Here is a 72,089-nt window from a genome sequence, read left to right on the forward strand (position 1 = left end):
GGATCCGGATCCTGATCCAACATGAACCCAGAATAACTTCAGAGGAAACAAAAAACCCAAACCACCTAGCTCCAAACATCGTTCATTTTCATCTAATTATTTTTCTTTAATTATTATCATTTTATTTATTTATACATTACAACAATACTTCATGCTAAAAAAAGAATCTATTGTAAGTGCCGCGCGAGTGACTGCGCGGTTTGAGGCGCCCTGTCACGGATTGCGTGGCCCCTCCCGCCGGAGGTTCTAGTCCTCCCTCGGGCATGAGTGTTTGTGTTGTTCTTAGCATAAGTTAGTTTAAGTTAAATATAAGTGTTATAAGTAAGAAATTGTCAAATAAAGTGAAAGAATAAAAGTAACCGTTTTAAGTTAAGGCCCCAATAGAGCAAACATCGACTGTGGCCTGCCCGTATTCCTCAGGCATGGGAAAAAAAGGTATTAAAAATTTTAAAAAATAAAAAACCTATTAAAGAAACACTGGATTCAGTCTCAGGGAACGCCTGACGAAGATTGCGAGTAATGTGATCGAAATATCGTGCAAGTGCGGCATGGATTGTCGGCAGAAAACCCGATTTTCAAGGATGACAGATAGCTTCTTCCTGTCAATGTGACATCTTCACGTCGACCCATCTGATTACGCTAATACCATACGAGAGACCGGCACGTATACACGTCACTTCACTGCCACGACTTACTCAGCAGTGGCGGATGACCTGTCCGCCTGGTAGCAGTTGTGCACCATCTACGTCGCTCCAGAGCGACCAGCTGGCTCTTTTAAGCTTCCCATACCGTCATACAAGAAGCAGCAGCGCAAATACTGAATGCGCTAACAGCTCGCGTGTGGCAGTGGGAATAATGGACGACGTATATAGAGGCAGCGCGGCGCCGGTAGCAGCGATCACAAGCAGACGTAACGAGGGGTTTGTGCCTGCGCCCCAGGGGGCAACGCTCCGTGACTGCCGCGGAAAGGGGTGGCTAATTTACCGCCCGCGTCCATTCTTCACTCAAATGACCTCCTGCTGGATACAAAGATCATAATCTGACACCGACGTAGAAAGTACTGCGAAGTAAGAGGGAGCGCAACAGTTTGTAACCTATATGTTCTTCGATATACACTGACCAGCCAGAACATGATCACCACGTACCTAATAACCGTTATGTCCACGTTTGGCACGGATAACAGAGGCGACACGTCGTAGCATGGAAGCAGTGAGACCTTGGTAGGTCGCTACAGGGAGTTGGTACCACATCTTTGCTCAAAAGTCACCTAACGCCAGTGAACTCCGGGGAAGGGGAGCAATGAGCTCTGACGTCATGTTCAATCACATACCAGATGTGTTCGATCAGGTTGAGATCTGGCGAGTTGAGGGCCAGCTCATCAATTGGAACTCGCCACTCTGTTCCTCCAACATCTCCAGCACACTCCTGGCCACGTGACATGGCGCATTATCTTGCTGAATAATGCCACTGTTGCCGGGAAACATGATTGTCATGAAGGAGTGTACGTAGTCTCCAATACGTTTACGATATCCCTTGGCCGCACAGTGCCCTGCACGAGCCCGCCTGGACCCAAGGATGCCTACGTGAATGTCCCCTAGACCATTATCGAGCCGCCGCCAGCTTGTGACCGTACAGGCGTCAAGGAGCTGTTCCGCCGGAAGAAGACGGTGTCGCATGATGAAGAAGGTATCTGGATTCGCCAGACCGTGCAACACTCTGCCTCTGCGCCATCGTCCAGTGCCGACAGTCACGTACTCATTTCAGTCGTAGTTGTCAATGTCACGGTGTTAACATTGACACATGCGTGGGCCGTGGGCTGCGGAGGCCCATCGTTAGGAGTGTTCGGTGCACTATGTGTTCAGACACACTTGCACTCTTCCCAGCATTAAAGTTCCGCCACATCTTCCCGCCTGTCCTGTTTTACCAGTCTGCCCAGCTTACGATGTCGGATATCTGTAATGAGGGATGGTCGCCCAATCCCACGACGCCTGCAATTGGTTTCACCTTAGTTTCGCTATTTGTTGAAGACACTCACCTAGCACTTCTCGAACACCCGGCAAGTCGTGCAGTTTCCGAATGCCCGTGCCGAGCCTCCGAGCCAACACAATCTGCCCTCGGTCAGATTCAGATAGATCGCGCGTCTTCCCCATTCTACACACGGACAGTACGATCACTGACACTACATGCACAATGCGTATGTCTGACTAGCAGTCATTCGCCTGGACTGGTTTATATTGATGGTAGGTTGGTGGTCATAATGTTCTGGCTGATGAATGTAATGCATTTATTTGTTTATAAGTGTCCAGATTTCCGAACGGTCTTAAAAAGTCAAATGCATTCATCTTATTTATGCATTCTTCTGTCGCTTCTTAATAGAAAATTTCCATATTGAGGGTTGAATAACACTTACACGGTTTTTTGTTCTACTGATTTTTATTTGTATGATCTAGTTTTCGGCTTATTAGGCCATCTTGAGATAATTACTGGCTATTGTTTACAAGGAGCTTGTGTTCGTACGAACCAAACATTCTGGACTAGGATACAACGCACTTACATACGATCTTTAGTTGTGGTATTTATTGTCTTTGGAATTGTCAAACGGGTCTTTTGACTTTTGTTCTGTAAAACTGTTCTTTAACATAATAAATTACATGTTACGGTTTGTCAGTACCATGTATGGCAACAATCAGAATTATGTAGAATACACATTATTACAAAATTACAATTTTTTGGTATTTGTTGTGAACAGCTGCACTGGACACTAATTTTTGGTTGTACAAAAGCGATGTTTTCTTTGGGGGTTACATTTTGTTATTAGAAAAATTGTGCATTAATAAATACCAAATATTACATTGTTACAGTTGAATTACAGTTAGGAATGTAAGCACATAAGGGATATTACGTTATATTGGGGTGTGAATTTGTTTACTATTGGGACACTTCGTGGTTAGTAGCAGGTTTACTGTACTGTGTTAAGTTTAAGAGTGGTGATGTGCTCAGTTGCAATTGGTCATTTAGAACCAGCTGGGGATTTACAGCTAAGTGTTTGTTAATTTCAAGTGCTTCTAGTAGGCTGAGTTTTCTGTCTTTGCTCGCTATATGTAGCATTTCTGTGAGTATTACATATTTGTGTCCTTCTTTGAGCACATGTTCAGTAGAGGTGGGGTCTGATTTATTTAATCTCCAGGTGCGTTCATGTTCAGTCAGCCTTGTTGATATGGCCCGGCCCGTTTGACCAATGTACAGTTTATTGCAGCCAGTGCAGGTTATTTTGTAGACCCCACTGTTCCTTAGTTTATTTGTTTTGTCCTTGCTGTTGAATAGGAGATTAGCTGTAGTGCCTCTTACATAAACAACAATGCAATATTTGGTATTTATTAATGCACAATTTTTCTAAGAACAAAATGTAACCCCCAAAGAAAGCATCGCTGTTGTACAACCAACAATTAGCGTCCAGTGCAACTGTTCACAACAAATATCAAAAAATTGAAATTTTGTAATAATATGCATTCTAAATAATTCTAATTGTTATCATACAAGGTACTGACAAACCATAAAATGTAATTTATTACGTTAAAGAACAGTTTTACAGAACAAAAAGTCAAAAGGCCCGTCTGACAATTCCAAAGACAATGCCACAACTAAAGAGCGTATGTAAGTGCGTTGTATCTTAGTCCAGAATGTTCGGCTCGTAAGAATACAAGCTCCTTGTAAACAATAGCCAGTTGTTATTTGAAGATGACCTAATAAACCTAAAACTAGTTCATGCAAATAAAAATCAGTAGAACAAAAAACCGCCAAAGTGTTATTTTATCCTCAACTGCATTCACTTTAGCCAGAAAAATTTATTTTCTGATACTTGTTTAAAAACTAAACTTCTTCACTAGATTTATCGGTGTTGAAATTCCTCACAGAAATACTGGTCGTCCTCATTTTTATACATTATCTCTGCCATTGTCTGGCTGATGCAACGAATTCTGAAGCTGCCGTCCGAGCCAGTCAAGACACGGAAGAATACACTGATATTTGACATGGTTAAAACTCCAAGTATAGGTAGCAAGTTGAACCAGTGATTCTCCCTTCCCGTGCTGAGGAATCCTTGCCAGCACGCTCTTATAATAACGAATCTGAAGAGATTACTTGAAAGTAGAATTGCACTCTACGAAAACTACGTTTCGATAGTTCTGGTACAGTACGTAAGTGACGTAGTAAATGGTAGGATTGCTGGTAGTACTGGTACGGAAAGAAACCTAAATGAATGTGGTAAGAGAGAACCTGAAAGCCGATGACTTCTCTGTGTGTTTTGATTGTTTTGTATACAATTAGCACCGCACGTCGTTTAGTCTTGGTCCATTGTGTATTCTAAATCCTTACTACACACAGATGGCGTTTTGTATGTAATAAAAATTATTTGCGCTTTTATGTAACCAATGCTATTACTTTTGATGCAAGTACAATTTACATGCACAGACACAATAAAATCTATATTGTTATTGTTGATTTTTGGACTTAGCAGGACGTTCTTCGTCATGATCTTATCGCTAAGTGCGAAAGTTGTTTATGAATAACAGAAGAATGTTTTGTATAAGCTCGACGAAGTATTGAAGCGATGCTTCATATGTTTTTGTTTTGCGTTGTTTAAAATTTTATTTATTTATTTATTGGGCCAATTGCATTTTCTAACACCATATGATAAATCTGTTTTTTTTTTTTTAATTTTTTTGTTTTCTGTAGGTTACGCGGCCTCTTATCAATCCCCTCTCAGTTTCTAGACGGTTCACCGCTTCCAGTTTTGGGAAATCTAGTGAGATACTGATGTCATATGCAAGCAAAGCAATGGAAATGAGGTAACGCCTGATACTATGCAGCACACCTAAAATATATGTAATACGGTTACGATCTTAATTGACCAAAGCTACTAGGAAAACTACTGTAGCCTACACTTATTACAATAATGTCACAACTATAGTTAAAGGTGTAAGAGAGGCAAATCTTCTATTTTTCATCGTTCTCATCACCGTATGGGATTAAAATTCTGAAGTTATATTCAGGGGAAGGGGCTCAAATCTCGTTCCAGACACTCAGATCTAGGTCTTCCAAGGGTTAACTAGATCCATTAACGTGAAAGCCAGGGAGATTCCTCTGAAAGACACACGTGTGCCTTCCAGGTTACTCCCACTTTGTAGCCTCAATCTATCACGTTGTCGACAGTATGTCAAGCTCTAATCCACTAAACGTTTTGTAAGCAGTTTCATGTTGAAATTTATCCATACACTAGCATCAGCAACGTTTCTGCACGTGCTGCTGATCGCCGAAAACGAATCTCCAGTGTTGCCGACTGATCAGATTTTTGGGAAAAAGTTTTTTCTATATTTCCGTGATATTTGGATTCATTGTTTTTCTTAGATACAAATTAACGTTGCAGTCAGCGCCATACCTTATGTGGACAATGTTCAATATGCGTTTCAGAACTGGCTATGTTTCAAGATGTGTCGAGTAGTAGGGAGATGGGAGTATAAGCGCAATTTTGATATCAAATTGATATGAAAATTAATTAAATTGATAAATTAATCACCTCCGACCATCCCTACCCAAGCTCACCCCTGCCCACCCCCGCCCCCGACCACGCCCACTCCCACCCACAGATGGTGTCACGTGTTTTCTCAGCTGCACGTGTGTCCCAGCTCCCTCCTCCCCCTCCCACATACCCTACCCACCTCCCCCAACTTATTCTTTTGGCAATAATTTAGAATTTTTGCGGGAATTTCTTTGTCCCAAGGCTCTGATGACAATCCACCCCACCCGGGAATTGACAGGAAATTAAAAATGGCAGTACCCTTTCTGGGACTCGACTCTGGTCCTACTGTGTGGAAAGCCCAAGTGCACCCCCCTAACGCAATAAAATCATCAGAGGTGCTTGGAATTGACGGGAAATTGAAAATGGCAGTGCCCTTTCCAGGACTAGAACACTGATTCTACTGGATGGAAAGCCCAAGTCCACTCCCAACACATGGAAACTGTCCAGATGCGGGAGAGGAAGGTTAGGTTGGTGTATTTTATTTATTTTTGTCGGGAAACTGACAAATATCGATTATAATTACATAATTAATTACAAAGATTGGTATTAATTACACAACCATATGCATAGTGCTACTCAAGGACGGCATAAAAGCGCAATACCACTCAAAGACTGACGATGCCATACTGGGAAAAAATTTCGAAATACCACTCGAAACTAGCGACAGACACACTCAAACTCTACCCTACACCTATAAGCTGGTGGAAAAAAGGCTGGGGTGCTAGGTACTATTTTGTTCTTTTTGGTGGGAAATACATTCCACTGTCTAGATGCTGGTGTTGGACAGAGGGGAGTTTAAAAAGTGCATTACCTGTAAGCATACAGTATCTACCGTTGTTTGACGTCAGAGTTAGCTACAGACGCCTGCTCCAAAACCACCTAAAGCCCAGGTAACCGATGCCAATATACGCTACCACAACTGGTCGAAAAAATGCGTCACACTTTGAAATTGTCGTGAAAAAACCAGCACACGTAATGAATGAGTCATAATGCAGCACATGTGCTGAGGAAAATCGTCGTCCTAAAAGACAGCAGAGTGCAGAGGGGGTGGTAGTTGAATGAATGTTCTTCTCGATGTAAATTACAAACTGCTGGAAACCAAGTCCTTCTCACTTCCCTTCCCCTCATGCGTCCCCTTTCCCCCCTCCCCCCCCCCGCCCCCCCCCCCCTACGATGCTCTGCTGAGCATCTCGTGCCCCCGCTTCCACTCTTTAAGGCCGCCGTCCACTCTCGGCATTCCGCCATATGGCTGCCGCCTTAAGGCGGTGCTCCTACGCCTGTGTAGCCAACTAAACAATAGGAGATAAAAGGATGACTGCTTCCAGTGCAACTTGTTCGTCTAAAACATAGGGACAGAGCCCCCACACACTGCCCCACCCCCCTGGAAAGGGAGGGGTTGTGTTGTGTCCGGCGGACAGCCACAGCAGACACGCCTCCCTGCCCCCTCGCCCACAGCAGCCCGCCATTCAGTGATGGAGAACAATTGTATTTGATTTCAACGCACATATAATCAAGCATCTAATAAAAAAATCCAAACACATTTGTGACCGCAATAAATGCCCTCTTTCCACTAAAATAGGTAAAGTCCATTTTCTTTTATATTTTAACTAAAGTTCAGTCTTGATCACATCACTTATGTCTCAATAACATAGGTGACCGGTTTCGGTTATCTTTATATAACCATCTTCAGACCCATGACTTCCTTGGAGGATGGTAAGCGGAGCTCTCCTCAGCTGCTACGAAGCTCCGCTTACCATCCTCCAAGGAAGCCATGGTATAGTTTTGGCGTTCGACTGCAGTTGCATCTCACTATTTTGTGACATCCAGCGAAGTGTAGCGCCACCGATCTTAAATCATCAGCAGAGACATGCACACCCTGTGTAAAATCAGGGGAAAAAATTGACTATTTTGATGCGAGAACCACCGATCACCACAGAATGTCCTAGTTATTTCGAAACCGTGATCGGAGTAAAGAAAAAGTGAGAATTTAAACTCCAAAGAAAAAAATCTATATTAAGCAATTTCTTCCAGCTTGTTGAACAAATTTCACGACCGGAGGGTATCTCTCGCGTTCAGTGTCTGTAAACAAACTGTCATGCACATGTGTATTACAAACATTTCAGAGAATCTTTCACGCCATTGGCACACATGTCGGAAAAAAACACATTCATTTTACGTTTGACAACAAGAAGCTGTAATTCAAGAGAACGTAGCTGTTTTGTACACTATGACAGGGTTCCTTTTACCACCGCGAAGCTATATCATACTAGCGTTTACGAAACAAATCGTGAGAGCCTTTCTCATTGTGTGTAGGTGGGGGATTAAAATTTCGTTAAAAAATATCGCCAAAACGAAAAAAAGGAACACTTTTCAAGAATCATTCCGCGGAGCCCTAGCCATCTCTTCTAGTCACCAAGTGGCACATCACTGATATCATTTTGATAGACCAATTAATTAAATTGATCCTGAGATTCACTTTGCATGACGAATAATTTTTTTTCAGCAGTCGGATTACACTCACCAGCTAGGACAACTGGGAATCCGTGGACGGAACACGGTGTTCCTTTTGAGGAACACTATTGAGAAATGACATTTGAAGGTGGCCACAGAGGGATTCTACAGCCCACAACATTTTGCATAAGAACTGTACTATTAAAACATGATCATAACGCTGTCAGACTGCATAAAAGGCGGTCTTGAGTCTACAGGCACACATGGCCGCAGATAGTGTTGCGCTTTTCGGCAGTAATGCTGTCCGAAATGCTGTACGCAATTTGGAATCAAGTCTATCCATTCAACCACATATTTGCATTGGGTCCTGTAGAGACGTCTTTTAATGATTACAGCCACTGGTCAATCATATTCATGCCCCTCTCGTATCTCGAAACGAGTCATCTTTTTTTTTCGAACCTATCTGCTAAGGATCCCATACACCAAGACCTCCAGTACTGTTTTTGGACAGTCCCTCTGCATCTTGTAACTGCTCGTAAGTCTATGCCCGGCCCTCCCTGCAGTTTAGTCCATGTGATCGTCCCATTTTAAGTCTGATCTGTACGGAAGTCGGAGAATGCTATATCTAATACCTTCTGCATCCTGTGGGGAAACAGGACAAGCTGAGCTAATGCGACTAGAGAGCGTTTTGACCACTCAGTGGGAAATGGGAACACGTTGTCATAGCTCTGGCAACTGTGTACAGTGTGTAAGGTCAGCGCCAAACGAAGCTTTGCCCTGTATCACAATGTAGTAGGAGAGATAGCAGTTATGGTTGTGTTTCTTGTTGGGAAAATTAAGAAGACTACACATCATACATGGCATGGAGGCAGGACGAAAATTTTGCAGCACATCTCCAAACTACATATAGGTAGTTTGGAGGAGATCTGAGTCTCTCAGGGTGCATTCATGTCTATCACCCAAACATATGTGGTAATCCTGTTAAATATACAGGTATTTATCCATTGGAGCAGATGGTTGATGATCAAAGTCGCTTCCACAGACCGGTGCAAAGTTTCACCACCTGTACTGTAGGATGACCATATCCAACAGACTATCAATCACATGAGAGGGTTCCTGTAATGCTCCTTCATAAGCAGTTTAATACAATGTTTTTTTTTCTATTGTAACACACCCAATCAGTGTACACCACCATACACTTTTTTTTTCTACCATGAATTAGAGACCCATGTCAGCTGCTGCTAGACCAACATTAATACGTTTCGATCCTCTGGCTCTTACAGAAAGCTGAACGTCGCATGACATAAACTATACAGCTACCACACCACAGGCTGGTAGAAATAAAACATAGACGCGATGCTTCTCGTTGACAAAAATGTGGAAGACATGGCAACATATGGAAACTGGAAGAGTTTGCGGTATTGTAGAGCGCCTCCAACAACTATTCGAAGGTGATTACCTGTATAGTTAATCTCATCTTCCCATCGAAAGGGTAGCGGATCTCTCGTTGCTCCTCTTCGAAAAGCATTGTTCCTTCATTTTGCAGTCATGCAAATGATTACTGTCGGTATTGACCATCGCCGGAATGTGCTGCTCACAACATGCATGAGGTAGCACAAATAAAAAGAGATACTGTTGAAAAGATAAAAAAAAGACATGTGTAGGGTATCACAGGGTATGGAAATAGGACGAGTCTGTAGCAGTGAGGAAAGCTTCCAACAACTGTATTAAGGTAAGGGCCTCTACATTTAATCCCATGTTCCACAGTGACAAGTAGCAGATGTCCAGTGTTCTGTCAAGGTTCCCTCTATCTCAGTGGAGTGTTGTCAGTGAATCATTATGCAGTAATCAACAGCATACCGAGTGGACGGACGGGACTGGAAAGATGTCATTGACATGGAACGATGTACTACAATACAAACCGCAGCTGATAGTGAGATCAATTTTAGCAATTTTACCCAGAAGTCAGAGAGAGCAGTATCCACCACATTCTGCAACCTGTTTAGAAACAGAGTGCTCTGGCTTAATGCTATAGGAGCGTGTTTTGACCACTTGGTGGAAGTGGGAACATGTAGCTCCGCCACCTACGTACGAAGTGTAACGTACGAATCAAATGAAGCATGCTCCTGCAACACGACGACAGTATGAACAGTTACAGTGGTGTTTCTTGCTCGGAAAATTAGGAAGACTCAACATCAAAGCAAATCAGCATCCCTCAGGATCCATTCTCGTCTATCACCCAAACATTCTGTCATCATTATTCTGTACTATCCAGCAGAGAAAAATTACGAACTATAAAAGCTCCATTAATTTCATCCGATAGAGTTTTACCACAATCTCTCTCTTCCAATATTTCAAAAACGAATACTGTCTACCTGCCGGCATCAAGCATATGTGGCGATCCTATTAAATATACAGGTATTTATCCATTGGAGCAGATGGCCAGTGATCGACATTGCATGCACAGAGCGATGTAAAGTTTCATCGCCTGTACTGTACGAGAACCTTCTCCCACAGGTTATCAGTCGCAGGAGAGTGACCCTGGTTCATTGTTTGATACACCGCTTTTTCTGCTGTAACACGCTTTGTTCACTGCCATACATTTTTTTCCACCTAGACTTCGACGTCTGTGTCAGATTCTAAACTGACATTAACACATTTGCTCCATTGACTCCCCCAGGAAGCTAGACATCGCACAGTGTAAATCACATTATGTGGTAATCAACAGTATACCTGGACAGTTGGTATGGGAAAGAGACCGTATTTGTACTGTAATAATAAGCATCATAGTTGATAGTGCGATCAATTTTAGCAATTTTACCGTAATTTTAACACCGACTAATGACGCGACAGCATACTTACCAATTTCTGTATCATCGCTAAACAGCCCCTCCACTACATTGCGAGTACCATCGCGAATGTAAGTAGATGAGTGCGCAGTATCTTCATTCATTGTTACTTCTCGAACATATACATCAAAGTATACCAGACAGCGACCTACATATTTGTAGCACTTCGATCATAGTATGTAACTTACGATCTTTCTCTATGTGGATAGGAGTCACAGGGCATTCTCGCATTCTTAGGATAAAGTTAAAGACTGAAAGATTTCCTCCCATTGTCTCTAACCAAAGCTCCATGCAGCTGACCAGAAGTAGACCGCTACATTGTACATTTCGTGTAGGAGCAGTGCGAACCGAGGATGTAACTGCTGTCCCGCACCCATCCAAGAGCACAAAATTTCTCCACATGCGCGAATGTCGAGAAAGTTAGCACCCCTTATCGTTGTACAATAGATATGAAACTGTTGTGATGATATAACAGACAGTTAAGAACAAGAACGGGTGGTTTTTATGCATGATGGAGCTCCATGCGAACGGAGTTTGTTGCGTTTTACGTAAATCAACTGCGCTATCAATTCTAAAGTATTGTTCTAGTGTCTGGGGTCATTACCAAGAAGGCATACCGACAATCCTTGTTTCCACGAAGAAAACGAGACTGGAATAGAAGGGAGAACCGATAGAGGTACTCAAGGTACCCTCCGCCACACACCGTCAGGTGGCTTGCGGAGTATGGATATAGATGTAGATGTAGATGTATTTGTAAGAGAGAACATAAACACATGCACTCCTAAGGCTACATTGTTCTGCACTTAAAACACGCTATAAGGTTAGATCGTTGCGGTTTCCGACCTATTAGTCGTATGGAATGCAACACTGTTATTATTCTAATGTAAGAAATCTATTTTCAGCACATGACGTACATTCTCCTTGAGGTCGCTACGATAAACTATTTCCTTAAAACATTGATTCCTTGCGATACACGTACAATATAGCTTTCCAGAGGTATATAGCTCCCCGCTATTCACATCCGATGATGGTTAAGAAATTATACTGTGCTCGCACCAGACCTATATGAAATTATCTTTAGTAACGGAGAATGCCTCTTACAAGGAAAGAGACAAACGCATAGCAGCTGTGTTTGACATGTAAAATTACACATCATGCCGCCACTAACTCCGTAAACAGGACACCTGTCAAGCAGATGTATACGTGGGGATTCTAGTACCTCACAAACACGTGTTGCTAACTTAGAATCACCATAGTTGTGAAACTGAAGACTCGATTTTCTGTCCAAGGTGCGGCAGGGGGATGGAGTGCTTCGCATAAATCACCGCGGATGTCTAAAGTGCGTCAGAGCCCCAGTATGGCGGAAGTTATGGTGATTCTCGTGTACGACTGTGATGTTGTTATCCTAACGCATTATGTTCCTTCACGGCAGACCGTCAATGTACAGTATTACTGTTCGTTTTTGGAGTATCACCTGCGACCAGCATTGAGAAAGAAGCGGCGACACTTTCTGCGCAACCCACCCATCATTTTGCAGGACAATGCGCGGGCGCATACAGCGCAAGCTGTGGCTGCTCTGTTTGGTCGATGGGACTGGGAAGTACTGTACCATCCACCATACTGCCCGGACTTAAGTCCTTGTAGTTTCGATTTGATTCCGAAGATGAAGGAACTACTTCGTGGCATTCGCTTCAGAACTGTTCCAGAGATTCGACAGGCAGTAGACAACTCCATTCGCACCATCGACAGAACAGGCTCTGCTAACAGTATACTACGCCTTCTACATCGCTGGCAATGGGTTCTGCCCAACGCTGGTGACTACTTTGAAGGACAATAACAGGTGCAAACATGTAACTTTTTGTATCGGTTGTGTATAAATAGTTGCCACTTTTTAAGTTCCAACCATCGTATATTTGTAACTGTGTAGCTTCTTACTATTAGAACACTGCGTTTGGTTGAAGTATGCTGTAGAAATTTTATATTGTAAGGTATGGACTTGTCTTATACTTGAAACAAGTGTCAAAGAAGGCTGTTGCACACAAGATAGTTATTAAGAAACATTTTTGCTAGCTTGTCTAGGTGTGACAACATTATGAAAAGGTGTATTGTTTTCACAGCCTAATGAAGCATGGTTATGCTTCAAGTCTTTGTTGTCATTCAACGGTTGTTAAGCTTAGTTCTCCATTTTCACTTTTACTCTCATGAATGTTTTCATGCATTGCACATCGCGAATTTTGTATCGATAAACATTTTATGAAAATTGGTAAGATACCATCTCGCATTGCACATCGCAAGTACGGCAAATGAAATTTGATTTTTGACAACAACATCATTATTCCTAATAGCAACAAGTTACAGAGCAGACGAGCGTTCCGTGCGGACAGGTGTGCCAATAACTTTAATTACCATCGAAGTTTGTGTCCACTGTAAGGCAGAGTGATTGTCAGAGCGTATTTGTGAAAATAAACACACCTACCACGTATTTCTGCAGCATCGACAGAAGGAACATCGAGCTTTTATTCTTGACTGGCATCATTTCACCATGTCTAGTCTCAAAGGTAACTAACGCTCACGAACGTTACAGCGAGTATTTTCAAAGCAAACCTGATTTTCTCTCTCATAATGGCGCTACTAGCACCACTCCTACGCAGCTGGTATAAAATTGGAATAAACATGGTCTTTCAAATGTAGAAACACGCGTACCAACTTTCGTTTACGTCGCACAATTCCTTCTTCGTGTTGCGAATTTTTCTTCCGTCTGTGTGTATAGAATTTTACTTGCCATAAAATTCTGTGTGTGAAAAGTTAACAAAATATTCCGAATAGATTTCTTTAGTATATTATACAACGTTTAAATATGTAGGAGTCTAAATATATACAAACGCTGTACGGAACACAACGTCATGTCTAACAACAACAAAAACTGTAGAAAATGGCAGAAACTGCTTATGGCGGTCCCTAGTGCGCATCCTTCATCCGATTCTGATATCAGTCATTAGTCCGAAGTACTGATCATAAAACATCATTTGTTGCTAGACACACTATCCTCTAGGTACAAAACTCTTCCCTACTCTGCGTAAAACCTAAATGAAATTTCATCTGTATCTGCCAATTTATTTGCTTTCACCTCTTTCAGCTGCTTTTCTATGTCATGAATGCTGTTTCTATATCCTCTACACAGAGTTCCAGCGAAGGCCAAATCATGTTGTATCAGTACGATCCTCCTGCGTGAATGATTTTCTAACTGCAAATTTAGAACTTCAACTTTCCGTTTGTTATCTTCTGTTGTCACACCAGATTGGTCTATGACTGATTGTATGGAAGCCATCGGCCAGCTTAACGATTTTACTTAGGGCCAAAATTTTATAGGATTTGCCTCATCATCTTTTTCCGGAAGCTGTTGTATGCTTCGCGCATCAATCTATTATAGGCGAACCAATTTTTACTAACTTTTGGCTGTCGAAGTTTCTGCGTCCTTTTTTGAACCGAGAATACAACCATCTGTATTTTCATGCCATTTTCCAGATTTTTTTATTACACCACAGTAGGTATTTTCCTTCCTTAACCCACTTACTCAGCATATATGCACTACTCGAAAGCGCGATTTATAGTCAGCTTAAACATTACCTATAAAGTCGCTACGTTGGTCGTACTGGATGTAAATTATGCCTATTCATTGTCTACCGAGTAAGATAACAACTGCTTCTCTGTCGTTTCCAGCATAGAAACTAGCAGAACCTTTTTGTAGGTTTTACTATCCTTAGGGACTATCACGGCTATGATCGCTACTCCCTGCCTGGATAGTGACGGTGTCGATAAGGTCAGACCTGTCTGTAGCTAAGAGGTCTTAAATACCTCCATTGCGGGTGGGTTATCGAACTAGTTGTGCAAGACAGTTTCCGGAGAAAGTATTCAGAAATACTTCGCAAGACTGTCTGTCCACATCACCTGTAACAAATGTACAGACGGCCCAGTGTACACACAATAGGTTAAACTCACCTCCAATTAATACTGCGTGGACGGGTTCTTCCACGCTAATGAATGTAGACATTCTTTTAATGATTCTACAAGTGTTGCAGCGAAATCATGTGGCTGGTAAAATCTTACGATGATTAACTGGAACTGACCTAGATGGGTTACCAACGTCCAGATAACTTCGCACAGGCTCAACTTCGACTTCGATAGGCGTAACATTTTTGTTAATTCCAGTGAGCACTGCGCCTCTTATGACATCTAATCAGTCTGTTGGACATACATTCTATACCTCGTTAAAGATTTCGAAGATTTCTCCTTTGGATCTCATACAGGTCTCTGTTCCGAGTATAAATTTAGCGCGACAGGGCGTTAAAGTCAGGGACTTCGTTACAAATGCTTCGGCAACTCGCACTGTTAAAATCATGACATTCGAAGTGTCTCTACTTTGTACGCAATCTGATTTCGCTCTCTGCATATTGCCTAGCGATCGTTCAACAGAGGACCTCAGACTATCGCTCAGCCAAAATAAATAAATAAATAAAAAATAAAAAGTAAACCATATGCATTCCACACACACTCCAATACCCGAAAATCTCCTTTCTCTGTATTGTACACCCCCGTCTTATCCAACAATTATCCATAACATAATACAGATCCGCAAGTTTGCAGCGAAGTGTATCGCAGAATCGACAGAGCCTCTGGTTGAGCCCTCCACTTTTGTCCACTTATGTTCATAGCCAGAGATTTATTCGTTAATTAACAACACATTACGTAGTTCAATTCCTTGCAAAACTTCAGTTTTCCATTCTAGCAGTGCTATCATTGTTTACCTCACCTCACATCTTATTTTGTTGCCTGTTATATTATCCGCGACACATCCGTTCTAAACATCTACACTCTTTCCCAGACGACAAGATCAGTCCAACGTCCTCTCCGAAATAAAATCTACACTCCCCTACCCCTACGTCAGGGCTCCCCTTCCTAACGTCTCACAGCCCTCATTCTAGGTTCTCAGTACAGCGCTATAGGGACATGCTTTTCGTACCCACAAACTCTTCACAGAACATGCTCCCTGCCACCCAACACATGTAAATGTTTTATCTATCTCCTAGTGTCTTAGTTTATATACAACCTTTGAAACAACACTAAGGAACAAGGGGGATATGGGACTATATATATATATATATATATAGCTTTGTCTTTACACTCTTGCTTTGTTAGTGGTCAGGTAAAAGCTTCAAATTCTGAAGATTTACTATCGTGATCTGTGTTTGTAGAGAATAAAGAAATGAAACATTGCAATTTAGCAACTTCGCTGCATCTCAACTGCAAGCTCCTTGTTAATAACAAATAGAATAAAGAGGTCAGCCAGTTTACTTTCCTTGATTGCACACTCTCATCTTCTGCAAAACTTGATATTGGATAGGAAACTCAAAAATTTAACACAATGTACGCTACAACAAGTAGAACGCTAAGAAATAAGACAACGAAGGAAACGTTGCTGAAGTTCCACAAGGCTATGGCCATATCAGTGGGGCTAAGGCGTGGATCCTTAACAGCAAGGACAAAAGCATAGTCCAGGCTTTCGAAATACGATTTCTTCTACCAGTTCTGTTGGTGATAATTTGAAACAGGAAAATAAGTGAATAAATACGGCAGACACTCAACTTTTACTGTTTAAATGACAAAATCGTAGTTCGAATTTGGTGATCTCATATAGAAAGGATGAGCGATGAACATTTGCCACAGTTAAACACTGTGTGACAAAAATCATTAGATACCTCCTCATATGGTGTCGGATGTCCTTTTGCCGGCGTATTGCTGCATCTCGCCGTGGCGTGGTCTCAACAAGTCGCTGGAAGTCCTCTGCAGAAATACTGAGCCATGCTGCCTCTATAGTTGTCGATAATACCTCAATTGTTGCCGGCGCGGGATTTTGTACACGAACTCACCTCTCGATTACGTCCCACAAATGTTCGATGGGATTCATGTCGGACGATCTCGATGACCAAATCATTTGCTCAAACTGTCCAGAGTGTTCTTCAAAGCAATTGCGGACAATAGTGGCCCCGTGACATAGGGCATTGTCATCCATAAAAATCGTTGTTCGGGTACATGAAGTACATGAATGGCTACAAATGGTTTCCAGGTAGCGGAAGGTAATCATTTCCAGTCAGTCATCGATTCAATTGAACCAGAGGACGCAGTCCATTCCATGTAAACACAGTCCACACCGTTATGGAGTCACCACCAGCTTGCACAGTGTCTTGTTGACAACTTGGGTCCATGGGTACGTAGGCTCCACGCCACACTCGAACCCTACCATCAGCTTTTATCAACTGAAATCGGGATTCATCTGGTCAGACCAAGGTTTTCCACTCGTCTAGGGTCCAACCAATATGGTCACGAGCCGAAGGAAGGCCTTTGCGTAGGTCGTCTGCTGCCATAGCCCACTAACGCGACATTTCACCGCATTGTCCAAACGGAAACGTTCGTCGTATGTCACACATTGATTTCTACGGTTATTTCATGCAGTGCTGCCTTTTCTGTTAGCACTAACAACTCTATGCAAACGCCGCTGCTCCCGGTCGTTAAGCGAAGGCCGGCGGCCACAGTGTTGTCTATGGTGAGAGGTAGCACTCTCGACACTATAGATTTCGGAATATTCCCTAACGATTTCCGGAATGGAATGTCCCGTGCGCCTAGACCCAATTCGTATTCCGCGTTCCGTCTGTTAACTGTCGTCATGCGGCCACAATCATGTCAGAAAGCTTTTCACGTGAATCACCTGAATACAAATGACAGCTCCGCCAGTGCTCTGCACTTTCATACCTTGTGTACACAATATTACCGCCATCTTTATGTGTGTATATCGCTATCCCACGACCTGCCATCTCAGTGTAAGCCTACAGGGTTACGCTGAGTCGGAAGATCAGAGACGGGATGGAAAGATCAAACTTGCAGCTCGCGGCACGTCGAAGAAGTAAAAGCTGCTCGACATCGTTAAGGGGAGTGAGGGTCAGTTATTTTTGCAGCAGGCCGTTACGTTCCAATACCTCTTTTGGTGCCCATCTACAACTATATCTACATCTACATGGTTACTCTGGAATTCACACTTAAGTGCCTGGCAGAGGGTTTGTAACCTACCCCACACTTATCCACCTTAATGACAGTGAAAAGTTAAACCGCGTGCATCTAATGGAAATTTGGGAGAAACAATCGTCACCGAAGTTAATTTGTCGGTAAAGACGGAGGAAAGGGTTACATCTAAATGAAAGGAAAAATGCAAATGAAATTGGTGGAAATTAATTTTGAGAAAAGGGTAAAACTAATAAAGAAAGTAAATGTGCGGTCGTTACGTTAACAATTAATTGGCGTTAATTAGATATTTGAGATTTGGGGAAAATTACGGTCGCCAGTCCTATGGACAACTACTATAACAACAGAAAATGAAAGATTAATGCACGTATAATTAGCACTAAAAGTGTGGCAACTGAAGGTTGACACGTGTTGTGTGAAAACTGAATGTTTGTCAGAAATAATAAATTTCGCTACACTCTGACTTAATTTAGCAAAAGAATTAATAAAACCGGAAAATTGAAAGTTAATTTAGTGACTGAAATTAATAGTGAGCTTTGTTTCTGAAGCACTACGAAATTCAGTAAAATAAGGTTAGTCTTGGGCTACCTCAACAATCATTTCAAAAGCTACTTGAATCTACGCAATTTAGAAATAAGAGATTTAACTTTGGACCTGAATTAAATAGTTCTGAACAATTAACAACAGTAAAATTTAGTACGTACCAAGCTGAGCTGCAATCACACGTAAGCTAAAATATAGTAACAAAACTCGCACTCTTAATTAGTGCTTGTGTAATCTAAATATTGTAGCCAGCTATGAATACTTTAACTGAACTTTGAAATTAAAGCAGTGAAATGGAATGATATTACTTTAATGCTGGCGTTTGAATTTCAACGACACTCGGGTTCATTCCAGAAAAGGAAGGGACCCTGCTTGGTAATGCAATTGGGACAATGAGCAACAAAGGTTCATGCTACGTTGCTGTAATTTTATGAGGCAAATTGAACAGTTTGAAAAGCTGAGGTCTGGCATACAGTTCTAAAACTTTACGTGCTTCCAGTCTTCCTTGTTGGTTGATTGAAGGTTTGAAGTCGTCGATCGGGGAGGTGGCGACAGTCACTCATTGTCGGCCGTCGCTGTTGCAGAGGCTGGATGTTGGCGCGCCTTCTTCTCGACGCGGTACCAGGCGAAACGGGCTCATGATATGCGCCAGCTAATGCTTCCCATCCACGACACCGTGTCAGAAACAATCATAGCAAGCCGATCGCAATTACATGCTGCCAAACCCCGAAAGCGCGCCAACTCGCGGGAGCGTCACTCAACACACCTGCTCCACCGCCCTACTCCAGCCAGCCTCCCTTTGCTCGCGCTCCACGCGGCAGAGTTAACACTATCAAAGATCCTAAACACTTTGGTTCTCCACACGGCCTATCGATGTAATTGTTCGATAGCATAGTTTTCCCTAGGCCAGACCCAGCGTAAAAATACAAATAATATTTACAAAACAAACCAATTATACATCGACATATATATATATATAAAAAATTATAGTACAATAGAAGGAAATTGGAGGATACGCATTTCCGGCGTTACAGGTTCATCGAACCATCTTTATACTACTTCTCTACCATTCCACTCTCGAATGACGCGTGGGAAAAAAAGGAACACCTAAATCTTTCCGTTCGAGCTCTGATTTATTATTATGATCATTTCTCCCTAGGTAGGTGGGTGTCGACAAAATATTTTCGCATTCGGAAGAGAAAGTTGGCGATTGAAATTTCGTAAATAGATCTCGCCGCAAAGAAGACCGCCTTTGCTTCAGTGACTGCCATCCCAACTCGCGTATCATATCAGTGACACTCTAACCCCTATCGCGCGATAACACGAAGTGAGCTGCCCTTCTTTGCACATTTTCGATGTCCTACGTCAATCCTACCTGGTTAGAATCCCACACCACGCAGCAATATTCCAGCAGAGGACGAACAAGTGTAACGTTGGCTGTCTCTTTACTGGGTTTGTCGCATCTTCTAAGTGTTCTGCCAACAAAGCGCAGTCTTTGTTTCGCCTTCCCCAGAATATTATCTATGTGGTCTTTCCAATTTCAGATGCTCGTAATTGTAATTACTAGGTACTTAGTCGAATTGACAGCCCTTAGATTTGTGCGATTTATCGTATACCCAAAATTTATCGGATTTCTTTTAGTACCCACATGGATGACCTCGCACTTTTCTTTGTTTAGTGCCAATTGCCACTTTTCGCACCATACAGAAATTCTCTTTAGATCATTTTGTAAGTGGAATTGATCGTCTGATGATTTTACTAGACGGTAAATGGCAGCGTCATCTGCAGACAATCTAAGGGGGCTGCTCAGATTATCACCTAGATCATTTATGTAAATGAGGAACAGGAGAGGGCCTATGACACTACCTTGCGGAACGCCAGGTATCACTTCTGTTTTACTCGATGATTTTCCGTCTATCACTACGAACTGTGACCTCTCTGAGAGTAAATCACGAACCCAGTCACACAACTGAGACGACACTCCATATGCAAGGACTTTGATTAATAGTCGCTTCTGAAGAACCGTATCAAAAGCCTTTTGGAAACCTAGGAATATGGAATCGATCTGAGATTCCCTGTCGACAGCACTCATTACTTCATGGAAATAAAGAGCTGGCTGTGTTGCACAAGAACGATATTCTCTGAATCCGTGTTGGTTATGTATCAATAAGTCATTTTCTTCAAGGTGATTCATAATATTCAAGTACAGTATATGCTCCAAACTCCTACTGCTAATTGAGGTCAGTGATATGGGTCTATAATTCAATGGGTTACTCCTATTTCCTTTCTTGAATATTGGTATGACCTGTGCTACTTTCCAGTCTTTAGGAACAGACCTTTCGTCAAGTGAGCGGTTGTATATGATTGCTGAGAAAGGCGCTATTGTGTCTGCATACTCTGAAAGGAACCTGATTAGTATACCATCTGGACCGGAAGACTTGCCTTTCTTAAGTGATTCGAGTTGTTTCGCAACACCTAAGATATCTACTTTTATGTCACTCATGCTAACAGCTGTTCTTGTTTCAAATTCTGGAATATTTACTTTGTCTTCTTTCGTGAAAGAATTACGGAAAACTGTATTTAGTAACTCCGCCTTAGCGGCACCATCATCGATAACATTTCCATCGCTATCGCGCACTGACGTTATTGATTGTTTTTTACTACTGGTGTAGCCGGCCGGGGTGACCGAGCGGTTCTAGGCGCTACAGTCTGGAACCGCGCAACCGTTACGGTCGCAGGTTCGATCCTGCCTCGGGCATGGGTGTGTGTGATGTCCTTAGGTTAGTTAGGTTTAAGTAGTTCTAAGTTCTAGGGGACTGATGACCTCAGAAGTTAAGTCCCATAGTGCTCAGAGCCATTTGAATTTTGAACTACTGGTGTATTTTACATACGACCATAATCTCTTTGGGTTTTCAACCATATTTTGAGACAATGTTTCACTGTGGAAACTATTAAAAGCATCTCGCATTGACGTCCGCACTAAATTTCGAGCTTCCGTGAAACTTAGCCAGTCTTGGGGATTTTGCGTTCTTCTGAATTTGGCATGCTATTTTCGTTGCTTCTGCAACCGTATTCTGACGTGTTTGGTGTACCATGGTGGATCAGTCCCGTCTATTATTAACTTCTACGCTACGAATCTATCTATTGCTGTCGATACTGTATCTTTGAATTTCAACAATATTTGGTCTAAAAATTAGACTACTGGCCATTAAAATTGCTACACCAACAAGAAATAAAGATGATAAGTGAGTATTCGTTGGTCAAATATATTATACTAGAACTGACATGTGATTACATTTTCACGCAATTTGGGTGCATAGATCCTGAGAAAGCAGTACGCAGAACAACCACCTCTGACCGTAATAACGGCGTTGATACGCCTGGGCATTGAACCAAACAGAGCTTGGATGGCGTGTACAGATACAGCTGCCCATGCAGCTTCAACACGATACCACAGTTCATCAAGAGTAGCGACTGGCGTATTGTGACGAGCCAGTTGCTCGGCCACCATTGACCAGACGTTTTCAATTGGTGAGAGATCTGGAGAATGTTCTGGCCAGGGCAGCAGTCGAACATTTTCTGTATGCAGAAAGGCCCGTTCAGGACCTGCAACATGCGGTCGTGCATTATCGTGCTGAAATGTAGGGTTTCGCAGGGGTCGAATGAAGGGTAGAGACACGGGTCGTAACACATCTGAAATGTAGCGTCCACTGTTCAAAGTACCGTCAATGCGAACAAGAGGTGACCGAGACGTGTAAGTAATGGCACCCCATACCATCACGCCGGGTGATACGCCAGTATGGCGATGACGAATACACGCTTCCAATGTGCGTTCACCGCGATGTCGCCAAACACGGATGCGACCATCATGATGCTGTAAACACAACCTGGATTCATCCGAAAAAATTACGTTTTGCCATTCGTGCACCCAGGTTCGTCGTTGAGTACACCATAGCAGGCGCTCCTGTCTGTGATGCAGCGTCAAGGATAACCGCAGCCACGGTCTCCGAGCTGATAGTCCATGCTGCTGCAAACATCGTCGAACTGTTCGTGCAGTTGGTTGTTGTCTTGCAAACGTCCCCATCTGTTGATTCAGGGATCGAGACGGGGCTACACGCTCCGTTACAGCCATGCGGGTAAGATGCCTGTCATCTCGACTGCTAGTGATACGAGGCCGTTGGGATCCAGCACGGCGTTCCGTATTACCCTCCTGAACCCACCGATTCCATATTCTGTTAACAGTCATTGGATCTCGACCAACACGAGCAGCAATGTCGCGACACGAAAAACCGCAATCGCGATAGGCTACAACCCGACCTTTGTCAAAGTCTAAAACGTGATGGCACGTATTTCTCCTCCTTACACGAGGCATCACAACATCGTTTCACCAGACAACGCCAGTCAACTGCTGTTTGTGTATGAGAAATCGGTTGGAATCTTTCCTCATGTCAGCACGTTGTAGGTGTCGCCACCGGCGCCAAACTTGCGTGAATGCTCTGAAAAGCAAATAATTTGCGTAACACAGCATCTTCTTCCTGTCGGTTAAATTTCACGTCATCTTCGTGGTGTAGCAATTTTAATGGTCAGTAGTGTAGCTTGGATGGAATGGAGACTCTCTCTTAGGAAGGCCCATCCGGAGGAAGCGGTTATGTGCCGTCACTTTCCCATCTCTTCGTTTCCATTTTGACCTCTAAGTACACACTCAGCACAGCAGACTTCATCGGTCGCGCGGAGTCAGACGTGACACAGGCTGGCTGGTGGACTAGTCCAGCTGTGGGCGCCACGCGCAGGTATACGTGAGGTGCGCGCTGGTCCCCCCTGTGTGTCGCACCTGCTTTATTAAATCCTGTCACCGCCGGGTGCGCCTGTCTCCTGAATGAAGAGCGTTCCCTAGAGTGCGGGGAGGCAGATGTAGGCCCGCTGGTGCCGCAGGGGGACTTGCTTTATCCTCCAAACTGCCGGAAACTTTCATAAAGTTGGATTACACGCAATTCCTGTCCCACTCGATACTTCACAATTAGAAGAACCACGACGTGTAAACAAACATTTACTGGGAATGTACACTGACGGAAAAAAATCGCAGCACGAGCTGTGCGACATAAAGTTGGTAGGCGTGTTTCTACATCTGAAAATGATGTCTCTACACATTTCGCACCAGTAGCGTGTCCGCCCCCGGTAGCTGAGTGGAAGCCGTCACGGTAGCTCAGCGTGTTCGTTCAGAGAGCTGGTTGCCTCTGTAATAAAAAAAAACTGAGTGGAAGGATGGAAGGATCAACAAACGAACTTGACCGGATGTCATGTGACGTCCGCAACGATCGAACACAACGATCAACAACGAACAAAATGCAAAAAAAAAGTGGTCTGCGCGACGGAATGTCAATTCTAAGCGCCCGGGCTAGGTCGGAGATTTTTTCCGCTCAGGGACTGGGTGTTGTGTTACCCTAATCATTATCATTTCATCCCCATCGACGCGCAAGTCGCCGAAGTGGCGTCAACTCGAAAGACTTGCACTAGGCGAACGGTCTACCCGACGGGAGGCCCTAGTCACACGACATTTTTTTTTTACCAGTAGCGTAAGAGTGGCGCTAGTAGCGCCACTGTCAGAATGTAGATCTGGTTTGTTTTAAATACACTCTGTAACGGTCGTGAGCGTTAGTTACCTCTGAGATCGAACGTGGTGAGTTGATGTTAATCAAGAACGCCTTTAAAGCGAAAAAGACGCCATTATCAACACCTCACTGAGTTTGAACAAGGTCGTGTAATAGGGCTACGAGATGCTGAGTGTTTCTTCTGCGATATTACAGAAAAACTTGGCAGGTTTGTAGCCACTGTACAGCGGTGGTCACGAGAGTGTACGGTCGCAAGAAGACCGAGCTCCGGACGGCTACGTCGCACTATCCAGACGGAAGACCATCGTGTTTGGCGTGTGGCTCTGGCGCATCTGCATCTGCAGCAGCAAGGTGAGCAGCAGATGGCACCACAGTGACACAACGAACTGTTACAAATCGGTTGGTTCAAGGATAGCTTCTAGCCAGCCACTTTGTAGCGTGCATCCTACTGACCCCAAACAACGGCCATGCGACTTCAGTGGCGCCAAGCGAGAGCTCACTGGAAGCAGGGTGCAGGTCTGTTGTGTTTTCTGAAGAATGCTGATTCTGCCCCGATGCCAGTGATGGCCGAATGCTGGTTACAAGGAGGCCAGCTGAGAGCCTGCAGCAAACCTGTCTGAGCGCTAGACACACTCGACCTACACCTGAAGATATCGTCTGGAATGCGATTTCGCATGACAACAGGAGTAATCTCGTGGTTATCACACGCACCCTGACTGCAGGTTTGTACATTAGTCTGGTGATTCAACCTGTTGTGTTGCCATTTATGAACAGCATTGCAGCGGCTGTTTCCCAAGATACCGCTGTTGTAACCCAACGTGCTCTATAGAGTGACCACTTGTTGCCTTGGCCTGCCCGATCACCAGTCGAGCACATGCATAACTTTATCGGACAACAACTCCAGTATCACCCACAAACAGCATTAACCGCCCCTGTGTTGACTGACAAAGTGCAACACGAACGGAAGTCCATCCCACAAGCTGACGTCCGGCACCTGTACAACACAATGAATGCGCGTTTGCATGCTTGCATTCAACGTCCTGGTGATTACACCGGTTATTAATGTACTAACGTTTCACACCTGCAATGGCTTATCTCGCGCTTACATTAACCTGTGACTTGCATTGTTAATCACTTAAATGTGTTAGCTAGATAAATGTATTCCTGGAATTTCATTACTCTACGTTTTTTAATGGATGCAAATCGGCCATTTGTAATTTCGTTCGTACTTCCATTTAGGAATTATTTGCGGTATGGGAGAAGCTATTTTTCTACTGTATCTTTCAGATTTTTTCCTCATGGGTACTTTATCAAATTTTTTTGGAAATCTGATGTACGTTCCTATGGACCAAACTGCTGAGGTCATCGGTCCCTAGGCTTACACACTACTTTATCTAACTTAAACTAACTGACGCTAAGGACAACACACACACACACACACACACACACACGTGCCCGAGGGAGGACTCGAACCGCTCGACCAGTGGCAAGGCACCTCAAAATGCTGTGTGTTTCGATCCTTTCTCAGCCCCAGATGAAATGCTGGAAGATGGAATATTATGAGTCTACGTATCACTTTTAATGTCAAACTCATATGATTTAATGACAACGTACATTATTGTACTTGTGCAATTGTTTTTCGAGGTCAAATTGGTCTCGAAATTAAAAAAAAGCACCCCGTCTTCAGGTCACGAGTAGCCTACCGGGACCATACGACCGCCGTGTCATCCTCAGAGGAGGATGCGGATAGGAGGGGCGTGGGGTCAGCACACCGCTCTCCCGGTCGTTATGATGGTATTCTTGACCGAAGCCGCTACTATCTCGAAATTAAAACCACAGTGAAAATGCGATGGAGACGAAGATGTATTGTGTAGTGTCTCTAGTATGCTCGCCGATCGCCTCGCGTCCCACTTTTCAGTTGTCAATATGCAAAGAAGCTTAGAACAATAGAGTCTCCCGCCAAATGTAAAGTGGGTGCTGTCATTCAGTTTCCTCATGCTGAGGGCGTTCTCCTGATTTCATGCACCCCACATAACGTAACTGTCATGTGTGACAGCAAAGTGCGGCATTGGTGCAGGAACTTTGAAGCAGGACATACTGACGTTGACGATACAAGCGGTCAGGGAAAGAAGCGGCAGTATCAGGCTATTCGAGAAAATCATCTAGGAAGAACAATACAGAACAAGCGAAGAAAAACGTTGTCATCAGGCATTGTCCTTCTTCATGACAATGCTAGGCCACACACTGCAGCTGCAACAAAGACGGCCCCGCGGTGTTTTCTGTGTGAAGTGCTTGATCACCTACCATACATCCATGAGTTGGCCTCCTCTGGTTTTTAAGCCTTTGATCAGATGAACCGCTGGCTATGAGGACAGCATTTTGGCACAGACAACGAGCTGCGGTCCAGCGTGGAGAATTGGTGGAAAGCACTCTGCCAACTGTGACGAGAGTATGGGCAAGATGGTACAATGCTACGACAGATGTCTATGTCGGAGAGACGACTACGTACAGAAATGGCTGGAAGGTGTAGCTAAAGTTTACGAATAAAACATTTTTCATTTTCGCTGTAGTATGCATCATTTCGCGGCCCATTGGATTTAAAGAAAAGAAAAAAGGAAAAAAGCCCTCGTACAGTACGTGGTGTGGAAGATATGGGACACAGTCTACATAGAAGAGCGCCGAGCTGAAATAACTCAGGCGCAACATAGTTAAGGCTTACTTACGTCACACAAATAGTTCTCAAGAGGACATTCATCTGCCAAACGTGAATGTAAGTAGACACGTGGCTCCACTCAGCAGTTAGTTAGACAGTACATCAAGATAGTACCTCAGGACTCAACTACAATCGCCGCCAAGAAGGGCTCAACTGGACATTATACAAGTGATGTTAGCCACCATTCAGAAGATCTTTGACTGCACCAAGTTTTAATGATAGGTCATTACAAGTGACAAGTGAAGGGTCGGAGGAAAAATCCGGTAAGTCACCTTTTCTTTAATTGAATTGCTTCTACAGCTCGAATCAGACTGATCATACGCATCTGTCGAGAGCTTAAACTGGGAAAAATACCATGCAGGCCCAGAGATATTGCCATTCAAAGGTTTTCTGTAAGGGGAAGAACCGGGTAAGTCAGGTTTTCAGCGGAAAGATGCTGGCGAGTCTGTGATGACTAGAAGGCAGAGAAAACAGGTTTTTAATGCAGTCTCTCTCCCCCCCCCCCCCCCCCCCCCACAAGTAAATGAAGTGAATTAGAGGCAAGGAAAAAATTAAAGGAAGGTGACTGTCTGCATAAACTTTACAAAAGAAGTGTTCGTGCCAAATATAGCAACCAAAATCGTTTATTTTAAGTGGTACCTTGCGATTTATACGTTCAATTTTCAAGTTTTCGCAACAGCCGAATCCTTTCTTAATGTTTACCCTGATTTCATTGAGAAAAAGGGCGAAAATGAAGTGACGTCGTAGCTTTTCCACTGCATCACTCATACCTTGGACGAAGACACTGATGACGTTTGTACAGGGTGACCAAGGATCAATGGTCAGTATTCAGGGATATGACAGGAATGATCATTCCATCGGAAAATTCTAGTAAACATGGGCACTAAACCTCATATTTTAAGACATATAAACACTTATTTCAGTAGAGGAGATGTGTTTCACAGGAGCTCATAGCTCTTAAGGTACGAACTTTAAAGACCATGTTTACCGGACATTTTTCTCTTGTTTCGGCCCACACTGTCACCTCTATAAATGTGGAAAGCAAAGCTTTCAATAGAAGATATATGTTTCACAGCGTGAAAGACGAAAGAAGTACTCATAGTTCTTAAGCTAAGCGTTTTGGAGTCCACGTTTACTAGACTATTTTGCTTCGAATGATCGTTCCTGTCACGTCCCTGAATATTGATCATTCCTCCTGGGAGATCCTATGTACAGCCTATGTACAGCCACTCTTACATAGAAGGCAATAAAAACGTTGGATTATGGAACGCAAAGGCACTGATGGAAACAACTGAAGATTTTGGGGAAATGAACGAAGCATCCAGATGCAAGCCTTCTTCTTTCACTGTGATCATTGTTAATCAAGAAATGGAAAACACTTTCGGACCCAAAATACTCTGCAGAATGCTCTTTCAGAACTCAACCTATTAAGATAAGATCATGTGAATCCAGCCACTGACGCATGCAGAAATATCAAAGAATTCTCAATGCAAACTGAAATCATAAGCACACCATGACAATGTCAACTAATCGATGGGCTTTTGAGAACTGCCCACATCGCTTACAATGGTATATTTAAACTGAGACTTCCTTACTTATCTAATGTAGCCGCTCTCAAAGTGGGAGGCACAGAGATTAATAGAGGGAGGCACAAGCACTCATTGAAATATTTGCATTTCATATTAAGTACGAAAAAACCTTCTGGTGAACAAATTTTGCTAGCGTCAGATTCTCATTTCCATGAACCAAGTTAGCAAGCTCCCCTAGTATTAATCTGCTGTCTCGTTTCGCAAGAACTCACCAGTAGATACTGTTAGCAGGAAGTTGAGAAACTGTCTCCGAGCACCCTCACGGTTAGCTACTTACCAAGCATTTAACAACCACTAATGACAATAGCCGCTTCACAATGTGGCCACCTTCCTTGCAACGCCGACTATGATAACAGATTGTAAATCACAGCGATTTTGACTGTCCACTAGAAATCACCCAGGCTTCCGAAGTCAATTCAAAGGTACTATTCTTCTGAATATCGATAAGACCACAACGTCAAAAGATTTTAGCCAACGGCAGCTTGAAGAGTATAAACCTAAAGAGACACCTGCAGACAAAACATCCAAGCCATATGAATAAACCCACAGAATTTTTTTAGCATCATGAGCAAGAACTAAAGGGAAAGTCAGATTGCTCAAAACAAGGTACCAGTTCCTAAGAAAGCTCTACGAGCAGTCAAGATGCATCCTACTTAATTGCAAATTCCATATCACCACGCACTATTGGCGAGAATTTACTTCTTCCCACAGCCGACAAATTGCATGGAGAAAGGTTTGGAGGGAGTCTGAAGTCGATACCATTCTCCGTGTGGTATCAAGGTTCGATACCACACTTGTTAGGGGTTGCAGTTATCGACCGCGGTCCGTGCTACTATAGTATCGCTGGACCCGCGAGTCGAGACTCCGAGGCTTGCAATAAGTCTCTAGTGTGCGCTCGGCCACTCTTGCTCGAGACGTCAAGTAGGCAAGTACTATAGCCTTCAACTGACAGGAAGCAACCTCTAACAAGGCACTTAGTTAAAGTTTGGTCTATGTGATGCCTCGGTAGCTCTCTGTTTGTAATTATATTCCTTCTGACTATGAAGACTCCTGTACCACCAGTTAAGTGCAATATATCATTTTTTACCAACGACTTCTAATTATTTTAGTCGTTGTAGAGCCAGACCATGCAGCCATCTCCTTATCGAGTTCACTGGCAAACCTGCTGTATATGCAAAGAAGAGATCTGTATGTTTCTATTTAGCATTAGCCACCAGTCATTCACATTGAAGACGATTCGTTCGTCGTCATCATAACACTCCGATGAAACGCAGTACTCACAATGAGGCAGTAGCCTCTGATAGTTAAGATTAATTGCAACCACATCTTCATGATAGCCCGAAATTCTCCCTGAAACTTGATGGCACTACTGATATCGAAAATCTTTCCCAGGTTCTTGTTTATATACGCTACTGTTATGAAAATGAAATGCGCGAGGACCTTCTATTTTTTAAATCTCTGCACGGGAGGACTACAGGCGATGATATTATATTTCTTGTGAAGTCTTTTTTGTTGGCAACAATTTGTCATGGACAGATTATGGTGTTGCATGTACCAATGCGGAGGCAACATTTACTGAAACTGAAAATGGGTCCAAGAGAGTGTATGCTGTTCCTTCTTCGGTAAAATTCACACATTGCACGATACACAGGGGGGCACTGGTCGAAAAGGTAATATCTTTCTAAGCGAGAAAGTGCTTGCGTTTAAAAGAAGACATGGACTTTGAAAAACACAGACGAAGATGAGTAACAGCGAGATGTGATTTTGTCTATATAATTTCGTGAAGTAAAATGAGAAGGATATAGGCAAAAAATTAATGGAACAGACGTAGTACATCTCGAAAACTTTCATCAACAATTCGAGGATAAGTTTCCAGAATCTTCATCTGATTACGACTGGATCAACAACCCGTTCGATATTATCATAATAGATCACGTATCAGACTCTTGTCAAGTAATGAAAAATTGAGAATTAATTTAAATCGAAGTTTCTTTAAAATTTATTGTTGCAAACTCGGAAAGATTATCTCAAACTAGCAATTTTAACAGCGGACGTGTCATTACCCTTCGCATTAACTTACTTGTGTCAAGACGAAATATCGGTCTCGACTGCAGATGGAAGGAGATCAGCAAGTTGCTGTTTCAGAGATACCACCAAGACTGAATGTCCTTTCTTCACAAATTCAAGCACGCACATCACACTAAACATGCAGATGTCAGAAAATTTTCGAATTTAGGACCGTGTGTATTTTTATCCTTGTTTATTTAATTTTTGAATGATCAGTATAAATGTAACAGTTTTTAATTGACTATTCTAATCATTTGTGCGTCGTGATATTTCAGATGTTAAAACACTGTAAATAAATCAGGAGCATGGAAACAGCTAACTATAACTAATTTGTGAACGAATTTGTAAAAAAAAGTCATGCAGTGAAATACACATATTTACTCAGTTCCAAAAACTGCACACACAGGCAGTTGTAACTATTAAAATTCACCGCCTTCGAATAATATAAATGCATGACAATTTTTTTTAAAAAAAAAGTTTAGCTCTGATGTGCTTTAAGAAAACTAATTATTATTGTAGTGTCCGCTTCCGTAGCGTAGCGGGTAGTGTTTCCGCCTATCACGCAGAAGCCCGGGTTTGATTCCCGGGTGTTGTGTGTCCTTCATCATTTTCATCATCATTGACGAGCAAGTCGCCGAAGTGGCGTCAACAAAAAAGGACTTGCAATACGGCGGCCTAATTCTCCCGCACGGGGCCTCCCGGTCAACAATGCCATACGCTCATTTCATTTCATTTTTCATTATTGTAGTTATAGTCTACTTGTAACTGGCAGCTGAAAAAGTTGGAGAGAAATAAACAGATGTCGTACGCCGTTTCTGTGCCAGGTATGAGAAGTACTGAGGAAGGAAAGAAAAGTACAGGGGAGGGGCAGAATAATTTATTTCATAAGGGGGAGGGGGGGGGGACGGAAAAAGTATAGCGTTTGGCCTAGCGCACAACAGCCTTGCAGTTGTCTTCTATTCGCTGTAATCTAGCTCGGGCAGTTCTGTTGTTCATTCTAGATCTCCTTCCAGCGTGCAGGCTAAAACATAAAGAACTGAAAAACCTGATTAAATTTTTCGGTCCTAGTGCTGTTAAGTTCTTCAATCAGCTGCCCTACAGCTAAATATAAGTGAAGTGACCGCTGTTGCTACATTATCACAACCAGAAATTCGTTTAGTCGTGATTGTTATTGAATTATTGTCTGGTTCAAATGGCTCTGAGCACTATGGGACTCAACTTCTGAGGTCATTAGTCCCCTAGAACTTAGAACTAGTTAAACCTAACTAACCTAAGGACATCACACACATCCATGCCGAAGCAGGATTCGAACCTGCGACCGTAGCGGTCTGGCGGTTCCAGACTGCGGCGCCTAGAACCGTACGGCCACTTCGGCCGGCAATTATTGTCTGTTTCGCCTGACCTATTTATTTCTTTACCCTTACAGAGTGACGTTTGACTACATTTTGGGAAATAACTTACACTCTGGGAACACTCCGGATGCCAATAACACTATTTCCACATTCGGTGCGCCCACGACGTTTAATTTACGAAATAAAAATTATTGTATGTTCTTATATATTGATGTAATCACAATTCAGAGATTGAAATCGATTTTTCTCGAGCTTCATAAAAACTAGCCTATTTGGTTCTTTCTCCTGACACTTCAAGAAAACAGTAATCTTATATTGCCACACGCAATCTTCATACTCCAGTTTAGAATTAAAATACTTATTACTATAAATCATTGTATACTGTTTCTAATCGGCTTTTTTTAATTACGCTGTTGTCTAACTCTGTTTAGCTCTGTGATAAAGCTGTATAGTTGCTGCATGCAAGCGAGCTGCACCATAACAGCAACTATTATCGGTGGTGGAGGGTTCTCTTCCAGCCACATTTATACGTTTGACGCCATGTGTATTAGCGAATACAATAATATACACAACGCCAGCTGTTGCGAAGTGCCTGAAAGTGGAATGCTTTCGTAATATCGCGCAGCAGAATCTCCGGAAAGAATTAAAATGGTTCCTGTATTGTGAAGGTTATATCCATTTCTACACAAAATCACCACCACCGCCAACAACAACAACAACAACAGCAATAATAATAACCATTTGACATCCACCGATGAATAAAGGCCCGTGATCCATTTATTTGTCCTCCTATTAATTGCAAACAAGATTATCTCCATTGCTCGCTGAGAAACCGCCGATTTTTAATTTATTTTCACATTCAGTCACTACCACCAGTCAAAAGTGGTAATACGAGGTGAACAAATCGTTGTACATACACATCTGAAAGTCATGTAACCTGATGTGTACCCAACGTAACGGTCTTTTTTTGTTTCCTCATACTCTTACACTCAAATTTTCGTTATATCTACTGATGCCCTCTACAAGACATTTCCAGTATTTGTTTAACACATCACATTCTGTCACGTTCTTATTGTTATTTACTAAAGCTCTTGCCTTCCTTTTAACAACTTCCGAGTTCCTAGGATTTTTGATTCGCTTACTTTCACCACGTAACGCATTGTGCTGTTTTCATAACTACCTTTGTTCAATAATTGTTTATTTTGTCAGTGTCTGTGTATTTTTTATATTCTAAGATGCTGAACTTGTCGCTTCATTTAATATGATATGCTTCACTATTCTTAAAGAAATTCTTGTAATCTGTGTTTCTGACTTCCTGCCCGGTCAGTTTGTTTCTTCCTTACGTATTTTTATCTATTCTTATTCTGACTCTTAATAGCCTGTCGTCTCTGGAAATTGTAAACTGGTTTAGGACTGCCAGATCATGTAAAATATCTTAATTTGATTCTTGCTTTCTAGATAAAGTACGTCAATTGCACTTTTAGTTGGTTCTTGACATGTCCTTTACTATTTGGATTCTTCTTGAAGAACGAATTACAGACAAACATGTTATTCTCGGCAAATCCGATTAACGTTAAGCCCTGCATCGTTCCTGCTGCCAGCCGTTGTGGCCGAGCGGTTCTATGCGTTTCGGTCCGGATCCGCGCTGCTGCTACGGTCGCACGTTCGAATTCTGCCTCGGGCATGGATGTGTGTGATGTCTTTAGGTTAGTTAGGTTTTAGTAGATCTAAGTCTAGGGGACTGATGACCTCAGATGTGAAGTCCCATAGGGCTCAGAGCCATTTGAACCATTTTTTTCGTTCCTGCTATCATACCCAAAGGTTTCCGCCAATGAATCGTTGTTTGCTTTTTTCCCAGGTTTTAATTAAAAGTTCCCCGATTATCATTTTGTTTGCCTGGTTCATACATCACTTTCTTTGCCTGGTTCATACATCATTTTCTTTGCCTGGTTCATACACCTTTATCAGTGAGTGAGCACATTGGTGAATAGATCCGAATAATCCCATTAAATATCAGTTGTTTGTTTTTAAGACTAGTGCAGCTATTCTGTTAGAGATTCCTTCAATGCTGCAACATTGTTGTTGTGAGGGTGTGGGTTTTATTTTGTCAATTTGCGCAATGGATTGATCCAACAAGTACCCTTTGGCTCCTGCAAGAAACAATTTCCACCTCACACTACTACAGAAATCAGACAGACGCTCCTAATGTACCAACAAGAACTGCTTAAAAAACATTCAGCAACAAATATCTTCTGGAGTCGTCCGCTGTAAGGAAAAGACACAAAGATATTCTATATATTCTTACATAACTAGTGGAATGCTTGGATATGGGAGTATTGCTAGTTAGTGTAAGAAAAACATTAAACGAACTAAAAATGTTATTTATTACAAAAAATTCTGAGAAATCAAGTGAAACTTTTTCTTATAAAATAATAATAAATTTCCGGGTTCTTTTCGAAACAGTAGATTGTCTCTTATGGATAGAAATGCTATTATTTTACAAAGTATGGAAAGGTTCTTTTCTCCCTTTTCTTTAAGAATGTTATTTACTCAGCAGAATGGCTGAGAGCCTCGCCTACACAACTTGAATGACTTTTCTAGGTACAGTCAAGGCTGTCGTGTGAGAAATTTAGTGGAGTGTACTGTTATGGAGGACAGATGGGGCTCGGATACACTGTAACGCACAATACCGTGAGCGGCGATGACTGCTGCCTGCGTTGCTCTCTGCTGACAAATAACACAACTATCTCTTTCTATTTGGATTGGCCTTCGCCAATCAGAATCTCCCTTTGCCTTTATGACGTCAGGACTCCTATTCGCCCCTAGTCTAACTACTGGCGTGGTATATTGGTCAGATAACCAGCCCAACATGATGCCACTCAATACTCGCTCACAGGCATTTAACTAGTACTCTGTCCGTGTTCACTCCGCACAATAAGTGTGGCGTCAACACAGTGAACAATGCTTAACCACGAGTGACTCAATATAGAGTGTCATTCCGATTTGCTAATGACAAAGGTGCTCTCCCAGTGAAGTACTGAGGAGAGACTTTGTTCTTCTCTCTTTGCGTACATGTACGAGTGCACTCGCTCTCGTTACGTGCTCCCGTTCCAAGAGCGACAACGGAATGGCCCCTTTTTCTGGAAAAGTTGTAAGGGTATATCATTCACTGCCTTACCTCACTCCTCTGACTCTTTGCGTCAGAAATATTCCGCCAATCAGCGTTTAAACAGGAGAATGACGTTTCGTTTAAGTCGACCAATGCGGAAATCTATAGCATCTCTGTTAGGCGTATACTGTCCTCCTGTGAGAACTCCATAACTACGCAGTTGGTCCATGAAAACATGCGTCTTCTGGGCACTCCCACACATTGTAGCGGAATCTCCTTTTAAGTCGAACACGGGGGTCGTTATCCCTTCCCTCCGGCAAAAGCTGTCTTCTCTCTGGGCGGTCGCTTTAGCTGAAGTAGGTATGTTGTTGACCCAGCCCTCTGAAGGGACGATCTTCCCATGGGTCTGGTTTCCTCTTTAGAACGAAAATTTCTGTGGCCATCATCTTTTGTAAGCCAGCCGCGACTTTTTCAACCTCGGTGCGCAATTGCGATTTACTTATTAGATTTTCAGCGTCCTGTTGGGCAGAATACGATTGTGAGAACGGAATATGTGAGAAATGAAGGTCAGGAGACCATGCCACCTTGCATTGTTAATTACCTGGTATACAACAGCGTCAGTTCCTGAGTTCCCTTCCTTTTCTGTTCTTGTACAGTAAAGCATTTGTCCTGATTTTAATTATTTCATCGAATTTTTGGAAACCCTATTAGACATCCGCATAAATATCTATTTATATACCCTGTGAACTGTAATAAGTTGCGCGACAGAAGATACTTTTTATCCTAACCAATAGGGGAGGAGGAAACGAAATGATACTTCACGGGTTGAGAGGGTATGTGCATCACTTCAGTGATTACGACTGATTAAAATTTGCAAAGAACTTGTAGTATGATACCACTTATCTACATGACGTTGCACGGCATCTGGCCTGAGTGCATACACTATTTCGATTGACAACGGTGTCATGAAACAGTAGTGTCCTCTCCTGAGGCAAGCTGGTCCACAACTGCTGTCACTGGTCCTTGATATCCCGGTTACTGGCACTGGGATGGGGCTGACTTTCAGTCTGGTCTCCCAGTGTTTCTAAGGGGACAGATCTACGGATCTTGCTGGCCGCAAGAGACCCTCAACAGCATGCAGACAGGTCATAGACTCACGTGGCGTATATGGTCGAGCATTGTCCTGTTGAAAAATGATCTCACGATGCCATCACGTGAGAGGTAAACTTGAGGCATGACGTACTGTTGTGCCACCAGAGTTCCTTCAATCACTACCAGTCACTATCTCAAATCGTACCCGATTGTTTTCCACATAATTACACCATGAGTAACACCAGTGTGCCTCTCTAAAACATTGGAGGAAAGGGATATCTCCGCAGGTCGCTGACATACTCGAAGATGTTGGTCACTATGGGTAGTGCAGAACAGCGCTTGATTGCTGGACTCAATGCGACGACATTCATTAGCAGGCCATGCTTCCCAGTCACAGCACCACTCCAATAACAGCTGTTTACGTTGTGGTGTTAATGGCAGCAATTGCATGAGACGGTATTTCCCTAGTCAGAGAGGTCACAGTTCGTAGTAATTGACGGAAGGTCATCGAGTAAAACAGAGGTGATTTCTGGCGTTCCCCAAGGTAGTGAATATAGACCCTTTGCTGTTCCTTATCTATATTAACGATTTGGGAGACAATCTAAGCAGCCGTCTTAGGTTGTTTGCAGATGACGCTGTCGTTTATCGACTAATAAAGTCATCAGAAGATATAAAAAATTGCAAAACGATTTAGAAAAGATCTCTGAGTTGTGAGAAAATTGGCAACTTGACCCTAAATAACGAAAAGTGTGAGGTCATTCACATGACTGCTAAAAGGAATTCGTTGAACTTCGGTTACACGATAAATCAGTCTAATCTAAAAGCCGTAAATTCAACTAAATACCTAGGTAGTACAATTACGAACAACTTAAACTGGAAGGAACACACCCAACACACAGAAAATGTTGTGGAGAAGGCTGACCAAAGACTGCGTTTTATTGGCAGGACACTTAGAAAATGTGACAGATCTACTAAGGAGACTGCCTCCACTACGCTTGTCCATCCTGTTTTAGAATACTGCTGCGCGGTGTGGGATCCTTACAAGATAGGACTGACGGAGTACATCGAAAAAGTTCAAAGAAGGGCAGCACGTTTTGTATTATCGCGAAATATTGGAGAGAGTGTCACAGAGATGATACTGGATTTGGGCTGGACATTATTAAAAGAAAGGCATTTTTCGTTGCGACGGTAACTTCTCACGAAATTCCAATCACCAACTTTCTCCTCCGAATGCGAAAATATTTGGTTGACACCGACCTGCATAGGGAGAAACGATCACCACGACAAAATAAGGGAAATCAGACCTCGTACGGGGGCTATACGAGATTGGAATAATAGAGTATTGTGAAGGTGGTTCGATGGAATCTCTGCCAGGCACTTAAATGTGATTTGCAGAGTATCCATGTAGGTAGGTTGGTAGATAGTCCAGCAACTGCTAGTCTCCTATCAGCGGTGCAGGAAGACGCAGTATGTTGCAGCGAGGCCATTACTTGTTCTTGGGTGCCAGGCGCAAATGTGGGAGGCTGTAAGAGAAATGAACAAAATCCTCAACAACCTCCTTTAAAAATACCAAGAACCGTTTTTCTTTCCAGTTCTCGATAGCACTTATCACATGGCGCGAACAAAGAGTTCGTTGTGTTTCACAGAACAATATTTTCTGAATTCTTGTTGGCTGTTTGTCAATAAATCGTTTTCTTCGAGGCAACTCGTAATGTTCGAACACAGAGTATGTTCCAAAATCCTACTGCAAATCGACGTTATCGCAATGGGTCTGCAATTCAGCCGATTACTCATATTTCCTTTGTTGGGTACTGGTGTGACATGTGCAACTTTCCAGTCTTTACGCACGGATCTTTAAACGAGCGATCAGTTATATACGATTGCTAAATATGGAGCTACTGTATCAGCATGCTCTGAGAGGAACCTGATTTGTATAAAATCAGGACGCGAGGTCTTGTCTTTATTAAGTGATTTAAGCTGCTTTACTACACCGATTTTAATTTATTCATGTTAGCAATTGTTCTTGGTTCGAAAATTTGGAATATTTACTTCGTGTTCTTTGGTGAAGGAATTTCGAAAGACCGTATTTAGTGACTCTGCTTTAGTGGTACTGTCATCAGTAACATTACCATTGTAATCGCGCAATGAAGGTACTGATTGCGTCTTTCGGTGCTGTACTTAACGTACGACCAGAATCGCTCTGGATTTTTTTATGGAAAGCATTAAAAGCAGCTCGCACTGAAGTTCGTGCTACATTTCGAGCTTCTGTAAAACATCACCGATCTTGAGAATTTTGCGTTCTTTTAGATTTAAAAGGCTTTTTTCGTTACTTCTCCAACAGTGTTCCGACCTGTTTAGCGTACCGTGGGGGATCAGTACCACCCATCTCTTACTAATGTATCTCGTATATTTTTGTTGTGATCCTCATTTCGAAGACTAGTCTAATTCAGCTCTCCATGCTGCTCTATCCTGCGCAAGCCTCTTCAACTCTGAATAACTACATTCTTCCGAATATGCTTACTGTATTCATATCTTCGTCTCACTCTACGACTTTCACCCTCCACAATTCCCTCCAGTACTTTAGTGGGGTCCCTTGACGCCTCTGATTGTGTCCTATCAACCTATCTTGTCTCCCAAATTCTATTCAGTACCTCCTCATTAGCTGTGTGATCTACCCATCTGATCTTCAGTATTCTTCTGTAGCACCACATTTCAAAAGCTTCTATTCTCTTCTTGTCTAAACTGTTTATCGTCCATGTTTCACTTCCATACACTCCATACGAATACAGTCAGAAAAGACTTAGTATCTCTTAAATCTATATTTGATTTAACAAATTTCTCTTCATCAGAAGCGCTTTTCGTGCATTGTCAGCCTACATTTTATATTTTCTGTACTTCGGCCATCATTAGTTATTTTTCTGCCCAAATGCAAAACTCATCTACTACTTCCAGTGTCTTGTTTCCTAACCTAACTTCCTCAGCATCACCTAATTTAATTCTACTACATTCCATTATCTTTGTTTTGCTTTTGTTGTTGCTCATCTTGTATCATTCTTTCAAGACACTATACATTCCATTCAACTGATTTTCCAGATCTTTTGCTGTCTCTGAGAGAATTGCAATGCCATCGGCAAACCACCTAGCGAGATGGCGCAGTGGTTAGAACAGTAGACTCGCATTCGGGAGGACTCGCGTTCGGCAATCCTGATTTAGGTTTTCCGTGATTTACCTACATCGCAAATGTGCAAAATGGCTAAGCAGGGATGGCTAGAGGACAAATGTAAGGATGTAGAGGCTTGTCTCTCTAGGGGTAAGATAGATACTGCCTACAGGAAAATTAAAGAGACCTTTGGAGAGAAGAGAACCACTTGTATGAATATCAAGAGTTCAAATGGCAACCCAGTTCTAAGCAAAGAAGGGAAGGCAGAAAGGTGGAAGGAGTATATAGAGGGTTTATACAAGGGCGATGTACTTGAGGACAATATTATGGAAATGGAAGAGGATGTAGATGAAGACGAAATGGGAGATAAGATACTGCGTGAAGAGTTTCACAGAGCACTGAAAGACCTGAGTCGAAACAAGGCTCCGGGAGTAGACAACATTCCATTAGAACTACTGACGGCCTTGGGAGAGCCAGTCATGACAAAACTCTACCATCTGGTGAGCAAGATGTATGAGACAGGCGAAATACCCTCAGACTTCAAGAAGAATATAATAATTCCAATCCCAAAGAAAGCAGGTGTTGACAGATGTGAAAATTACCGAACTATCAGTTTAATAAGTCACAGCTGCAAAATACTAACGCGAATTCTTTACAGACGAATGGAAAAACTGGTAGAAGCGGACCTCGGGGAAGATCAGTTTGGATTCCGTAGGAATGCTGGAACACGTGAGGCAATACTGACCTTACGACTTATCTTCGAAGAAAGATTAAGAAAAGGCAAACCTACGTTTCTAGCATTTGTAGACTTAGAGAAAGCTTTTGACAATGTTAACTGGAATACTCTCTTTCAAATTCTGAGTGTGGCAAGGATAAAATACAGGGAGCGAAAGGCTATTTACAATTTGTACAGAAACCAGATGGCAGTTATAAAGAGTCGAGGGGCATGAAAGGGAAGCAGTGGTTGGGAAAGGAGTGAGATAGGGTTGTAGCCTCTCCCCGATGTTATTCAATCTGTATATTGAGCAAGCAGTAAAGGAAACAAAAGAAAAATTCGGAGTAGGTATTAAAATTCACGGAGAAGAAATAAAAACTTTGAGGTTCGCCGATGACATTGTAATTCTGTCAGAGACAGCAAAGGACTTGGAAGAGCAGTTGAACGGAATGGACAGTGTCTTGAAAGGAGGATATAAGATGAATATCAACAAAAGCAAAACGAGGATAATGGAATGTAGTCAAATTAAATCGGGTGATGCTGAGGGAATTAGATTAGGAAATGAGACACTTAAAGTAGTAAAGGAGTTTTGTTATTTAGGGAGTAAAATAACTGATGATGATCGAAGTAGAGAGGATATAAAATGTAGACTGGCAATGGCAAGAAATCGTTTCTGAAGAAGAGAAATTTGTTAATATCGAGTATAGATTTAAGTGTCAGGAAGTCGTTTCTGAAAGTATTTGTATGGAGTGTTGCCATGTATGGAAGTGAAACATGGACGATAACTAGTTTGGACAAGAAGAGAATAGAAGCTTTCGAAATAAGGTGCTACAGAAGAATGCTGAAGATAAGGTGGGTAGATCACGTAACTAATGAGGAGGTATTGAATAGGATTGGGGAGAAGAGAAGTTTGTGGCACAACTTGACTAGAAGAAGGGATCGGTTGGTAGGACACGTTTTGAAGCATCAAGGGATCACAAATTCAGCATTGGAGGGCAGCGTGGAGGGTGAAAATCGTAGAGGGAGACCAAGAGATGAATACACTAAGCAGATTCAGAAGGATGTAGGTTGCAGTAGGTACTGGGAGATGAAGAAGCTTGCACAGGATAGAGTAGCATGGAGAGCTGCATCAAACCAGTCTCAGGACTGAAGACGACGACAACGACCTACATCGCTTCAGGCAGATGCCGCGATGGTTCCTCTGAAAGGGCACAGCCGTTTTCCTTCCCTGATCCGAGCTGTGCTCCGTCTCTAATGACCTCGTTGTCGAAGGAATGTTAAACACTAATCTCCTCCTCCTCATCAGCAAACCTGAAAGTTTTTATTTCTTCTCCCTACCGCTTCGTTTCCTTTACCGCTTGCTCAATGTACAGAAGGAGCAACATCGGGGCTAAGCTACAACCCTGTATCACTCATTTCTCAACCACTGCTCCCATTCGAGCCCCTTGACTGTTACAACGATCGTTTGGTTTCTGCGCAAGTTTTAAGTAGCCTTTCGCTCCCTATATTTTACCCCTACTACTTTCAGAATTTCAACGAGAGTATTCCATTCAACATTGTCAAAAGCTTTCTCTAAGTCTACAAGCTCTATAAACGTAGGCTTGCTTTTTCTTAACCTATCCGCTAAGAGAAGTCGTAGGGTTCCTACAGTCTTGCGTGTTCTTACATTTCTGCGGAATCAAAGCTGATTTTCCCCGAGATCGACTTCTGCCAGCTCTTCCATTCTTCTGTAAAGAATTCGTGTTAGTATTTTGCAACCATGACTTATTGAACTGATAGTTCGGTAGTATTCATACCTGTCAGTAAATTCTTTCTTTGCAACTGATATTATTATATTCCTCTTGAATCTGAGAGTATTTCACCTGTCTCACACATCTTACGCAGCAGATGGAAGAGTTTTGTTATGGCTGGTTCTCCCAAGGCTATCGGTAATTCTGACGGAATGTCTTCTACTCCGGGGGACTCATATCTTTTAGTGCTCTATCAAATTCTTCTCGCATTATCATGTCTCCCAGATCATTGCTTCTATGCCATCTTCTGTTTCTATAACCCTGCCTGAAAGTTCGTCTCCTTTGTAGAGATCCTTTCACTTTTCAGCTTTCCCTTTTTTTGCGCAGGACTGGTTTTTCATCTGAGCTCTTAACATTCATACAGCTGCTTCTTTTTCCTCCAAAGGCCTTTTTAATTTTCCTGTAGTCGGTATCTATCTTTCCTCTAGTGATATATGCTTCTAAATCCTTGCATTAGAGCTTTAACCATTTCTGATTAGCCATTTTGCACTTCCTGTCTATCTCATTTATAGGACATCTATATTCCTTTTTATATATTCTCCTTTCGGCAATTAAATTCGATATCTTTTGTGTTATCAACGAATTCTACTTGTCTTTTCACTTATTCGACCGTCTGCTGCCTTCAATATTTCCTCTCTCAAAGCTACTCAATCGTATTCCTTCCCCTTGTTCTTGTCAGTCGTCACCTAGTGCTCCCTCTGAAGCTCGCAACAACCTCTATTTCTTTTGACTTATCCAGGTCCCAACTCTTTAGTTTCCATCTTTGCATTTTCTTCAGTTTTAATCTACAATTCATAACCTATAAATTGTCCTCAGAGTCCACATCTGCCCTCTGGAAATTTCTTACAATTTAAAATTTGGATCCTAAATCTCTGTGTCACCATTATATAATCGCTCTGAACCCGCCGGTGTCTCCAGGCCTCTTCCAGTGTACAACGTGGTTTCATGCTCTGTGCAGAATTCTACCAGGCGCCTTCATCTTTCATTCCTTTCCCCCAGTCTGTACTCACACACTATTTTTCCTTCTCTTCCGTTACCTTCTATCGAATTCCAGTCACTCACGGCTATAATTTTCGTCTCCCTTAACTATCTGAATAATTTTTTTTTTCTTATCTCGTCATACATTTCTTCAATCTCTTCATCGGTTGCGGAACTAACTGGCATATAACCTTCAACTACTGTGGTGGTAGCGGGCTTCGTGTCTATCTTGGCTACAATAATACGTTCACTATGCTGTTCATAGTAGCTTATCCGCATTCCTATTTTCTTATTCATTATCAATCTACTCCTGCATTACCCCTACTTGATTTTGTATTTGTAACCCTGTATTCACCTGACAAGAAGTCCATTCCCACGTGCCACCGAACCTCACTAATTCCCACAATATCTAAAATTTTCTAACCTACCTTCCCCATTAAGGGATCTAACATTCCACTCTCCGATCCGTAGAACGTCAGTTTTCTTTCTCCTGATGACGACGTCCTCCTCAGTAGTCCCAGTCCGAAGATCCGAATGGGGGACTATTTTACTTCCGGAATATCTTACCAAAGAGGATACCATCATTTAACTACACAGTAGCGCTGCGTGCCATAGGGAAAAATTACGGCTGCAATTTCTCCCTTGCCGGCCGAAGTGGCCGTGCGGTTAAAGGCGCTGCAGTCTGGGACCGCAAGACCGCTACGGTCGCAGGTTCGAATCCTGCCTCGGGCATGGATGTTTGTGATGTCCTTAGGTTAGTTAGGTTTAACTAGTTCTAAGTTCTAGGGGACTAATGACCTCAGCAGTTGAGCCCATAGTGCTCAGAGCCATTTGAACCATTTTTGAATTTCCCCTTGCTTGCAGCCGTTCTCAGTATCAGTGCAGCAAGACCGTTTTGGTTATGTTGCAAGGCCAGAGCAGTCCATCATCCACACTGTTACCCCTGCGACTTCTGAAAAGGCTGCTGTCCCTCTTCAGGAACCATACGTTTGTCTAGCCTCGCACCTGATATTCCTCCTTTATGGTTTCACCTACGGTACGGCTATCCGTATCAATGAGGCACTTAAGCCTCCCCACCAGCGGCAAGGTCCATGGTTCTTGGGGTTATACGTCTCTCAATAGTCGTCGATACTATTTTTTTTTTAAATTTAAGCCGCATCTGGGCTACACTTACAAATTCATATTGGAAGGGGTGAAGACTGTCTCTTAGGTAGACCTCAAGCGAATTTTTATCTTATTTTTGAAATAGATGAATTTTGCTTTTAATTTTGGTGAGTTTGAATGTTATGGTACTCAATCTCGTTATAACCATTTGGTGATTAATCCCTGTATCCATCATGATGCTCCCTATTTCCTCTGACTCCTTAGCCCAGCAGTTCAAAATCAGTAATTTTTACATGTCGTGAAATCTGTAGCTGCATATTTATCTGCACTGAGAACTTAGTGTCAGTGTATGCACCACGTTGAGATTTTGTGCAAATCAGAATGTTGCTTAATTTCTTACTGGAAATGACTTCCAGACAGATAAATAATCACCTGTGAGAAGTCTGAGATTGCAAGTAATATTATCCATCCAGCGGTCCTACTGTACGTACGGCGTACATGCAATATTTATTACTAGTAATGCTAGACGGATGTAATAAAGATGTTTGTCGAGTGGTCGAGTAACTGTTTTATTAATTGTTTTGGAAATTTGTTTCATTTTGAGTAACGAGTCGCCACGTACTTCAACCGGCAGGGGGTTGAATACCCGGATGGAGGAGATCTGAGGGGAGACGGCAACACACCAGTAGCCCGGACATGAAAGAATATACGGAAGTTGTCGCCGAACGAAAGTAAGATTCTGTAATAATACATTATCGCCGGTGTTAGCACTGCATCCGCTCTTGACTGACGTAATGCTTTTAGTTACGCCAGGTCAGAATTAAGGATGGTTGCAAGGTTGACCGATTCTCTTAAAGCTAATTATTCACATTTTAGTGGCGCAGTGATTGTAATCGGGGTTACAGAATATTTGTTTGTTCAGCAGTTCACTGTTTTTGTTTTCGTAATGAGAGTATTCTAGTGACTGTGTGCGGACTTAAATTTTCCAATATTACAATGCAATACAATTTACTGTTCATGTAAAGCTTGATTTGTTTACCAGGGAGCACTGTTCATTGCCTCGAACTGTTATTCGCTCGAAGCAGCGGAACTTCCGTTACTTGAGGACCTACTCCAGAATCAGTAGATAGAAGCAAATTTAGGACCCTTGTAAGATTTTACATGCTGGATTCTCTGTCATACACGGGGATTTTTGTGTTAAACTCCTTTTTATGGACAGTTCACCCGAGCCAATTTAGCAGCAGTGATACTGTATTTAGCTGATAGTGAGCGGTCCAAAACTGGAGGTTGGACTTCAGTAAGTTAAACGCATTTACTTAGGCAGTTGGCTCATAAACAACAAAAGAACCGCCCCATTCAGTAAGTCACAAATATAGGGTGGTTAGAAAGAGACAGAAAAGCTTGTAAGTGTGTTGCAGGACAGGCTGCGTTGAGAAATGATTGTTAAGTAGAAACTCGATACACTACGCGATCAAAAGTATCCGGACACCTGGCTGAAAATGACTTACAACTTTGAAGCAACCTCCATTGGTACTGCTGGAATTCAATACGGTGTTGGCCCACCCTTAGCACTTCCACTCTCGCAGGCATGCGTTCAATCAGGTGCTGCAAGGTTTCTTGGAGAATGGCAACCCATTCTTCACGGAGTACTGCACTGAGGAGAGGCATCGACGTCGGTCGGTGAGATCTCGCAAAAAGTAGGCGTTCCCAAACATCCCATATCTGTTCTATAGGACTCTGTGCAGGCCAGTCCATTACAGGGATGTTATTGTCGTGTAACCACTCCACTCCCCCGCAGGCCGTGCATTATGAACATGTGCTCAACCGTGTTGAAAGATGCCATATCCGAATTATTCTTCAACAGTGAGAAGCAAGAAGGTGCTTGAAACATCAATGTAGTAGGCCTGTGCTGTGACAGTCCACGCAAAACAACAAGGGGTGCAAGCCCCCTGCATGAAAAACACCACCACACCATGACACCACCGCCTCCGAATTTTACTGTTGGCACTACACACGCTGCCAGATGACGTTCACTGGGCATTCGCCATACACACACCCCGCCATCGAATCGCCGTTATTCGTCACTCCATACAACGTTTTTCCATTGTTCAATCGTCCAATGTTTACGCTCCTTACACCAAGCGAAACGTCGTTTGACATTTACCGGCGTGATGTGTGGCTTATCAGAAGCCACTTGACCATGAAATCTAAGTTTTCTCACCTCTCGCCTAACTGTCATAGTACTTACAGTGGATCCTGATGCAGTTTGGAATTCCTGTGTGATGGTCTGGGTAGACGTCTGCCTGTTACACATTACGACCCTCTTCAACTGTTGGCAGTCTCTGTCAATCGACAGACGAGGTCGGCCTGTACGCTTTTGTGCTGTACGTGTCCCTTCGCGTTTCCACTTCACTATCACATCGGAAACTGTGGACCTAGGGATGTTTAGGAGTGTGGAAATCTCGCGTACAGACGTATGACACAAGTGACACCCAATCACCTGGCCACATTCGAGGTCCGTGAGTTCCGCGAAGCGCCCCATTCTGCTCTCTCGTGATGTCTAATGACTACTGAGGCCGCTGATATGAAGTACCTAACAGTAGGTGAGAGCACAATGCACCTAATGTGAAAAACGTATTTTTTGGGGGTGTCCGGATACTTTTGATCACATAGTGTACGTAACCCCGCTTCGGATTTAACTGGTGTTGAAGTTAACCAATCAGGGCGGTGCGTGTGCAAGTCCGAGCAGCATGCCAGACAATTACTCGTAGTTCAGTTTTTCTCAGGCCGGCTGGAGTGGCCGAGCGGTTCTAGGCGCTACAGTCTGGAGCCGCGCGACAGCTACGGTCGCAGGTTCGAATCCTGCCTCGGGCATGGATATGCGTGATGTCCTTATCTTAGTTAGGTTTAAGTAGTTCTAAGTTCTAGGGGGCTGATGACCTCAGAAGTTAAGTCCCATGGTGCTCAGAGCCAGCCAGAGCCAGTTTTTCTCACAGCGTAGATGTCAGCGCAAGAGACTGCTCAGCTCGAGTTCAGTTCTTACTACTGCCCCATTCCCAATTTTTGTATCGACCTATTTTTCGATTTTAGGAAACCAAACAAACAACACGTTTGGCAGCACCGTCTCTGGCAGGCCGTATGAACCTGCGTGTGCAACGGCTTCACTGATTAACTTCAGTGCTAATTAAATTGGAAACGGAGCAACGTATTCTTAACAACTATTTCTCAGCACACCATTCCCTGCGACACCCTTACAAGCATTTCAGGCTGTTTCTGAGCACCTTGTATATAACACGAACAGTTACTTCCAGTCACTCTTCCTTGGATCACGCCTGAGATTACTTGTTGATCTGTTGAAGACTCCTCACGAAAGATAACCTTTTGCCTATCAAGAATTTTCAGTACAGTCGTAAACTTGGGAAGGAATCTCGTACGAATGTGATGTCTTGAACAGCCACTGGTACAGTAATTACGAAGTTTGTTCCGCTTGAACCAGGCACCTAGGCATATTTATAACTATAGACGATAGTTACGATTTCGAGAGACGGAAGTGATTCCTGAAGGGTCAGTCAACGACCCGGTGCTCTCGAGAGGCGCAATTCCCACGCACTCCTCGGCAGAGGCAGCCTGTTGGAATAACACTCGGCGCGCAGTTAGGTGGCCGGCAGTGTGAGGAGCTGCGGGCGAGATAAGGTCTGCCCCGGCGGGCTAATCCCGCACCCCCGAGGGCGCCGGGACAGCCGGCGGGACAAAACTGTTGTCGGCCACTGCTCTTGTCGCAGCCGTCACTACTGCGTGTCCGCCTGTGTCTGTGTGCGTGTGCTGGGGTGCGGCGTTATTACGCGCTCAACAAACCCCGGGCCCCGGGGGCGCGGATTATTGTGTAATCCGGCCTTTGTGCGCGCTCACAAAGCGGCCAAATGCGCAATGTCGCGCCGCGCCGCGCCGCCAGCTCGCCCCCGTCCCTCCAGACATCACCAGTCCTCTCCACCCGGTGAGGTCCTCTCCAGCAGGGGCGGCACGGGCTGGCCGGCCAGTAACCTGTGGCCATTGCGGAGGATCCGTAAATGCCCAACCTTCCTAACTCGTAGTGACCTTCGGACTTGTAAAATTTAGAAACAACAGCGACGTTTCAGCTAATCTGTCCATGTTTCACCAGAATGGTGGAGCCAACAAGACGAGCATCGCAACGGAAATATCGCCATTGGACAAATGGAACAACTGGTAGAAGCCGACCTCGGGGAAGATCAGTTTGGGTTCCGTAGAAATATCGGAACACGTGAGGCAATACTGACCCTACGGCTTATCTTAGCAGCTAGATTAAGAAAAGGCAAACCTACGTTTCTAGCATTTGTAGACTTAGAGAAAGCTTTTGACAATGTTGACTGGAATACTCTCTTTCAGATTCTGAAGGCGGCAGGGGTAAAATACAAGAAGCGAAAGGCTATTTGCAATGTTTACAGAAACCAGATGGCAGTTATAAGAGTCGAGGGACATGAAAAGGAAGCAGTGGTTGGGAAGGCAGTGAGACAGAGTTGTAGCCTCTCCCCGATGTTATTCAATATGTATCTTCAGCAATCAGTTAAGTAAACAAAAGAGAAATTCGGAGTAGGTATTAAAATTCATGGAGAGGAAGTAAAAACTTTGAGGTTCGCCGATGACATTGTAATTCTGTCAGAGACAGCAAAGAACTTGGAAGAGCAGTTGACGGAATGGTCAGTGTCTTGAAAGGAGGATATAAGATCAACATCAACGTCGGCCGAAGTGGCCGAGCGGTTCTAGGCGCTACAGTCTGGAACCACGCGACCGCTGCGGTTGCAGGTTCGAATCCTGCCTCGGGCATGGATGTGTGTGATGTCCTTAGGTTAGTTAGGTTTAAGTAGTTCTAAGTTCTAGGGGACTGACGACCTCAGAAGTTAAGTCCAGCAGAGCTCAGAGCCATTTGAACCATTTTTTTTAACATCAACAAAAGCAAAAGGAGAATAATGGAATGTAGTCTAGTTAACTCGGGTGATGCTGAGGGAATTAGATTAGGAAATGAGACACTTAAAGTAGTAAAGCAGTTTTGCTATTTGAGGAGCAAAATAACTGATGATGGTCGAAGTAGAGAGGATATAAAATGTAGACTGGCAATGGCAAGGAAAGCGTTTCCGAAGGACATGTTGGTAGGACATGTTCTGAGGCATCTAGGAACCACCAATTTAGTATTGGAGGGCAGCGTGGACGGTAAAAATCGTAGAGGGAGACCAAGAGATGAATACACTAAGCAGATTCAGAAGGATGTAGGCTGCAGTACGTACTGGGAGATGAAGCAGCTTGCACAGCATAGAGTAGCATGGAGAGCTGCATCAAACCAGTCTCAGGTCTGAAGACCACAACAACAACAAAGAAACTGTAGAGCGACTCTTGGAAAAATATGCTTTATCATGTAGATAAGGAAAAATTTCACCTTTTGCAGCTGAATGTTTCATCTGTGCGCCAGACACGTTTCGCCTATTCATGCTAGGCATCTTAAGTGGTGTATGATATACAAGAAAATTATTTAATTATATTTTGGTAAGAGACATGTAGTGAATCATGTTAGCTAAGTTAAATTATCAAACTGTTTACAACTATATGGTTATGCTTTTTACACTTAGATCCATTTTTATGTCCTTTTAACGTATGCATATGTTCGTCTGTGCGTGCTAGGTGCATACAGTACAGTCGGAAGAAACCTGTAATACATGGATGTGGTACCAACAGACGTGAAAACGACATAAAAATAGATCCAAGTGTCAAAAGCAGCCGGCCGCGGTGGTCGTGCGGTTCTAGGCGCTCCAGTCCGGAGCCGCGCTGCTGCTACGGTCGCAGGTTCAAATCCTGCCTCGGGCATGGATGTATGTGATGTCCTTAGGTTAGTTAGGTTTAATTAGTTCTAAGTTCTAGGAGACTGATGACCACAGCAGTTGAGTCCCATAGTGCTCAGAGCCATTTGAACCATTTTGAATTTTTGTAAAAAGCATATAGTTGTAAACAGTTAGCTAACTTTAATTAGCTATCCAGAGTTACTTCATGTCTCTTAGCAAAATATGTATAGGCCTAATTAAATAATTTTATTGTGTATCAAGATGAGTTTTGTTATTTGGGCAGCAAAATAACTGATGACGGACGAAGTAGAGAGGATATACAATGCAGACTAACAGTGGCAACGAATGGGTTTCTGAAGAAGAGAAATTTCTTAACATCGAATACAGACTTAACGTGTTAGAAAGTCTTTTCCGAAGGTACTTGTCTGGAGTGCAGCCATGTATGGAAGTGAAACAAGGAGGATGATCAGTTTAGATAAGAAAGGAATAGAAGCTTTTGAACTGAGGTACTGGACAGAATTGGACAGAAAAGCAATCTGTGGCACAATTTGACCAGAAGAAGGAATGGTTGATAGGAGACATTCTGAGACATCATGGGATCACCAGTTTAATGCTGAAGGAAAGTGGGCGGTTGAAATCGGTAGAGGGAGACCAAGAGATGAATACAGTAAGCAGATTCAGAAGGATGTGGGATGCAGTAGTTATTCGGAGATGAAAAGGCTTCCACAGCATAGACTAGTATTTAAAAGAGTCTTTGGAATGGATACTACAACATCAAGATAGTACAGCACTGAAGATTCGTAAAACTAATGGGCGAAATATGTTTGGTACACGCAAATAAAACATTCAGTTTGCAAAAGACGGATTCTTTTTCACAACTGTGTGATAATGCATAACTGAAGCTACAACTGAGGAAAAGTGGCTGCAAATATTAACAACAGTAGGACAAAATTTCCACTTGGTGGAATGAACTGCAGCTCTCTTTAAATGTGGATAAGGGTAAAATACGCCTGTAAGAAAGGGAAACTACTCGGCACTACTAGATAACAAGATCACTGGTGAAATCTTGAGCAAGCGACAGCGCTTAGGGATAATCATAAAAATCGACATGAAATGGGCCGATCACGTAAAGTCAATACTGCGGAAGGCAGATGGAACTTTTAGCTCTACTGGAGCGGTTCTCAGTAATACACATCGAACGAAATAAGGAACGTTCTCTGCTAGGAGCGTACCAGATGGCTATAGCCCATACGAAAGTGCAACAGAAATACTCGGGGAACTGCAATGCGTATTCTTCGAAAAAAGACTACGTAGTTCTCAATATAACGTAGTTGCGTAAATTTAGAGAACCTGCATTCGAAAACAACTGACTATTTACCTACAACCATCGTATCTCTCGACTGGGATCAAGAGAACAAGATAACACAAATTAGGGCATGTTCAGAGGCATAAGGAGGGTCAATTTTTTCGCTCGCTAAATACGCGAATAGAGTAGGACAGAAAATCGACAATATTGCTACCAAGTACCCTCCGTCACGCAAAGTATAGTAGCTTGTGTATTACATCTACATCTATATGACTACCCTGCAATTCACACTTAAGTTCCGGACAGAGCGTTCATCGAACCACTTTCACTCTGTTTTTCTACGGTTTCCCATTCCAACGGCGCACGAGAAAGACAAAGACTTAAATCTTTCATTGAGAGTTCTTATTTCTGTTATTTTATTACAATGATCATTTCTTCCTAAGCAAGTGGGTGTCAATAAATTATTTTCGTATTCGGAGCAGAACGTTGGAGATTGAAATTTCCCGGAAAGAGGTAGCCGCAACGAAAAACGTCTGTGTTTTATGACTGCCAACCCAAATCGTGTATCATATCCGTGACATTCTCTTCCCTGTTTCGCGGTAATACAGCACGAGCTGCCCTTCTTTTAACTTTTTCGATGTCCTCAGTCAACCATAGCTGGTAAGGATGTCGTACTGCACAGCAATATTCTAGCAGACGACGGGAATGTAAGCAGTCCCTTTAGTAAACCTCTTGATCTAAGTTTTCTAGCAATAAAAGACAGTCTTTGGCTTGCCTTCCCCACAGCATTAGCTGTGTAATCGTTCCAATTGAAGTTGTTCGTAAATGTAATCCCTAGGTATTTAGTTGAATTGACAGTGTTTCCATTTGTGTGATTTATCGTGTATCCGAAATTTAACGGGTTCCTTTAAGCACTCATGTGGAAGACCACACGCTTTTCGTAATTTAAGGGCAGTTGTCAGTTTTCGCACCATACAGATATCCTGTCTAAATCATTTTGCAATTCGTTTTGGTGTTTTCATGACTTAACTGGACCGTAAATGACAGTATTATCTGCAAACAATTGGGATGGCTGCTCAGATTGTCTCCTAAATCATTTGTACAGATTAGAAACAGCAGAGGACCTAGAACACTTCCTTGTAAACGCCAGATATCATTTTTGTTTTACTCGACGACTTTCCATCAGTTACTTCTGTCCTTTTGACATGAAATCACGAATACAGTCCCACAACTGCGACGATACTCCGTAGATACGCAATTTGATTAGAAGCCACTTGTGAGGATTCGTTCAAAAGCCTTTTGGAAATCTAGAAATATGGAATTAATTTGAGATCCCCTGTCGATAGCACTAATTATTTCGTAAGAATAGATAGTTGTGACTGACAAGGATATTTTCTGAATCCATGTTGTGTGTCGACTGATCGTTTCTCTCGAGGTAATTTATCATGTTCGAAAACAGTATATTTTCCAAAGTCCTATTGCAATTCAGTGACAGTGATATGGGTCTGTAATTCATCGGATTACTCCTACTTCCTTTCTTGAGTATTCGAGTGACCTGTGCTACTTTCCAGTATTTAGATACGGATCTTTCATCAAAAATGGTTCAAATGGCTCTAAGCACTATGAGACGTAACATCTAAGGTCATCAGTCCTCTCGGCTTACAACTATTTAAACCTAACTAACCTAAGGACATCACAAATATCCATGCCCGAGGCAGGATTCGAACCTGCGACCTTAGCAGCAGTGCGGATCAGGACTGAAGCGGCTAGAACCGCTCGGCCTCAACGGCCGGCGATCTTTCATCGAGTGAGCGTTTGTATATGGTTGCTAAGCATAGAGCTATTATATCAGCATACCCTGAAAGGAATGTAATTGGTATACGATCTGGACCGGTGAACTTGTCTTTATTAAGTGGTTTAAGTTACTTTCCTATGCTGATATCTCCTACTTACTCATGTCGGCGCCAGTTCTTAATTCGAATTCCGGAGTATTTACTTCATCTTCTTTCGCGAAGGACTTTTGAAGGAGTTTTGCAACACCGCTTTAGTGTCACTGTCATGACTAACATTACCACCGATATCGAGCAGTGAAGGTCTTGTTGTGTCTTGCCGCTGGTACGGATCCCACACGACCAGAATCTCTTTGGACTTCCTGTCAGATTTCGAGAGAGAGCTTCGTTGTGGTAGGTATTACAAGCATGTCGCATTGAAGTTCATACTAAATTGGGAACTTCTGCAAAACTTCGCTAATCCAGGTAATTTTGCATTCTTTTAAATTTGGCATACTTTTAGGATTCCGTGCTTTAAAATGTAAAACCGGGACTCATAGGCTCGCTTTGCTGTCCGTCAGTTTGTCCGATTGTAGAAAACCTTTTTCTCAGGAATGGGGTGACGTACACTACTGGCCATTAAAACTGCTACACCAAGAAGAAATGCAGATGATAAACGGATATTCATTGGACAAATATATTATACTAGAACTGACATGTGATTACATTTTCACGGAATTTGGGTGGATAGATCCGGAGAAATCAGTACCCAGAACAACCATCGCTGGCCGTAATAACGGCCTTGATACGCCTGGGCATTGAGTCGAACAGAGCTTGGATGGCGTATACAGGTACAGCTGCCCATGCAGCTTCAACACGATACCACAGTTCATCAAGAGTAGTGACTGGCGTATTGTGACGAGCCAGTTGCTCGGCCACCATTGACCAGACCCTTTTCAATTGGTGAGAGATCTGGATTTTGTGCTGGCCACGGTAGCAGTCGAACATTTTCTGAATCCAGAAAGGCCCGTACACGACCTACAACATGCGGTCGTGCATTATCCTGCTCAAATGTAGGGTTTCGTAGGGATCGAATGAAGGGTAGAGCCACGGGTCGTAACACGTCTGAAATGTAACGTCCACTGTTCAAAGTGCCGTCAATGCGAACAAGAGGTAACCGAGACGTGTAACCAATGGCACCCCACACCATCACGCCGGATGATACGCCAGTATGGCGATGACGAATACACGCTTCCAATGTGCGTTCACCGCGATATCGCCAAACATGGATGCGACCATTATGATGCTGTAAACAGAACCTGTATTAATCCGAAAAAATGACGTTTTGCCATTCGTGCACCCAGGTTCGTCGTTGAGTACACCATCGCAGGCGCTTCTGTCTGTCAAAGGTAACCGCAGCCATGGTCTCCGAGCTGATAGTCCATGCTGCTGCAAACGTCGTCGAACTGTTCGTGCAGATGGTTTTTGTCTTGCAAACGTCCCCATCTGTTTACTCATGGATCGAGACGTGGCTGCACCATCCATTACAGCCATGCGAATAAGATGCCTGTCATCTCGACTGCTAGTGATACGAGGCCGTTGGGATCCAGCACGGCGTTCCGTATTACCCTCCTGAACCCACCGATTCCATATTCTGCTAACAGCCATTGGATCTCGACCAACGCGAGCAGTAATGTCGCGATACGATAAACCGCAATCGCGATATGCTACAACCCGACCTTTATCATAGACGGAAACGTGGTGGTACGCATTTCTCCTCCTAACACGAGGCATCACAACAACGTTTCAGCCGGCCGAAGTGGCCGTGCGGTTAAAGGCGCTGCAGTCTGGAACCGCAAGACCGCTACGGTCGCAGGTTCGAATCCTGCCTCGGGCATGGATGTTTGTGATGTCCTTAGGTTAGTTAGGTTTAACTAGTTCTAAGTTCTAGGGGACTAATGACCTCAGCAGTTGAGTCCCATAGTGCTCAGAGCCATTTTTTGAACAACGTTTCACCGGGCAACGCCGGTCAACTGCTGTTTGTGTATGAGAAATCGGTTGGAAACTTTCCTCATGTCCGCACGTTTTAGGTGTCGTCACCGGCGCCAACCTTGTGTGAATGCTCTGAAAAGCTAATCATTTGCATATCACAGCGTCTTCTTCCTATCGGTTAAATTTCGCGTCTGTAGCACGTCATCTTCGTGGTGTAGCACTTTTAATGGCCAGTATTGTGTCAAGATGAAACTTACGTAACATACTGAGATCTTTGGCGCCTTGTCCGTGTAATAAATTTAAGCTTCTAAGTCAATGCAATCAAAATATACATACTTTAATACTCGCAAATTCACTCATCAAAACCTGTAGATACTTCCTGTTGCCCTAGAATCATGAAGTTTGGTTAAAAAAAGGTTTCAATGTACAACCAAAGGAAAAAATCCAAAAACTGTAGGTTTGTAATCCTATCACACTAAAAAAATTTTCTGATTTGTTATTGGATTGCCTGTTTGTTCTCCTTATTCTCAGAAACGCGTAGACGCATCAGGTTGAAACTGATGTCAAACACTAACGACTACGGTGGTATAATAAACCGTAACTTCTAAGTCCATATAACCAAGAGGTTCGGCCATTTAGGTCACATATTTTGACAGTCGCAAACTGACTCTCCAAAACCTATACGGTAGTTCCCCTTGGCCTACAATCATGCAATTTGGCAAGAAGCAAGGTTTTGCGGCACAAGTAAAGGAAACAATTCGAAAACTGTAAATCTGTAACTACACTCCTGGAAATTGAAATAAGAACACCGTGAATTCATTGTCCCAGGAAGGGGAAACTTTATTGACACATTCCTGGGGTCAGATACATCACATGATCACACTGACAGAACCACAGGCACATAGACACAGGCAACAGAGCATGCACAATGTCGGTACTAGTACAGTGTATATCCACCTTTCGCAGCAATGCAGGCTGCTATTCTCCCATGGAGACGATCGTAGAGATGCTGGATGTAGTCCTGTGGAACGGCTTGCCATGCCATTTCCACCTGGCGCCTCAGTTGGACCAGCGTTCGTGCTGGACGTGCAGACCGCGTGAGACGACGCTTCATCCAGTCCCAAACATGCTCAATGGGGGACAGATCCGGAGATCTTGCTGGCCAGGGTAGTTGACTTACACCTTCTAGAGCACGTTGGGTGGCACGGGATACATGCGGACGTGCATTGTCCTGTTGGAACAGCAAGTTCCCTGTCCGGTCTAGGAATGGTAGAACGATGGGTTCGATGACGGTTTGGATGTACCGTGCACTATTCAGTGTCCCCTCGACGATCACCAGTGGTGTACGGCCAGTGTAGGAGATCGCTCCCCACACCATGATGCCGGGTGTTGGCCCTGTGTGCCTCGGTCGTATGCAGTCCTGATTGTGGCGCTCACCTGCACGGCGCCAAACACGCATACGACCATCATTGGCACCAAGGCAGAAGCGACTCTCATCGCTGAAGACGACACGTCTCCATTCGTCCCTCCATTCACGCCTGTCGCGACACCACTGGAGGCGGGCTGCGCGATGTTGGGGCGTGAGCGGAAGACGGCCTAACGGTGTGCGGGACCGTAGCCCAGCTTCATGGAGACGGTTGCGAATGGTCTTCGCCGATACCCCAGGAGCAACAGTGTCCCTAATTTGCTGGGAAGTGGCGGTGCGGTCCCCTACGGCACTGCGTAGGATCCTACGGTCTTGGCGTGCATCCGTGCGTCGCTGCGGTCCGGTCCCAGGTCGACGGGCACGTCGCCGACCACTGGCGACAACATCGATGTACTGTGGAGACCTCACGCCCCACGTGTTGAGCAATTCGGCGGTACGTCCACCCGGCCTCCCGCATGCCCACTATACGCCCTCGCTCAAAGTCCGTCAACTGCACATACGGTTCACGTCCACGCTGTCGCGGCATGCTACCAGTGTTAAAGACTGCGATGGAGCTCCGTATGCCACGGCAAACTGGCTGACACTGACGGCGGCGGTGCACAAATGCTGCGCAGCTAGCGCCATTCGACGGCCAACACCGCGGTTCCTGGGGTGTCCGCTGTGCCGTGCGTGTGATCATTGCTTGTACAGCCCTCTCGCAGTGTCCGGAGCAAGTATGGTGGGTCTGACACACCGGTGTCAATGTGTTCTTTTTTCCATTTCCAGGAGTGTATATTACACCAAAAAGTTTTCATTTGCTATCCGACGTCAGACTTGAAATTAAAACAAGCAGTAGTTCTGCATTTAGACTGACTGGATCGCAATGATAGAAGTCATACATCAGGCAAGGAATGAGTTTATTGCTCATACGATGCATTTCGAAATTTATCCATCGTCAGATATCCAGGAGCGATGTTTGTTTCACATACAACTTGAAATGCCACATCTGTGGGCAGTAACAGCTCGTAGATATCTGACGATGAATTAATTCCGAAACACGCCATGTGAATAATAAATTCATTCCATTCGTGATGTTTGAGTTTCATCATTTCGACCCACTCAGCCTGAATGCAGAACTGCTGATCGTTATATTAACGGTTGCCTACCTCCTGCATAATCTTAAGTCACATATGTTACTGAAATTTAAACATTCTCGAAAATCTTGGATCCCTGCGACCGATATCTAACCAGTATCAGTGTCGATAACAGGCAAAAATGGCCAAGATTCTCGATTCTCAGAATGGATGAACTGTCTATATACGCAATTAACCTTGTACGGAACTCTCAGTTCGCAAGCCCTGCTCACACCTGACTAATTTTCTTCCGTTGCCTCTGTAACAATGTTCTGACCTACTTTGTGTACCATGAAGAGTCAGCTCTATCTCTTATCAACGTATTTGTTACAATTCTCTTCATTTCTGTCGATAATATTTCTTTGATTTTAAGCCACATCTGTTCTATGCTTACATGATTAATTCGGAAGGAATGGAGGCGGTCTATTAGGAAGGCTCCAAGCGAATTTTAAAAATAGATTTTAAACAGATAAATTTTATTAGGTAAGGACGGGAAAGGACACTGGCCGTGCCCTTTCAAAGGAACCATCCCGGCATTTGCCTGGAACGATTTAGGGAAATCACAGAAAACCTAAATCAGGATGGCCGGACGCGGGATTGAACCGTCGTCCTCCCGAATGTGAGTCCAGTGTGCTAACCACTGTCCTCATCGCTGGGTCGATGGGTTTGGATGTTACGGTATTCAGTCTCGCTACAACGACCTTGTGGTCACTAATCCCTGTGTCCATCATAATGGCCCCTATTTTCTCGGGGTTATTAGTTGCTATCAGGCGTATTATTTTTTCGCGACCATTTGCAATTCCTGAACTAATGGTTCAAAATAAGTTTCTAGAACGCATTCAGAACGACTCCGGTTATTGTTTTATGTCTACCACCGAATTTAAACATGAAATTTCTCCAACACACCAAGGATAGATAGAAGTCACCACCAAGTATAACTGCATGAGTGGGGTACCTATTTGAAATGAGACTTGAAGTCTTCTTTAAAATGTTCAGCAAATGTATCTCCTGAGTCGGGAATCCGATAAAGGCAACCAGTTATTATGCAAATGTAACCATCAGACAACTCTCCACATCTGATGATCTCATTATCTTCGCGTCGCTGAATCCTCCCCTTCCTCAAGTAAGAGAAGAAACATTCGAGCCCGAGCCGCGGTCGACCGATACCCGTGTTGACAGCACGCGAACAGAAAGGTGTGAAATCGGAACAGGAGGCGGTTTGGGGCAGCGGCCAGCGCCTGGGTCGTCGCCCCCCGCCCTTTGTGCGGCTGTCCATAACGCGCATTATGTCCTGTTTACACCTCATCGCTCCCACACACCTGCGACAGCTGGGGCACTCGACTCTGGATCATCCGATTGGGGACGCCCCTCCAGAAAACGTCTGTACCTACTTTACCTGCAGTTACTTTGGCCACAACGTCTAACTTCATTTTTTACAGTACGTTACAACACTGACGCTAGATCGATGGTCGACCTTGCCACACAGACGCAAATCCAAAAATTCAAAAAGGGTGACCTTGAGCCCACATCTTGCCCTTCCCTGCCATCCCGGCCCCTCCCCCCACCCCCCCTCCCCCGCCAAAAAATTACTAGAAGTATTTATATTTCATCATGTAAAAGTCCGCCCCCGGTAGCTGAGTGGTCAGCGTGACAGAATGTCAATCCTAAGGGCCAAGGTTCGATTCCCGGCTGGGTCGGAGATTTTCTCCGCTCAGGGACTGGGTGTTGTGTTGTCCTAATCGTCATCATTTCATCCCCATCGACACGCAAGTCGCCGACGCGATGTCAAGTCGAAAGACTTGCATCCGGCGAACGGCCGACCCGACGGGAGGCCCAAGTTACACGACATTAGTTCATGTAAGAATTTCCAACTTTCTCGGCTTACTTTCGGAGACTGAAGTAAAGTGAAAACTAAAAGATAAAGTAAAATGTGTGCCGCTCAACCCGTGAAAGGACTTCTGGCCTGACTACAGGTAGAGGCAACCTTCGTCTGTCGCGGCATTAAAAATAGAGATAGCTTGTAATACAATAGTTTAAAGTATTGCATAATCGTAGTAACTTAATCGCTTGTAGTTTTATATAACTACCGTAGTTTGTCGCAGGTAATACAGTGTAATATAATCGCGCTTAATTTTAGTGTTTATTTATTTATTTATTTACTCGTCAAGTTCCGTAGGACCAAACTGAGGAGCAAAACTCCAAGGTCATGGAACGTGTCAGTACATAAAATTACAATATAAAACGTAATAACAGGTAAAAATAAATGTTCATGAACCTTAAAAAAGTCAGTCCATAAGTTTAAGTAGACGCTATCAGCACTACAATAAAATCAGCTTAATTTTTCAAGGAACTCCTCGACAGAATAGAAGGAATGACTCATGAGAAAACTCTTCAGTTTCGATTTGAAAGCGCGTCGATTACTGCTAAGATTTTTGAATTCGAGTGGCAGCTTATTCAAAATGGATGCAGCAGTATACTGCACACCTTTTTGCACAAGAGTTAAGGAAATCCGATTCAAATGCAGATTTGATTTCTGCCTAGTATTAACCGAGTGAAAGCTGCTTATTCTTGGGAATAAACTAATATTGGTAACAAGAAAAGACAATAAGGAATATACGTATTGAGAGGTCAATGTCAGAATACCCAGACTCGTGAACAGAGGTCGACAAGAGGTTCGTGAACTAACACCACTTATTGCCCGAACCGCCCGTTTCAGAGCCAAAAATATCCTTTTAGAATGGGAAGAGTTACCCCAAAATATAATACCATACGACAAAAGTGAATGAAAATGAGCAAAGTACACTAATTTTCGTGTCGAACGATGACTCACTTCTGATACTGTTCGAATAGTAAAAATGGCAGTATGAAGTCTTTGAACAAGATCCTGAACGTGGGCTTTCCACGACAGCTTACTATCTATCTGAACACCTAGAAATTTGAACTGTACAGTTTCACTGATCATATGCTCTTTCTGTGAAATTAAAACGTCAGGATTTGTTGAATTGTGTGTTAGAAACTGTAAAAACTGAGTCTTACTACGATTTAGCGTTAGTTTATTTTCTTCAAGCCATGAAAAAAATGGTTCAAATGGCTCTGAGCACTATGGGACTTAACATCTGAGGTCATGAGTCCCCTAGAACTTAGAACTACCTAAACCTAACTAACCTAAGGACATCACACACATCCATGCCCGAGGCAGGATTCGAACCTGCGACCGTAGCGGCCACGCGGTTCCAGACTGAAGTGCCTAGAACCGCACGGCCACACCGACCGGCTTCAAGCCATGAACTGATGTCTTGTACTGCACTATTTGAAACTGAGCCAATGTTGCTAATGTGTCGTTATGAAATTCATTAGCTGGTTCCTCTTCGTAGCCTACTCGTTAACATTTGTTTTATTCACTACTTTAGTGTAATCGTAACCATTCTGTAAACAGTTCCTTCCTCGCACGTGGCCGTAGTTGGGTGCAGCACGCATGCGCGAATACGGCCACTGCAGACTATGTCAAAAGTAGGAGGAGGGGAGGAGGGAAAATATTTACCATTCATATCTCAGCTAACTCCTCCCCTTGTGCTGTGCTAAGTGCAGGCTGCTAGACAGTATTGTTGTCATTCATATTCGCTATTTGCAAAAATGTGTTTAATGTACAGATTGTATATTGTCATTTTGCTCTGAATAGAATTATAAAATTTTCATAATAGATTTCAAAGAATATTCTTACATACTTTGGATTATGCGTAGTCTAACATTCATTATGAGATTCTCCAGTTTGTGTCAAAAGTAATATGGAATTTTGTGTGTATTTAAGCGAAAATGTATATTGTGTCACATCCTAGAAGTGTTTTCGTTTTTTATTATCAGATAGACTCTTCAAAATTCTATAAGGATTATAGATTGTTGTATTTTCAGTAAGGGTTGTAGGCGCTGAAGTGGTTGAGGTGCTCTGACCTCTTATGTTTAGCGAATAAGTTCTTTGATGTCTTTATACGGATATAATCCGCGTATTTTTCTTGTTTTTTGGTTGGTCAGAAAAGAGCACTCTGGGTGTGGTATTCTGTGTGTAATGTATGTTCCTACATACAACAACTGCTATTTTATGTTAAGCTTTCTGTGTTTGGTAGATTTAGGATGTGCGTACAATAGCACCTCCTGCCCAATATGAAAAGTAGTTGTATGAACTATTATTTTATCATACTGTTTTTTCCTAGCTTGTCCCTTTGCTTCCAATGTTGTTAAGGTTTGTCTATCCTTTTCTTCTAACGGCATATGTTTCTCGGAAAATGTAAGTAAGGATTTAACACAGCTGTCTATTTCATACTTCTCGTACATTGATTCGATTGGTGTAGAACCTGATGATGAATGTGGCAAATTATTTACTATTTGCTCAAAAGATGTCATACATTCAGTCCACTTAGTTTGTCTGTGTGGTGTATACATGCTATTTGGCTGGCCTCGAGATCAAATTTGAATACGAAAACATTTTTTATGTTATGTGACTTGACAAATTCTTCCCAATTCCCACTTGTAAAGTTACTTGCATTAAGAGTCAGAATAGCTTTTCGTTTACCCACTCTCATGAAACATTCTCTCACGATTTGCCGTTAGAGTTTTTGTCGCATACATATTCAGAAAACACATCATACTAGGCTATCACATATATCACTCCTCCTTTTGTCGTCGGAAAAGGACCTGCGGTATTGATTGACATGAAGGCAAGGGATTTTATTGTTATAATAGGATGTATTTAATTGAATTATGATCAGTTTAAGTGTTTGGTCTTTTGGCAGTTTACACATTTCTTGATGACCTGTTGTGCTCTACATCTAATGTTAGGGAAATAGCAGTATGACATAATTTTCTGAGCACACTTGGCTACATCAGAATGACCCCAGGAGTTATGAGTATACTTGATAAAATTATGTACAGTAGTGGACAAAACGAGCGAGACCCCTCGCCTTTTCGTTATGCTGACCCGCACGGCTTTAAAGTCTGCTACACAGCATAACAGGCAAGGCGACGAAGTGCTACCAACATACTACGCACAGGCGTGAAATTGACAAACTATCTGAACTTTTTTAGACTGTTTTCAATAATTTGTAAGACTATATTAATGCTGATTAGTGTGTTAAATACAACACGTAAATATAAGACAGAACTGAAAGAAGAAACGCTAATTGGTATGAACTGTATCAATAAAAATGAATTTCAACTTATCGACATAACATAACTGTTTTAGTAAGACAAAGAACCCCAGATTGTTGCGAATTAGCAAAATATTATCCGCATTCGGCCGCGAAACTGTCTGTGTCAACGTTCAGACCAGTCATACTGGATTACCGTTGCTGACCTACCATGAAAGTGTGCAAATTTAGCAATGCGTGAAGATTCATAACGAAATTCAGTTAAAAATCATTCAGTGCCACACTTAAGTCAATTCCATTATTGACAGAAGCGGAAAAAGTAGGCAGTAGCGTGTATGAAATTCTACAAGAGTGTCATATTGACATCCACAGGGCGCCAGTACAGAATAAAGGTAGCGATAAAACGTATTGGGGGCGCGAGAATTTCTTAAAATTGCTTTACTGATATTCTACCTGCCTCCATCGAGATTAGAACCGAAAACAAACCAGACCTTCCTTTCACTACACTAGCAGACAACCCAGGCAAACAGCCCTCTATTATTATCCCAGACATGAATAAGCCGGCAATTTCGCAATGAAAATGGCAAAATGACCTGCAGTTTCTGTTGCATATAGCTTTCTGGACTCAAAAACATGAACTTTCTTCCTTTATGTCACCGCTTATGTGACAATCATTAGGGATGTTTATCGAAATAACAAAATACTGTTATTAGAGAGTAAATTTAATAGGATAATTCTGCACCACCCCAGGAAATAAACGGCTACATAGCTGCCAAACGCATTCTACACTGTTTAGAATTCTCCACTAGACTCGCCACAGCCAGAAAACGTTCATTAGCCGAAGTGTTTCTTAAGCTAGCTAGCAATGGCAATGTTCGCACTTCTAAAACGCGGTGGCATTAATACTAGGATGTGAATTAACACGTGTATAGGCAAATGGATTCTATTTGCATTCCTGTAAAAGTGATTTAGATCGAAAGCGTAGCTACGATTAATATGGTGATGTATCGACTGCAACTAGAACATTTCGAGTGTTTATTTATGCGGCCCTCATCTTCAGTAGCTGTCGTAGCTGTTTTCGTTGTTAGGATTTCGTCACCTAAACCGGTAAAAACGGAACCCTACTATCTCACTTTCTTGACCGTCTATCGGTCTGCCCAACCCTTAAAACCCGTTTACCTCCAGAACGGGTGGACATAATAAGCGGAAATGCATCGCACTTCTTGCGGTAACCGGTTCCTTGGTGGTGTAAAAAGTGAGTTTCTATGTCAACGCAATCTATAGATACGGCCGTTTATGTAAAGAAAATTTACGCGAAAGGTCAAAAAATGGGTTCAAGAACTATGTGACCAAACTGCTTATGTCATCAGCCCCTAGAACTAGAACTACTTAAACCAACCTAACCTAACACACATCGATGCCCGGGGAAGGATTCGAACGGGCGGCGCAAGCAGCCGTGCGATCCGCGGTATGACGCCGTTGAAAGCACGGCTAACCCGCGCCGGCAAGCTGTTAATATCATCTGATGTTGCTAACAATTTATTTACTTCTGGTGAATGATTTTCTGCGCAGTTCATTTAATATAGAATAACTAAAATATATTAGATGTTATGGAAGACGAAGGACGCCTAATTCATTTCCCTCTCTTTATTTATGATGTTAGATTCGCAATCTGAGCATACCTGTTATCCATAACCACACTTTAGCGCCACACAGATATGTGAATGAAACACATTGGCGTACAGTTTTAGACATAAAAACTGACCGCCGGCCGGCCGCCACAGAGACTAAGTCCGAGTCGTTCACTTAACGTGGCCAATAAAACACAATCTGGCAACACTGTTGGATGCGGAAGTGTTACGAGGAAGTGTTGTCTACTTCCGAGATGTTCTCGGATTGTGTGAGCCCGTGGTCAGGTGGTGCCGGGACGGTAGCTCAGTGTGTTCGGTCAGAGGGCTAGCTGCCCTCTGTAATTAAAAAAAAAAAAACCCTGAGTTAATGGATCAACAACGAACTGAAACGGGTGTCTTTCGACGTCGACGTCCGCCCCGAGCAGATACAACGAACGAAAACGAACAAAATCATATAAACTTCGTGCATTCTAAACTTATGGCCGCCTGTTCGCGTCCAGCTGTTTTTTTTTCCTCTTTTTTTTTACCACGTTTCGGTCTAAAGTTATGAGTCTGATGGAGCATCGAAGATAATTCACTTAACATTCTACCTACCAGCAATAACAAGTATTCCAGAAACAACTCCACAGGACAGCTCGTGGCTGCGTCGCGATGATAACAGCTTACGCGCGAGCGTTTCCTCGCGCTGCAGCGGCTACCGGCCACCGGCCAGACGCCACCCGCCACGCCGCCTGAAATCCGGCGCCGCCCATGTGAACGCGGCGCCACGCTCTCAGTGTATATATCAACTGTCATTTTCGAATTTGAAGTTCTAGTTATCATCTTGCAGCTAAGCATTGGATTTTGCATACTTGAAAATCATGAACTACAGTTAAGCATTGTAAAATTGAGTCCCAAGTGCAAAAAGGTGTGACATCTGCAACACAACGTTTACTTTTGGTATAACAGAGGGGTGAATGCAGAGGAGGCAGCTAGAAAGATTTGAACTGTGTTTGGAGCGAGTGCTTTTTGGGAAAATACGCCAGAAAAAGATATTCGTGTTTCAACAAAGATCGTTCTGGCATGAATGATTTTCCACATTAAGGAAGTCTCGACTACTGATATATGTGATAGATCACCATTTTATCATCATGCGACATTTGCATTCAACAGGCAAAGTTCAGAAGTCTGGTGTAGGAGTACTGCATGCTCTAATTCGAAACAACAAAAATCAACGGAGAGACTATTATTGAACGTCATCATGTCGCTCATGGAGCATTCCTATGCAGTACTGTTACTGGTGACGTGTCATGATGCCTTTATCGTTAACTTCCTAAGAAGAAATGAAAGGCTGAGCCCCAGCAAAAGACATAAACTCGAGGAAATAGTAGTGTGAACATAATATTTTACATCTGATAAATCCAAAACTGTGTTTTGGGCTACGAATTCTGCCCCAAGGGCTGTGTGCAACACAGCTGGAATTTGTTGCCAACAGCTGAGACACCTTTCGGTTGCAGTGTAGGAAAATCGAGCAACAAAACTACATCACCTGTGCTACTGCATGATAACGCACTATGTTGATTTGAGAAACAAAACTATTCAGGAGATTGATGGGAAAGTCGTCTTTCAGGCACTTGTATTGATAGGGAAGTCCTCTCTCATGCACTTGTCCCTCTCGTCATATATTTGTAAAATTTTACCTTTCCCGATCTTGATCGATCAACCGTCAAGGCAATTCATTTCTAGACGAAAATACTCTTAAAACTACTCTGGTTTAATGACATCGTTAGAACCAGTAGGTTTCTACAGGCGTAGAATTTGTAAACAACTTTAGCATTGTCAAATCGTTTTAGATATCGTGAAAGAAAATTCTTTTGCTGATTAATTTCTCTTTGATGATTACTGTTGCGTTTAGTAAACTAATGGAAAATGCGATTAAAATATTCACTGTACTAATACAAATTAAATTCAGCTTACTACAGAAACATCACGAAGGCAGTCTATCTTAATAAAGCATTAAGTGTCTGTGAGACGATTGAGCCTATTTTAGCGCGAATTAGTAGGATATTACCGACTTTTGACTTCGAAAAGATCTGCATTTATTTCATTTCCTGTACCATTCGTAAGTATTATGAAAATGTGACATTTCATAGATAAAATTATGTATTCACAACAACAAAAATTATGTCGGCAGAAAACAAAAGTGGCATTATGTATTTGGCAGTACCGTAAGGTTTTCGCTCTGACACTAAGGGTTACTGAAAGTAACAAGACGAATTTTGCTCGAGCGTTGTCTTACGATTCCCTTATTGAGTTTTTATCTGCCTGCTTGTAGCTGTGCAACAAAAGAATTAAAAATCTGGCTTCCAGCGAGTCTCGAAAGGCTCACATTCATAGATGACATAGATTTAATGAACAACTGCTTATGGCACATTAATTTCATAAATAATTTCTCCTGCAAAAGTATATAAGAAAAATGGATTATTAAGCTGAAAGAAGAAACGCATTTTATGCTGAAAAGTAGTAAACTTCGAATTAACAGGTAGTGAAACATGTATAAAAATATTTGTTCTCTAGCTGTCCTTTCCAAAACCTTCAGTCATCATATCATACGATATAAAACATACTGTCAAAACAAACTACAACATATACTTAAATAACTACATAGCATAAATACATAAACTTCAACATCATCCTCATCTGTAAAGAAAAAAAAACTTCATTATCCATATTATCATAACTCCATTATTATCATCACCTTTAAAGAAAAACTTCATTATTCATAGTAGCATATTCTTCATCATTATTCATCAGCATTCATTATCATCTGCAAAAAATTCACTTCATTACTCATTACATAACTATTCCTTATCTCTAGCATATTTCATCACTAAAACTAAGATGTGCAGTTCAGTCTGACAGCCTGCATCAATCGCTTCGTATTCTGAAAGAAAAAATTAGTTACGACTGCTATTCTACGATGTATAGTATATTCTTGTTAATGCTTGTTAATTCTGATCCATTTACTCTTCCTCATAAGGTTTTTGTATCTTCTTTCGTCTATTCCGTAGGTGAAATTCCCATTTATGTTTAATTTATTTCCTTTACACGTTATTTCTTTCTGAAAATGATGAACAAAGATTAATGTCTTGCATTTACATCATATACTCACTAAATAATGACTGGTTTATGGTAACATAATTAAGCATACAGCATAACATGACAGAAAACGTAATATGTCAAAGACATTGACAGTTTTCGGATGCAAAAGTGTACACAGAATATCACAATGCAGCAGCAAAAAAAAAAATGTAAAACAGTCACGATGTTGAGATATCATAGGGCAAAATGTCAAAGTCAACTGGTGTTTGCTATATCTTAACCATTTCATAGTGCATACAAACAAAACATGAAAACAATCGTACATACATAAACAAATGATGACAACTTGCGAAGAAAAAATGCGATAATCATCAATAAGTAGTCAAGTGAATATAATTGCATAAGTAGTCATAAAATGTGTAAGTTCATCTGGAAAAATATGCACGGTCTGATGTGTAACGACAAGAAGAGCGACCTGCTAACCTTACCTTGCCGGGCACTTGCAAAGAAAAATACGATAATCATCAATAGGTAGTCATGTGAATATAATTGCAGAAATAGTCATAAAATGGGTAAATGGCATCATAGCATGTTAAATCATGAAATGTCTTCATTCAATAAAGGGTTTAATGTTAGAGACATGTTGGTTGCCTTTACTTTTTCTGGTTCTCAGAGTTTCGACGTGTACTACATTGGGGTGAGGAATGCTGCGAATCCGATATGGACCTGCGTATAGAAGTTCAAATTTACTGCACTTACCTTTTATTCTGCTGGATAAATAGTGTGTACATACTAATATCTTCTGTCCAATGTGAAAGTCTCGGCGTGTACAAACCTGTTTTTGCTGTCTTCTCCGGCGCTCTGCGGCACGTTTGATGTTGTTCAGTGCAATGTCAATTATTTCACGGTGTCGTAGTCGACGAGATGTAGGAAATGTTACTAATTCTTTAATTTTGTTAGGTGGTTCAGCATTTTTCAGTATTACAGACGGAGATAGCATAGTGGATTCATTTGGAATGGAATTAATTACATCTTGGAATGAGAATATGTGTGTGTCCCAATCAATGTGTCTTTTGTGGCAGTATATTCTACACAGTTTACCAATTTCTTTCATTAATCGCTCACAGGGGTTCGAAGAAGCATGGTACTTGGATATATAGATCGGAGAAAAGTTTCTAGCTCGTAACATGCGTGTCCATATAGCAGAACGAAATTGTGATCCATTATCGGAAATTACTCTCATCACATGCCCTACATGAAATAGAAAATGTTTCACAAATGCTTTCGAAACAGTTTTAGCAGTAGCTTTGCGTAACGGAGTGAAGGTAACAAATTTTGAAGTGAGTTCAACAGCGACAAAGATGTAGCAAAAACCTTTATTAGTTCTGGGAATCGGACCAAAAATGTCTACAGCAGCCGTATGTCTTAATTTAACAGGTACAATGGGATATAATGGAGGAATATGTGAAGTCGTGTCTGACTTAGCTTTCTGGCAAATTTTACAAGACGCTAAAACTCGTCGTATACGTTCCTCCATGTTGGTAAAATAACAGTTCTGTCTCAGTATAAGAAAACATTTTCTGGCTCGTAATGTGCATAACTTAAATGAGTATACCATATTAATTTGTTAACCAGTTCGTCAGGAATGCATAATAACCAATCGTTGCTGTCAGGATGAGAGCGGCGAAACAGAATGTCATTGCGTACAGTGTAATGGTTTCTAATGGTAACATTATTCTTATCTTGCCAAAGGTGTTTAATTTCTTTCCACACGTTGTCTTTATTTTGATCTTTTGCTATGTCCTGTAATGACGATGAAATAAAATTTTCAAATGCAACTTGCTGAATGTACAGTCTTAGACAATAAAATTGACCGCCGGCCGGCCGCCACGGAGACTAAGTCCGAGTCATTCACTTAAGGTGGCCATAAAACTGACCGCCCCTGACAACTCTAAGTCCGGCCATCCGCACAATCTGGCAACACTGTAAGATACGGAAGTGTTAGGAGGAAGTGTTGTCTACTTCCGAGACGTTGTCGGACTATGTGAGCCCGTGGTCTAGTGGCAAGCGTCGTGAGTTCTGAGCTTATAGTCGCCTGTTCGCGTCCAACTCTAATTTTTTTTTTTTTTTTTTGCCACAGTCGGTCTAAAGTTATGAGTCTGAGTGAACATCGAAGATAATTCGCTTCACATTCTACCCACCAGCAATAACAAGTATTCCAGAAACAATTCCGCAGGACAGCTCCTGGCTACGCCGCGATCATAACAGCTAACGCTCGAACGTTTCCTCGAATTGCAGCGGCTACCGGCCACCGGCCAGACACCACCCGCCACGCCGCCTGAAATCCGGCGCCGCCCATGTGAACGCGGCGCCACGCTGTCAGTGCATGTATCAACTGTCATTTTCGAATTTGAAGTTCTAGTTGTCATCTTGCAGCTAAGCATTGGATTTTGCATACTTGAAAATCATGAACTACGGTTAAGCATTGTAAAATTGAGTCGCAAGTGGAAATAGGTGTAACATCTGCAACACAACGTTTACTTTTTGTATAACAGAGGGGTGAATGCAGAGGAGGCAGCTAGAAAGATTTGAATTGTGTGTGGAGCGAGTGCTTTTGGGAAAAAAACACTAGAAAAAGATATTCTTGTTTCAACAAAGATCGTTCTGACATGAATGATTTTCCACATTAAGGAAGTCTCGACTACTGATATATGTGATAGATCACCATTTTACCATCATGCGACATTTGCATTCAACAGGCAAAGTTCAGAAGCCTGGTGTAGGAGTACTGCATGCTCTAATTCGAAACAACAAAAGTCAACGGAGTGACTATTATTAAACATCATCAGGTCGCTCATTGAGCATTCGTATGCAGTACTGTTACTGGTGACGTGTTATGATGCCTTTATCGTTAACTTCCTAAGAAGAAATGAAAGGCTGAGCCCCTCCAAAAGACATAAACTCGAGCAAAGAGTAGTGTGAACATAATATTTTACATCTGATAGCTCCAAAAGTGTGTTTTGGGCTACGAATTCTGCCCCAAGGGCTGTGTGCAACACAGCTGGAATTTGTTGCCAACAACTGAGACACCTTTCGGTCTCAGCGTAAGAAAATCGAGCAACACAACAACATCAGATGTGCTACTGCATGATAACGCACTTCTTGAATTGAGAAACAACACTATCCAGGAGACTGAAATTAAAGTCGTCTCTCAGGCACTTGTATCGATAGAGAAGTCCTCTCTCAAGCACTTGTCCCTCTCGTCATATATTCGTGAAGTTTTACCTTTCCCGCTCTTGATCGATCAACCGTCAACGCAATTCATTTCTAGACGAAAATACTCTTAAAACTACTCTGGTATAATGATATCGTTGGAACCAGTAGGTTTCTACTGGCGTAGAATTTGTAAACAACTTAAGCATTGTCAGATCGTTTTAGACATCGTGAAAGAAAATTCTTTTGCTGATTAATTTCTCTTTGATGATTACTGTTGCGTTTAGTAAACTAATGGAAAATCCAATTAAAATATTCACTGTACTAATGCAAATTAAATTCAGCATACTACAGAAACATCACGACGGCAGACTATCTTAATAAAGCATTAAGTATCTGTAAGACGATTGAGCCTATTTTAACACGAATTAGTAGGACATTACCGACTTATGACTTCGAAAAAATCTGTATTTACTTCATTTCCTGTATCATTCGCAATTATTATGAAAATGTGGCATTTCATAGATATAATTACGTATTCACAACAACAAAAAATATGTCGTCATTATGAATTTGGCAGTACCGTAAGGTTTTCGCTCTGACACTAAGGGTAGCAAGGCGCATTTTGCTAAGCGCTGTCTTACGATACCCTTATTGCGTTTGTATCTGCCTGCTTGAAGCTAAGCTACAAAAGAATTAAAAATCTGGCTTTCAGCGAGTCTCGAAAGGCGAACGAAAGCAGCTTGCACCTGGTGGCCAAACATGTTTCTTGGGAACAGGCTACTTCCTAAAGTGGGAAGACATTCTTTTGTGGTTGAATTGTTGGCAAATGTCAGTCAGACGTGTGCCGTTGGTCTAAGCGTTTCGGTGTGTTGAATTTGTACCAATGATTTTTCTACAGGTTTTTTCTGTCCCAAATAGAGAGTTGAAGTCTCCCATTAGTATTTTCACGTCATATTGGTGAATTTTGCTCATAGTATTTTTGAGTGAATATCTTTTATAGGGGCTCTGAATGAGCATAGTCATAAGTCGATTGTTGATGGATGCGATTTCTTTGACAGAGTTGATGATAGATCGAGAAATGCAGTGCCGAAGATTGGTACGCCTTTCGCTACCTTTTGTTGTATTTTTCTCTTGAAGATGCAATGGTTTCCGTAATGCAAGTTTTAATTGTCAATTAATCGTGGTTCTTGAAGAGCAAGGATGAGAATTTTTTGGCGGTCGTTTTCTTTTGTGAGATTATTGAGGTTTCTTATTTGGATCAATGTATCGATGTTTAGTTTTTAAATGAATGTTTTCTGCTTGTAGGGAAATTTACCAGAGATCTTCGATATTCTTTGCCGCGCTAACCTGGACTCCCCAGAGTGCGAAAATCCAACTGCCCCCTATCGGTGGCCAGGTTGTGTACCACCTGGGGTAAAGTTACCTTTGCTTGCATAGTTCATGTTTTCTTGTGTTTCATTGGTTTGGTCTGGGTGATACCGGGACCAGACAGGACCAGAGGGTGTTGAAGCCTTTGGAAGCAAATATTTTCAGCCAAGCTTATTGAGATAACAGACGGTGACCAGAGTAGCAGTGATTTTCAATCAGATGTGTCTGGAGTTTGGGTTCAGCGGATTGAGTAGCCGTCGAGGACTGTGTTAGTATTTGGTTCATCCCAAGTATTTGATTACCTCGGTACCACCCATATGGGGGAGGGTTTTTCCTCTCGGCCACACGGGATTTTTATTATTATTATTATTGTCATTATATCATCAGCAAGTCTGATATGGAGTATCTTCCCACCACTGAAATAG

This window comes from Schistocerca americana, chromosome 1 (assembly GCF_021461395.2).
Source record: "Schistocerca americana isolate TAMUIC-IGC-003095 chromosome 1, iqSchAmer2.1, whole genome shotgun sequence".
Classification (NCBI taxonomy): Eukaryota; Metazoa; Arthropoda; class Insecta; order Orthoptera; family Acrididae; genus Schistocerca; species Schistocerca americana.